The sequence below is a fragment of the Amblyomma mixtum genome, chromosome 3, assembly GCF_055824585.1.
Source record: "Amblyomma mixtum isolate Tamu chromosome 3, ASM5582458v1, whole genome shotgun sequence".
Taxonomy (NCBI): domain Eukaryota; kingdom Metazoa; phylum Arthropoda; class Arachnida; order Ixodida; family Ixodidae; genus Amblyomma; species Amblyomma mixtum.
Genome location: NC_143014.1, coordinates 121,931,853 through 122,003,941, shown reverse-complemented (window position 1 = coordinate 122,003,941; position 72,089 = coordinate 121,931,853). Strand labels below are relative to the sequence as shown.

Genomic DNA, 72,089 nt, shown 5'->3' with positions numbered 1-72,089 from the left:
GGCGTGAAAAAATAAATTTTAAAATAATAGCCCCTGAAGAAGAAATACAGGCAGAGGTCCGCGCGTCATCGAAGCGAAAAAATCAAGAGCGCTATTGGTACCTTGTCTCTCTCAACTAAAATACTCTCGCTTTGCTGTTCCCGTTTCAGTCGCGTTTAATTTGATGCTAACAGTACGGGCAATCTTTCATATATTTATGAGATGAACAGCAAAGCGGGTATTTTCCATGATCTGCTAGATGTCGAATGGTAGTGCAATGTTGATCAATGCCACTGATAAAGTTATATCACAAACTGCATGCGTTTAAGTCGCTTCATATCCTCCCCGAAACGAACCTCAAGAGTCGTATTTCTTCTTTCCGCGCTTCCTTCATTTTTGCATTTCTTGCTTTCTTTATTTTTCTTGTGCATTTCTTTCTCTATATTAGAAACGTTGCTCTCTCCCTCTGGGCATTTATAGAGTTGCATAATTTTCCCTTCCGGTACTTTATTGACCGACACTGCAACTTGTAAAAGGTCCGACAAAAAGCATGCGGCTTCCGGCGCGGGCTCTCGCAACTTGCACAATGCCGCACGTTTCAATCGACGCGCAATGTACACTGAGCCGCCAGCTAAATGTGTCCAAAGTCCTTAGAAAACAAAGCCTGCGTACGCCACATCGTACGACCCTTTCTCTTTCTTATTTGCTCTTGATGATATTACAATGAAAGCGTATATCGGCGTCCAAAGGCGTGCCGAATCTGGCGCCGATCGGATCATGCGCCGCGTCTCGCGATGTCTCCGCTTTCCGGACGTGTTACTGGCGCGGCGTCGTTTATCAGCGAAGACAAGCGACGGCTTACGTCTTTCCGCTACACAGAGCCGAGCGACGTGCATCCGGTACCCTCTATTGTGACCTAGCCTGTGATGTCGGCCGCCCGTCTGGGGAACGGAAAGACGCGGACACAAGACCCAGCAGCCGTGGCTACCGGATGGCCGTTGCTGGGTGTACCATGACGGGCAGGATGTCGGTTCTGGATCTTTCTCCAGAAGCGTCCGCTGCCTGACAACGGCGTTCTCAGCGAAGTGCGCTGGGTTGAAATAATTGCGCAAAAAAATGGTGGGTGTGACCGTTTGTTCAGCGGTTAATCGGCGAATCCATGGCGCTTTATTTTTCAATGTCGTTTTCTTTTTTTCTACAGACACCTATAGGGGCCGTGTTTTGTGTAAGTGATCTTCCTGGTTCGCTGTATTGGTCAGCCCTTCCTTTGACGACTGGCATTGCTTGCTAGCTGCTGGTCATGACGTCACAAGCGATAACTACTCGTGGGAGTAGACAAGAAGAGTGAATTCAGAAAATAATAATTAAAAAAAAAAACCTTACCGTGGTTTTCCCCGTTTTCGGTTCCACTCCTGAGCGTGGTCGTTTTTTTTTTTCTTTTCCCTCTACTCTTCGTGCTTTCTCTGCTTCCGCTTTTCCGTGTACTGTCTCCTTTCTCTCGGGGCAGGCATGCGATGCGCCTGTCCGATGACAGCTGTCAGCCTGTATTTTGAATGTTTACAGTAATAACGATGCTAATGGTAACCGTTCCAAGCTGACCCGTGAAATCACTCCGTTGTGAAATTTTAGGTACTTTTTCGAAACGAGGCCTAAGAAAGAAAAAAAATAAACGAGAAAGCCTTGCGGCTAAGGAAGAAAGAAACAAGGGCACGGACACAACAGCGATAACGGCGCAGGTCCTCCATGTGTCGATCAATGCACCTCGCATAACCTTCTAGTTGTGTTAGACCTTTATTCAACTATTGTCATATTTCTATGCCTGGCCATGAACCACTAAAAAGACTTTCGGCGGAATCGATGTCTGCATGTTAATGTGTCATATGTGGAAGAGTTTTTTTTTTTGCGAAACACTACGCGAGTCGCTGAGCCATTTCGCGGAGCTGAGACAAGGCCATACTACGCATGCGCGAGAAGCAGTGACGTCACACAGGGCACATCTGGCGCGCCACCGCTGCGCGGGTGACTCATAGGTCCCGCCGCCGCGCTCGCCAGCTGCACATGCGCAGTAGCGGCGCATAGCTAGCGTGCCGGGGCCGCCGACGCTGCCGCGCGCTCTCCATCGTCTCTCTCTCTCTCTCCTCGTTGCTTTCGTAACCCTCCAGGTTTAACCAGAGCTAAACCACTGCCAATTTTTTTTACTCCTATTATATCACTCGGATAGCGAACTGACTCCTCCTGTGCCAGAGATGCTCACAACTCGGCTGGTATTCCTTCGTACACATTATGGTGCCAGATTCTTACGGACGTTCAAATGCATGCTGCCGCAACATATGTCTCACTCCGGGGCTTGCTTCGCGTAGGCTAGAGAGACCGTCCAACTCGTCTTTCTGCCCAGTGTATTTGTGTTTCAGATCACAATAAGTCTGGCGCTTTGCCTCGAGTGATCATCAAAGCTATAAAGATGGGGCGAAGCAGGCGACAGGTGCGTGAGCGTGACCCCTATTTCACGATCACTAAAAGGGCTGGACTGAAAAGCGCACGATTTTGCGCACAATTTCCCCGTCGTTTAAAAAAAGTTAGGCGCGAGCGGGATTTGTAGGTTCGCAAGTGTGTGCTTCTTCCGCTGTCTTCGTCTCCTTGCCAGCCACTTATTCGCCCTATAGGTGTCGTAGGATATACGCCTGATACTATTGAGCCTGGAATAAGACAGACAGGAGCGCCGACCCAAGCGCACCTCAATACATTCCACATACACCGACAATGCTACGCTGGCGCCTTGCGCTCAGCGTTTCCTTGGGCCCTCCTTCCCTCCATTTCACTTTATTCACCTTAAAGGCCCCCTACAGGGCGTATTACATAAGCGGTGGGTTAATATATTCGTCAATACCAAATACAATTAATTGCCTCGAAATACAAGCGGCTACTGCATCTAAAAATGCAGCTGGGCTCGAGATGGCGGCGATGTCGGTGGAGACGGCATTCCAGTCCACAACAGCTCGGGCGAAAAAGGAACCTGAAAAAGCTGTAGAACGAGACAGAGGCCGGGCATTCAGAAACGAATGGGCAGTGCAGATAGATATGCGGGTCGGATGGGCAATTTAAGATGCTTGATTTAGACAGCTATGCAAAAAGTTGCCGAGCAAACAGATCTGGCAATGAGGCGGCAAGCTGCGAGGCTTTGCAAGGTATATTTACGAGCAGGGAGGTATATTTGCTCTGTGTTCCAGGTAGAACTGGCGTACTCAAGTTTAGGTCTGATAAGCGATTTGTAAGCCTAGAGGCCTGTTGGCAGGTGATATGATTGTGGTGATGTGTACTCGCCGAGAAAGATCGCTGCAGAGGGCGATACCAAGATACCCTCCGCTGCCGTTCGCTCTACGCGCCTTCGCGCACGGTTGCTTCCTTACACCGGCCTTTTCACAGACACGACTGACGCGATTAATTTACATAATATTGTGTACCTCATGCAGCCTAAGCAGGAAAGGAATAGGACAGAGTACTACATATTCAATAACGTCAGTTACAGCAAACGGATAGATATGTAAAGTATAACACAGCATGATACAACAGAGGAAAACAAAGTCACTAGACAATACACTGATGATTTATGGGGGGTTTTACCGTCCCAAAGCGACTCAGGCTACGAGGGACGCCGTAGTGAAGGGCTGCGGAAATTTCCACCACCTGGGGTTCTTTAACGTGCACTGACATCGCACAGTCCGAAACGTATACTGATAATAAACCTCTACCTAAATGAAGCGTTTCTCAACCGCAAAAATGGGTCAAAATGGTGACTTAGTAGTAGTGCCCCACGGTACCCAGTTTTGCATGGGCCAACCTCTTCGGCGGGGGCGCAATCGGGCCCCGTCTCGGTCATCCATCGTGTGCGGGCATCGGTCCGTGGTAGCAACAGTCGGCGAGACAGCTCTGGTTCCTTTTGCCTTAGCAGACAGTGCCTGAAACTTGTTTTCTTTTTATCTCAGGGAGTGGTAGAGGCGCCTTGAACCATCCCTTGAGCATGACGTGTTTACAGGTTCAGCGGATTTAGTGTGACGTCGTCAAAGTCTGAGTCAAGCACCACAGTCGTGCGTGGTGCTTACAAAAGGAACGCACAGTAAATTTTCCTTAGTTCGTCTGCATCCTACTTGTATTACGTAGTCGCTGTGCGATGTCAGTGCGTCCGCTATTCATCGACCACCCAGGTGTAAGCACGAAGCCTCAGTTTTGCGAAATTGCGCGCAACTGCACATTAATCTTGTACGATACATTCAAGCTAACAAATGCAATTTGCTAAAATGAGCGACTCCTGGCTTTCTTGAAACGACATGCTTTTGGGTCGAGAACGGCTGTCGCCTTCTCAAGCCGTTCTCGACCTTGCCCGCGCTTACCAGTGTGCACGAGCAGTAGTCGGTCATGCGATAACTGCAGCAGTTGCTAAATAATCGACGCGATAAGAGCGAGCACCTGAAGATAGTGGCGAAAGCTGGGTTGCTGTGAGCAATGGCGGCTGGACTGACGTTGATGGGCGAAGCGCCGATCGGAGGCGCAAGTCACGGAAAAGCGGGCAAGTAGAGGAAATGGCAGGGGCTAACATTTAATCTCTCCGCTCCCATTGAGCGCAGAGACATGGTTTGGGGGCGACATGGCCAGTAAGGCTTGCCTTACCGAGGCGCTTGCCTTACCGCATATTCTTCCGAGCTTTCTCCGTCGATAGCACCGACGTAGAGGGTGAGGAAACTCCACGACCTTGAACGTCATCACGTGGACCATCACGTGGTGACACGTGCCGCCCTGCAGCGGTGAGAGGCAGGGATAGCCCCAATCGGAAAGCCTAATGCCAGAATGTAAAATGTGATCTCTTTTCTTTTATTACTACTCGAGGAACGCCGGTCCCTGCGGCTGAATACCGCTGTCATGGTGTGACGGTATCAGTGGCAAATGATTTTTGGTGTTTTTGAAGCAATTTAACTCTGTCCAGTCGGATCCTCCTTCCTGGTGACAGTAGTTGCGTGTTATGCCGCCAGGTTACGTGCGCTGAAGTAAAAAATAAAAATGGACCGTGCTTTTATTCGACATTTGCAAGTAGTAGTAGTAGTAGTAGTAGTAGTAGTAGTAGTAGTAGTAGTAGTAGTAGTAGTAGTAGTAGTAGTAGTAAAAGACTTTTATTCGACCATAATTTATAGGCCGAGCATGTCGACCGCCTGGGCGACCAGAAGCCGCTGTCCTTCTTCCCCTTCAGCGCCAAGCCAGTCGAGCCAGGTGGTGATGGATAGAGAGGGGGGGGGGGGGGGGGTAGGAACCCGACTGCTGAGCAGCCGGGCAATAGAAGAGGCAATGGGCCAGGTCCGCATAGATACAGGGGCAGTTGGGACAGGAAGGGTCCGATCGATAGCGATAGAGGAAGAGGCGGGACGGGGTGATAACTGCATTCATCTGAATGTGCCGAAGAAGGCGAGACTCCGGCACCGTGACATTTGCAACATTCAAGTTACGTAGCATACACCGATTTTCTCGCCAGTGGTTGGCTGCCTTTCTTTTTTTTTACAACGTGGTTATATTACGCACGTTCTCTTAGCTGTACGGCACCGTCGACGTAGTACATCGCAAGCAAGAACTTCCTCATTCCCCTGCGTTCTCCGCGATCTGCATGCCCACCTGCAAAAAACTGTTTCCGACAGCTTCAATTTCCTCACTCTGCGCTTTTCTTTAGACTGCCGGTGTAGCCTCTCCAGAGGGCAGATGGCTCAGCCACTTACAGAGTGATTGTTTCCTGTACTGTTGTATCGGCAACCTTTTCTGGAGTTCCTTAACACTAGTGTTTTAAAACGTGTTAAATGAAAGTGCATTTCTTCTGCTGCAAAAACGTTCTCCTTCAAACTGCACACATCGACGCTGCCTGCCAAGGCATGGCTTCATGCGAAGGAGATGTTTGTGTCATGGACGATGAACTGCCTCCTGTGCAATGCACTAGAGACCATTGTTTTATTATGTGCAATGATGCTATGTTTTTCTGGAACACTTAAGAAGGACATTGAAATCACACCCTACAGCATTCGTTTTTTGCCTGTGGAGAAAACCTGTGTTGTGCCATCTGATCTATTTATGTTGTGGAGACTATTACTCTCTGGAAAAGTCGTACGATGAACCGTCACGCCGAATGACCATGGTCATCGAAATCTTTGCTTCTTTACCAGTGCGATTTGGTGCGGGGACAATATGCTGCCCTGGAAGAGCCGCCTAGCTGGCTACCCTATCTATATGCATGAGTGTGCCTCCCAGACTTTTGATATTTGGGAAGGTGGGTACGGGCAGAGGTACAGTGGGCTCGTATTACACAGCCTAGTGTTTCACGGCATAAGCATACTAAGATTCTCCTTTACGGCACTATTTCCGTGCAATAAAGAAAAAAACTGCGGCAATAGCATTGTGCTCTCGTGCAGTGTCCAGCGTAGATCTGTTCGCACCGCCGCGGGTCGAATCCCAGACGCGGCAATATTTAGTTCTCTTATTTTATTTATGGTTTGCCCATGGTCAGGCTCGAGGTCAAGCTTCACACAAACCGGTGAGCCGGTTTGACTTCGTAGTAGCGCTTCCACACTCCAAATACTCTGAGGAGCGCCACATCGCGGCAAGCAATAAGCCTTTGGTTTCCCCCAGCTGCACTCTGCCACTTTTTTTAAAGCCATGGTTCAAGTTGCGTGAAAGTCTCTGCAGACTTTACTTGATAGTAAAACCTCTCATTCTTTCGTTCGTTCGTTTATTCGCTTCTTTGCTCGCTTATTTGCTAGTTTGTTTCTTTTTATTCTGAACAGCAGTGTTTGTTTCGTCAGCTTGACTCGCTGCCTTTTTTTCTGCTGGGGTCATTCTAGTAAAAGGTTTGCGTTATAGTTGAAGACACGCATTATTCGGAGTCGCGCGACTTAATCGCACCTCCGTTTGTTTGGGTCCTGCCGCTGCAAACATTCTGTATAGAAGCCGAGCAAGAGTGCGAGCAGTGAAAGCGTCCAATGTTTATAAGGAGGTCCCCCTTGCAGCTGATTTTGCAGAGGGGTGGTGATGATGGCAGGGGGGCATTAGGATATAAATATTTACCGGATGTACAGCGTGCGTGCTGCGGAGAGGAAACACGCCTTGTTTTTCTCTTCCGAATAGGTTTGTTTCTTTTTTCCTCCCGTTTAAAACACGCATCGGAAGACAACAGGCTGCGAAGGTTCGTCATTCGGCGGAGCGTCGCCGTTTTCGCAATTTTGTAGACAAAAGGTGTTGTTTTCGGGCGACCCGGCGGACGAGGAAATGACGTGCAACGGGGGGGAGTGAGACAATTGAGGGTCCACAGGTGCGTTCAGCGTGGCGACAGGTGACCTTCTCTCTACGCGTCCGTCGTTTGCCCGCAAAGCCAAAAGTGTGTCCCGGCATGAACCTTCCTATCCAACACGCTGCTTCCTCCCTCTGGGTGTCGCCAAGCCAACCCCGCTTCGAGACCGACAGAAACTGCGACCTAACAGTCGGCTTCGGAGAATACCATGCGATACGGCGCGATCCTAACTAAACCGATGAAGTGTGGGGGTCACACTACCCTCTTCACTCGATCAGGCAGTAGCCGCTAGGTCGCTAATAGGGACTTTTAGAACAAGGTGACGCTATCGGTTAGGGACATAGGGGAATAGCGGGGGCCAGTGCGCAGGAGCAGGACAATAACCGGAGCAAGGGGCGTTACTGTCCTCCGCCTGTGCACTGGTTCCCCACTATATTCCCCTCTGCCTCTAACCGATAGCATCACCCTTTTCTAAAAGTCTCCAATCTTTCAGAAAATAGTATGTATTATAAGCAGTGGCGTACCTACCTCTGCATTTAGCAAGACGGACCCTTACTGTAGGTGTGTGAATACATCTCTCCCGTGATCGGCAGATGGGCAGTCAGCGCTGAGGTGCCAACGGCTGTGCGGGTTTATTGGTTCGTCGTTGTAATGAAAATGAGAAGGATCTGCAAAGTCCTGTTCTTTAATTCGTTTCTTTTTTATATGTCGCACGAGGTTCCTGCTTAGCACTCAGAGTCGCACGGGCTTGTCCGTACCTTGTAGCGAGAACAAATGTTTGTCGCAAGAATATTTAGCATCGAGCCGGGCATGAAGGGTGAGCAGACATATGCCACCGTGTATCGCGTGCCTTGCACTGCGCGTAAGCTTCGTCATCGTAATTAGTTATTTATTCATAACACCTTAGAGGGCCCCGAAAGGCATTGAGTAAGGGGGACAAAAACGACATATGTACGACAAGAGAAACTAATTAATACAACATGAGAAGCAAGGCAGAAAGTAAAGAGAAACTATTGTACACGGCAAAACTTAAGGGCGAAAATATACATATGTGCAAGGTACTTAGTATTAGCATGAATGCAGGACATATGGCAAATACACATCTAGGCAAAAAAAATGGAGTGGTCATATATTTCTCGCCATGCAGAACACAAAAGGCATTCCTCCTCGCTTACCCCTTCCCCCTACTTTTTTTTTTTTTATCGGGGCACGTAAAACGATGTGGTTGTCGACAAGAAAGCAGGCGAGGCTAACAAGCCGTGTTCGTTCCAGAGTACCGCAAACAGCACCGCGAACATAAGATCTAAACCTATAATCGATCACTCTGAGTGCTCAAAAGAATTCCCTCACAATTGAGTGCAATAGGTGTACAGCAAGGGTCCGTCAATAGTCCACCACACTGCTTCGCACTGATCGGTGAGCGTGCTGCGAAACGCAAGCAGCAAGAGAAATATGCAGCAGCCGGCCTATAGTGTAACCATTGCCTCAAAGAAAAAACGACTCACGGGGACAGAACTGAAGTGGTAGTTCGACACCAGTGGTGTTAACAGAGCTACGCTGCCCTCCTGCTCTGGCCGGCGATACTTTGCCCAGCTGCTGCGGCGTATCGCTCGGTCAGGCTGCTAATATTCGACAAAAATCGGGACTGTACGAAGGACCTTTCCAGCCACCTCTCACGCCGCGGCGCCAACAACAGCTCTCTACTGTGCTGCGCCGATTCATGTATAGCCTCCCCATGGCGTACTGAGGGGTCAATCGATACACAGCAGGGGCTAAAACCAGAAGCGGACTTTCCCTATCGGCTATGCGTGAGGATTGAGCGCTCAGAATAACTGAACATTTGTGCCAGCGTTCTCCTGGAAGTACCGCGGTATCGTAAAGTTGACGATTTTTCCCTGTGACTTGTGGGACAGTACGCATGCGAGACGAAAGTGATATATTTCCAGACCACGGTTTTTCGAGCGCTTCCTCTGAAAATTCACTCAGCGGCGTGTGCGACCTAGAGAAGTGCCGCTCCGCATTTCATAAAAATATCTGAATCGTGGAGAAAGTGTGTCAGGGAAAATTGTCGGCCTGCTTCTAGGTTAGGGAACCCTTCTTATCAGCTCGTAAGGGCGTTCAAATGATAAGCAGTAGGCACAAAAGCACCACAGTGACCCCACTGTTTATCGCCTTAGCTTTCAGCAGACTAAACACGAAAAGAAAAGAACACTGACGCCGTCAACAATCCGGCAATAGGCCAGGCCAGTGCATTATATCTTGATATCGCCATGTTTGTTTTATCTTGGCCCTCTGTCTGTGGACGGTGCTTTGAATAGTTATTGGTGCCATCCGTACTACCTTGCTACTCGCTTATATAGTTCAGTACGTCGAGGCTTGTTCGCTGAAACAGAGGATAAAGTCTTGGCTGGCAAAAAGAATAATTACTCCCCATTTTTGCTGCCTTTTTAAGTAGTGCTGTTCGCCAATTTAAAGCCGTGTACAAACTGACAGAGGTACAGTCTTTGCCAAAAGTAACCGAGCAACAGGTTCCGTATAACGGAGCATCTACAGCAGCCCTAAAGAACGAACGGTGCCATAACGCAAGGACAAGGTCTCCCCTTTCTTTGCACAGATTCGGAGATTAAGGGCTGCCATGAGTGCTTCGCTACGCGGCTAAGAAACAAACCACCTGTGCCGGGTTACTTTTGGCAAAGACTGTACCTGTAGTTTAAGGACCCACCCAGTTCTCGCTCACGGCCAATGACGCCGACGATGACGACGCCGGTTTTTCTGCGACGCATGCTACTTAACGATACCGCGTTAAAAATAAAACAAAGATTATGGTTATTGCTGAATCATAAAGCGTTCATACACTCGGCAGGTTATCCGAGGACACAGCGACCTGTTGAACTGCACCCGGCAGTTAGCAGCAGATGGCTGTTTAATGTATCTTTATGTGCCAAAAAAAAACACCATGGGCTATTAGAGACGTCGCAATGGAGGCTCCGAATTAAGAAGAAGAAGAAGAAGAAGAAGACATTTCTTTATTTTGCTTGAGCAAAAAAGGTGACGGAAGAAAAAGCTGCTTAGTTGCAGCTTGACAAAGCTCCCGCCACCCAGACAGCAAGCACTTGCACAGCACATAGTTTTACAAAATTGATAAAACAGTCCTCTGAAAAGAGCAGTCAATTGTGAATTGTCACATGCAGAACAATAAACAAAATAGACACTTGAAACAAGATTAAAAGAAAAAAAGGAATCCGTGGTACAGGTTAAACAAAAATTTTATAAATTCCCTTGTGCGACATTTGCAGAATGTCTATTTGTTTTTCGTCCAGTTCATTGAGCGCATGCGGTATGGCGTGTTTTAGTCGTTGTTTTCCGTACATTGTACGGGAAAATGGAATGAGCCATGGTGACTGATAGCGAAATGAATAGGTATTTGTTGGTTTTTGTAGTCTAGCTAAGGTCAGAAATGTCTCAGATTTTCCTTGTATTGCATTCTTGTACTTACTTAACAGGTTATAAGAGTACATATCTTCCACTTTTAGAATGCGATGTTTGAGAAAAAGGGGTCCTGTGTGTTCTAAAAATGATGTGTTTTCAATAATGCGGATGAATATGGACAGTCTAGGCTTCTTTAGCGTTCGCCGTCTACGCACAGCACAGCACTCTAGAAGAGGGACGTCTCCACACATGCAAGCTCTTCATCTTAACTAACTGTCAATCCGATGAACAGGGATGTACCAATTCACACGGTTAATTCTCTGCTCCCGGTGAGGCCGGTCCATCACTTGGTGGCAGATGAATATTGAATTCAAACGCGTTCTCTCTGGCACGGCCTCTCGTCACCAGTCCCGTTGTCCCTCTGTCTGCTTGTCCGGTGTGTGTCTTCCCACGAAACCTCCAACATTCCTCTTCTCGGGGTTCCCCTTTGGCCAGATGCGGGCTCACAAAGTCTAATACAGACTCGGGCTTACCCGAACAACTCACCTGGGCTCAGTTCGACTGATGATTTATCTGGGCTCACTCACTCACTCACTCACTCACTCACTCACTCACTCACTCACTCACTCACTCACTCACTCACTCACTCACTCACTCACTCACTCATTCACTCACTCACTCACTCTCACTCACTCACTCACTCACTCACTCACTCACTCACTCACTCACTCAGCTCACTTACTCACTCACTTCGACTCGTGACTCATATGAGTCTAGGCTCTGGAAGTAACTAATAAAGAATATGTCTTAATCAACGCGCAGGTGGGTGCAGGCGAACGAGAAAAATCGCTGGACCAGAAATGCCAAGAAGCGAACGTCGGGCATAGATTATGGAAAGATCGCGCAACTGGCGCGTATATGTTTTGAAATCATGGTTACTCTCGCTTCCCTGGAGCGAAAGTCACGGAAAAGAACAGTAATGCTGCATCTAAGAACATTTTAACCAGAGCACAGACGAGCGACTCGAGGAACAAGAAAAGAAATTTAGCAGTGTGGATATAGCACGAATGCAAGTAAGATCTCGAAGCTTCTGTGTCTTCCCCGCCGGTCAAAAGAAATACCTTCAGGTATGTTACAGTCTGTGCGAGCTTCGCAATCCATAGTATTAAGTAATCAGGATGCTTAGTTGCCACGGGCTGGTAATGTTGCCAGCGATCGACACGTCACCTTGTCCATTCCAGGCCTCATAAACCGCGCTGCAGTGCTATTGCGCGAGTTGGCTGCCGGTAGCCGCGGTAAAAGCAACCCACCCCGTAAGGAACTGCTCGCCGCGCCTAGCGTGGCCGCAGCTCCCCCGGCAGCTCGCATGTCGTATTCCTTGTAGCCTCTAAAACTGGCGAGACTTTAACGCAAGGCGTTCAGCGGAAAAGGCGGCGTCGTTCGTCAGCGTTGTCCGGCGTTGCTGAGTCGCGAAACTCCGGATTGGTCGAAAAGGTTTGACGTCACACGTGGAGCACCGGAATCGAAAATGGATAAAACATTACATAGATTGTGATTACAAAGTCACAACACGACTCAAACGTCATTACGACATGTAAGTATAAAAAGGAAGTGAACTGCGCTGAAAAGAGAACTAGGGTAATTAGCGGGGAATGGAGCCCATGACCCTTGGATTGCGAGCCAGACACGCTACCCCCGAGACCACGCAGGCACGTTCCTGCAGTTTGCTGAAAGGCGGTTTTATATGTATGTCGTGTGGTCTTTCACATAATGTGGTCAATTACAAATGTGTTCTGAAGAGTATGTGCGTGATTAGAGATGCACTAATTAAGGGAGCCGTGATTAAGCGAGTAGCAAAGCGCATGTCGGTGAGAGGTGAGTGTACGCAAACGGCTGTATGCTTGAGTCACGTGACATCGGTGTGTCATGTGATCTAGTAATAGAGCGTATGATCGGGTAATATGCGAATGAGATCAAGTGGAGTCGCTGGCGAGATCCGTTAGCGCTATCCCGTCACACCTTTAAAGCTTTAAAGGGGGAGCATAAGTGTCACTCAAATTTTTTGTCGGCAAATGAGTGGACGAATCTAAGTCCTAGCGGAAACTGGCACCCATTTTCTCTTCGCAAAAATTGGTCCGCTTTCGCTGTCCGCGCTCACGCAGAGCCATTTGACCGAGGAAGCAGGAGCCTAGAGAGGTGATGGCTCGAATCAGCTCGGGTGTAATTGCACTTGACACGTGGGGGGCCTTCTCTCGCGGCGCAAGGCTGACATTTTAGACGTCCCGTTTTGTCAGGCTTGTCCGCCGCTACAACCATGTCAACCCGTACTTTAAACCGTGGCATTGTTATGTTCGTATTTACGCTGGCTTGCAGTGCTATTTGCGCAGCGACGCAGCTGCCTCGCAATTTACTTAGCTGGAAAGCTTCGTGATTTGAAATCCTTGATGTTGGCAGGTTATCTCTTTCTTGCTCTTCTTTCTTCGAATAGTTTGCGCATCAGGTCGGATACGTGGACATACAATGCAACCGACGCGCCATTTGTAGGCGTATGTGTGCGTTTCAATGACACAATCCGCGCACTGATTCCGACCGTTTCGACCCTGCGCATAACCCTGCAATGTCACCCGGCCGGCTACGGACTGACATTATGGATCAGGCCGCAGGTGACATACGTCCACCGCAAGGACGTCTTCTGCGTGAGCGTTGCGGCTGGGGTAAAAGAAACCTCAAATGAAGCGCTGTTCCTCTTCGTTCACTTTGCTGTCATTGACTAGAGCGCTTTGTGACTGATCCTGATGCGCCGATCGAGTTTGCTGCTTTTGGTTGAATGGACGTCATGGAGAGGCATGCTTGGCCCCGTGTTCCCATAAGTGGCGTCTAGTTGACTATAGTTAGACCGGAGAATATATTTGCGCTTAGTTTTCCACTTCGACGTCTCCTGCGCAGACAGCATAGAAAAAATTACCGACGATTACGTTACTTCCTAATGCGAAATTTGAGCGCAGCAAATAAGCTGTTTCACCTTTTCGATAGATTGAGGCAAAGAAATCGAGCAACACATGTATGCCTTATCACAGAATTTTTTTTTTTATTTTTCACACGTATTCCTTTAACAAAGACTCCACTAACAGTTCTTGACAGTCATGAAGGAAGCTTTGTGGTCGGAGAAATAGACTGATATATGTTCGACTTGGTACAGCAATGCTTGATTCTCAAAGACGAGATCTATACAAGTGCCTCGCGAGGTTGTCACAGCCGTGGGACGCGTTACGAGCGAGAGGAACGGGATGTTCTCCCGCATAAGTGTTAGGAAATTGCTGTTTGTCTTTATGTCAACATTAAAGTCCCCCACTACTAACATCGGTGTGGATCGATGGACGGTTAATGCGAGTTGCAGGAAGTGCACGACGTCTTTCGTGAGTGCGGTAGGGGCGAAGTAGGCAGCTACTACCAGCAAGCCGTTGGGCAACTTTGCGGCGCACAGTTCGCCAACTTCATGTGACGTGCCAAACATTTCGACTGGTATTGCAGAGAGACCTGTGCGCAAGTAGATAGCGACTCCCGCCGCTCTGTTGTGGTCTCTGCGAGCACCACAGCAGTATAGGAAATCTATGATTTCGAGAGGCTCTTCGGGATCCATCCGGGTTTCAGCAAAGCAAAGTACAGAGGAATGGCGCAGAATGTGATCGTGGTGTACGTCCTTGGCATGTGCGGCAAGGGAGCGTACGTTAAGAATGTGGTTGTGAATGATGAATCAAGTGCTGCCAGCGAATGACGCGTCCATTGGCTGTCTGCGTGTGTTACTGATGTGTGGTTAACATGTTAAGCTTCGCCTGTAAGAGTGGAACGCGACAGCGTCTTGCAACGCTGCCAGGGAGTCCACAGAACGCCATCGCCAATTCGGCTGTACGCCTTGCTGGACGGTAAATTTATTTTTTGAGGAAAGGAAATGTATCTCTCTCGCATATCTGGGTGGACACCTGCACCTCGCCGTAAGGGAAATGGGGAAGATGGGCGTGAACGAAGACGCCGTATTAGCTAGACGCGCCTTTGTTCATTCCAAACCATTCAGCTGGCATTACGGAGTGGCTAGCGTGCTCGTATCGCACTCCGGAGACCCTGGTTCGATTCCCCAACTCGACCAATTTCGTTCTCGGTTTTATTGATTTATGCGGTCTAACTAGAAAGGTTAATTAGGCTATTTCATATTTATATTATTGTATTTCTATCCATCGTGTTCTGTCATTAACCTGTCAATTGTTGGAACTGTCTAGGATGTTCGACACAACGTATATGAAACGAGCAACGTCTTACTGAGTGGGGAAGTGCGTGGTGGTGGAGGGAACGCGGCTTCGTACTTATCTGTTTTTTTCAGCAGCGTCTCCTTCCGCGGACGCTGTTGTCGCTGCGGCGCGCGTCTTTCTTTTCTTTTCTTCTGACCTCTTCATTCTCCTCTATATTAATTAGGCTAATTGATTAATTAAGCAATTAACTAAACTCAGTCCAACTTAGTTGCAGCATCACTATACGATCCCTTTGATTGGTTGCATGGTTACTAGCCAAAGTACAATTGGCCCCATTTGAAATTCGCGCACTGTGACGTCACGAGCATTTCGACCAATTGAAAAGGGTGACATTGGGGGCGGAGCTGGTTACGAGGCCGACGACGACGCGAAACCCAGGAACGGACGCCAAAGAGCTGCGCTCTAAAAAAGGTCGTCAGCCGAGTACTGCCACGACGTTTCGCGTGAAAGTGCGCAAGAAGCCATGTCTCACCATAGGTCGGCGGGCTCACACATGAGTCGACTTACTCGGGCTCACTCAGGATCACTTCAGATCATGATCTGAGTCGTGAGTGACTCCGGACTCACATCCAGATCATGACCTGAGTTGTGAGTTCGAACTCACATTCAGAGTGAGTCTGGACTCACGTTCAGAACATGGTCTGAGTCGTGAGTCCGGGCTCACATTCAGATCATGATCTACGTCGCGTTGAGTCCTGGCTCACATTCAAATCGTGATCTGGTTTCAGGTCAGTCCGGTAGACTGTGGGAATCCAAATCGAATACGAATCGAAAATTTGGACTAATATGCACTAGTCGAGCGAATATTCGTACGAAATGAGCAATGTAGCGAAACATCGAAGCGCCGGCGGAGGCGCTGCGGTATGAGGTGCTATAACTGAAAAGACGCAACACCAACCTACACTGAGGGGTCGCAACACGAAGTCAGTGTATTCACTGTATTACCGTCAAGTTTTACGTGTAGGAAAATTGCATTTTGCTCTAGTAGACAAAAAAAGAGACTGGAGGGGGCGACAGCTATGCACGAGCCATGGCCTTTGAGATCGGGTATTGAGGCAGGGGTTGCTGAACTTGCCTCGGCCCTGCCGCGTCGTCCAGTCTTAGAGGCCACGTGCGAGCATTTTGAACGCCGCCATGGACCGCATCGCGGCACTGAATCTTCATACCGCGCATATATACGGGCATGATGTGTGCGCACGCCGTCGGTGTGTGCCCCGTTTTTGGAACAGTCGTCGAAAATAAATACGGCGGGCCTTATTCGAACTTCGTGCCAATTATTTGAAAATTATTCGAAAACTTTAGAGCATCGATTCGTTGCGAGTATTTCGAACCGCTCGATTCGTTGAATAATCGATTAGGAAGATATTCGACTCGCAGTTCGAAATTTTCGAATATTCGCGCAACTCTAATTCGATTCGTGTTCGATTCAGTTTCAAACTACACTGTTTGTATTCGTTTCGAGCTAGCCTATCCGATTCAGTTCCGAAAAAGTGCTAGTCGCACACCCCTGGGAAAAGGAGCAAGACAGCTTCGGCCATGGGCTCGCAACCTCACAGCCTGGATGATGTTGCTGCTGCTGATAATGATGATGATGACAAGTGTGAGCGTATGAAACGGGACAAGGCTCACCTGACCCGCCCCAGCCTTTCTGAAATTTGTTTGGCAGAAACCACTATAGTGAACATTCCCTGTACACTCAAAGAGCGTGCTTTTCAGTGTGCATACGTTAGTTTGGTCTAGAGATTGTGCGGGCAAAGTTTCTGCGAGATAATGACCGGAAAGCGTCTGTCTCTAAAACAGCTTTGAGTTCAATCCTGTCATTTTTTTAATTTTTAGTGGGTGTAGTCAGGCTGATGATGATGGTGATTTTTTAGCTTAACCTGAACACGCTTTTCTCATTATTCACGAAAGCACTTGCACATTAGGAGAGCTGATTTTATAACTTTAATCGATGGGGATTTTCCGATGGTTCAGCGATCACAGTTAATTTCATTTTATTTTTCCGTCGTCAACCGCAGCAGAATGGAGTAAATACGGCACGTCAAGGACGCTCTTCGCAAGCAAGTCGGAAGCCTCAACTTCGGAACGCTTACTTGAGAGCTATAGGTATACGGAGGCTCAAATCAGCTCGCAAACAGCGCTTGTACCTCAGCCCCGACGAAGAGTTTCAGGCAGCGGTATACAGCTGCGCAAAGCCAATATGCAGCTCTGCCATTCAGATCTGGTTGTAAAGTCTATGACGCACCCTTTGTTTTGTTTCTCTTTATTTTTTTGTCCATTATTCGGGGAAAAAAAGCTTCCCTCCAAACCAGCTGCGGCAAAACGCGCAGGCTATGATAGAAGGCTGCGTGCACAGCCATACTCGCCGAGCACTGCAAGCGCAACCTTTTACGATGCGCAAAAAGATTGGATTGCATTGCATTTGGTTGCGACAGGCACATCCTATGTAACCGGCGATCATCGTACGATGCTCAGACCATATAAAGGAGAATAGAGAAATAAATAAAGAAAAGAAAAAGAAAGAAAAAGTACACACAGGTGCATACGTCATGGACTCAGCAATTGTATTTGCAGCGGTTAGCGCCCGCTTGCAGTCCTAAGTGGCGAAAACACAATGAGAGCTTACAATTCCAGCTTTCTTGCACATCACTTCTATTGTGAGGCAACTGTGGAATATACTACTATGAAAATATTGACGGTAATAGTCCGTGCTTCTGATAGCAAAATATTTATTTTGAAATTTTTCCTTCGCTTGCATCGAGCACTTAACACTGGCATATAAAACGAATGGGGAAGGTTTTGACGACAGCAAAAACGTTAATAGCAAAAGAAACGCATGCCTACCGAGGGGAGATCCGTGGATATATTGATTGTTATATCTTTCGATATGTGAAAAAATTGCGTTTATAAATCATTTCCCGTCCGAATATGTGCTTGGCCATAATTTCTGGGCATATGTTAATGGGAATGGTTCAACCTTCCTATGTGTAGCAAAATCTTGCCCTTAAAGTTTGTCCGGCGCTCGCACCGGGTAGTTAAGACTGCCACGAAAACCAGTGGGGTGCGTTTTTACCTATAAATTTCAGAAAATTGCAAAATTACCGAAGAGGGATCTGCTGTATTGACTGTTATGGTACAACCTTATGATACGCCAAAAAATTGCGTCCATGAACAACTAACCGTTGAAAAAATGCACTTGTCCGAAATTTCTGGGTGTGAGCCACCGAATGTTGCTGCGAAGGCTGAAAAACAGTCACCGCTGGCCACAGAATGATGATGCGGATCAGTTACTTCGCGATGCGCCCCAGTAGCTGAATTTGCTGCCATTATCGGCTCTTGGTAGTATCTTACCGGTACTTACCGGTAAGATACTACCAAGAAAAATGATAGGTGCAACGTTAAGAGACCGGGTTAATGACGTCTAGTCGACACCAAGAGGAAGAAGTGGGCTTGGGCAGGGCATGTAATGCGAAGGCAAGACAACCGCTGGTCCTTAAGGATAACGGAGTGGATTCCAAGAGAAGGCAAACGTAGCAGGGGTCGGCAGAAAGTGAGGCGGGCGGATGAGATTAAGAAGTTCGTAGGGATACGGTGGCCGCAACTGGCGAAGGACAGGGTTAATTGGCGAGACATGGGAGAAGCCTTTGCCCTGCAGTGGGCGTAGTCAGACGATTAGTTGTAAATAATTTAATCGACTGAAGGAGTAATAACAGTGAAGTCCAGCTCAGCACTAGGTCTGCCGAATTACTGCTATTATTAACCTCTCTAGCAGCCGCGCTGGCGTTCGGCCGCGGCGGCCGAATTTCAATGGAGGCGTAACGCTACAACTCCCGTGCACTGTGCCACGACAGTGCCCGTTATAAAAAAAAAAAAACAGGTAGTCGAAACTAATCCGCAGCTCATCCCCACTGCAGGGTGACTCATATAGCACACGGTGTTGCCTTGACTCGCAAAAATCGGCCCATCAATTATGTAATTGCTCGATCCATTAGGCCGTGAACGGTCTGTATAGTACACTCGTGCTTCTCATCCAGCACTCCCGGTAAGGGCTTTCCAGCTCACTCGCGATATGTGCAGACAAGAGGCTCGTGCTGACTGTGAGCGGGAATTGCCGGGGACAACCCAACACACGTGCCGCTCTCTTTTGGAACGCGGCGTTTCGTTGCCCCTCGGTGGGTTGTTTGGAGCAGCCTCGCTTCTGCGAAACTCTGAACGCGCACTTTCGCACCAACGCAGAACCTGCGACTGTACTTTTACCTCCGCAGCTTATCGTGCGACGCGGTATGCGGAGTACACGTACAGGCGGGCTTTGCCCTTGACGCGATTTCAGCAGTACTGTGTGGTATCAACTGTCGCGAAAACTTGTCGGTGTACCGAGGTTTTATCCGGAACACGTTCATAATGAGCTGTTTTTTATATGACAAAGGCAAACAACCAGCTCCGTGTGGCCGGGTCATATGGGGCATGAGATTTCGAGTTTTAACTTGTTTCTCGAAGCGTCAGCTTGTGCGTGAAAAAAAGAGAGACAGTGAAAGACACAGAGGGGTAGAGGTATACTATGTATGCGCATACGTATGTGCTTATCTGCGAACAAATGCGCTCGCTCTCTTGTCATCCATCCTGTCCATTCACCTGTTGCTGGTCTGCAATACAACGCTGCTCTACAATCCAAATTTTTGATGCGCCGTTCAAAGAAGGCGTTTTCACTGAGTATAGTGAAATAGCTGGACAGGGCAGCGTTGTATTGCAGAGCAGGGGTGGTAATGTATTGGAGAGAATTGTGAAAAAAAAAATCAATATTTCGTCCGATAACCCTATTAGTGCGATAAGAGTATCATTTATAACTCGTTTGTTAATATATGGCGTCATAAGTCCTGTATAAGGCGACTGATATAAGCGCAATTCTTTCTGATTGGTAGAAGTTGGCAGAAAATCTCCTCGCCTCTTCCCAAGAAATTTATGGGTAAATAAACGAAGCGAAAATAACAAAACTTTTGTGGAATGATTTCTAAATAAATGTTATCTGTACGTGATTTTCAATTAAGGAAATAAAGCTCAATTTTTACATCGCGACTACGGGGGAAAAAAATCCTAGAAACAAAGGCCCTGCATATGTAGGACTATGAAAAATGGCGGCCGATACTTGATAATAAACATGGAAGATTTTTTTGCGCTGAAGAGGGAGGGCTCCTGATTAATTTCGACCGCTTCTGGTTCTGCAACCATAACTGATTCATCATGCAACCCGGGTGATATATGGTGGCAGCCGTTCAGGGTGAACTGCGAATCCTCTGCTGAGTACTTTTTTGCCATCAGACGCACTCCATATTATGCAGCGAGGCTACGGTGACCGCGCTGAGGGGTCAGAAATAAGCCTCGATCTCTCCTCAGCCTTCTAGAAGCGTACAGAGGGCAAAATGCATGCCTAGAACAGCCAAACTGTGTGTTCCGGAGCTCCCAAAGCCACTGCGACCAAGAAGGCAAAAATTGACGATAAAATTCTATGAGTTTAACAGCACATGCTTACATCCAGACCATTTTTAACCAAATCTTATCGCTAGTTATTGCGTGTTACGCCCGAAACACGCTAAGAGCGTGTTCTAGACATGCGTTTTGCCCTCTGTACATGGACATTTCATCTTACTGTCTGCGCAAGACCTCGGTACGAACCTTCCCACCCTTGTTCCTTTAAACTTCTTCTTTCTTTCTTCTTCCACCGAGAGAAAATCATGGCATCAACCTTATAACTGCTGTTGTCTTTTATTGGGCAAACTCCGAGCGCGCGCTGCAAAGGCAAACGGACATGCATCAGTCGGACAAGGGAGGCAGCCGGTAGATGAACGGACGCATGATTTTATTCAGGGCTGCACTCAAGCCAGAAATGTCATGCCACGAAGACCCCACACGTATGTTAAATACAGTGCCGCGCGCAATATGTGTTGCAATTAATAGCGCGATGATAAGTTCACAGAGAGCCGTCACCTGGATGGCTCGTTACGTCGGCCAGGCGCCCCTCATAGCCTTAGTGGCTTTGGGATGTTAAACCCTAATAAACCAAACGGTTACGTCGGTTACATTGCGGTGCAGCGGAATGGCACACCATTAGCTGCGCTGTATAGGCGGCTACGCAAAGCAGTGCAGGTGCAAAACGCATTCTGCAGCTGCGCAGTGTAGCAGGAGAGTTAATAACCTCCCTGCTTCGACTGGCAGCCCAAGACTACAGCTTAGTATAGCCCGTTAGATGTGGCACGGAATCGCAGGCGTGTGCACGCGAAAATCTGATAGCGTGTTTGACTCGAAGTACAGTGGTGAGCAGCCTTGTCTAGAGCGCTCGGGCGGTGCACTTCCTTGCAAACAAATCCAGATTTTGTGGCAGCCTCTAGGGTCCAGCTGCAACGCTTGCACGGAAGTAGCGGCAGATAGCCTCGTAAACAAAGCAGGCAAGAAAACTTTGCCCTGTAATGAGGGGCTGCTCTCTAATTTCGGTTTTTGTTACCAAGTGCGCACTGCTCAAGCGCTCTAGACAAGGCTGCTCAACATTACGCAAAAGCTCGTCAGTCTTTAACAATTGGTCTCGCTTCAGTAATCTGCATGCACCTCTGCAGCGTTAAGAGCACTTTGAATTGCAAAACAGCTGCGGGTATATAGATTGCGCATGCAAAATCATGCAGGTAACTTAAACCAGCGCATCTGTCTTTCGTAATCGTGGCACGCGTAATATGGGCGACAAACACCAGTACCCCAGCAACGATGAGAACAAGTCCGAACTGGGCGATTGAGCCTTCTTCGCGGTGCGCGGTTGAAGAGGCCCGTCGCCGGATAAGCAAATCACGTTGAGGAAAGAGAACGAGTCGGATAGGCTTGAAAAGGTCGCTGGAAGCGCATGACAAATGGCCATCGGCCGCTCGAGCAGCGCGAACGAAGGGGACGAGAATAAACGTAATGATGCGGGAAAGCAGTGCCAGGACGATTAAGAGTGAGCGCCGAGGAGCAGAAAACAGCGCCCAGGAGGGACTGGAAAAGCTTGGGACAAACACGACGCTGGCTGTCGGCGCCATGTTCGTGCCTTGCTTTTGGCTTGTCCGCTTCACCTGCCCTCTTCGGAGGCACCAAAGAAAAGTCGGGCAGAGTTTTCGCTATACTACTATGCTGCGTCTACACGCCCGACAACCGGCTGCTGCGTTCGTACTATTTCGTGCCAAATGACTGCATGGAGGTGAAAAATAAATGCAGCGCAATGCCGCTGTGGAGGAGGGGAGAGGGTAGGAGGTAAAGGGTAGGCTTTAAGCACAAGTACCGTTTTACGAACCGAAAAGTTAATTAAACAAGCCTGCCGACGGATCACATTTAAATATGTCTCCCCGGCAAGCGTTACTCCGATATGCATTAAAGCGTGTCCACTTCCTGCAGCATGTGTTGCTGCGTAGTAGCCAGGAGCTATACATCTCCGTAAGCTAGAGTGATGAATGAACAGGGTGGTGCCTCTTCAATGTGGGTTCCTGTCTGTAACCCTATTTCTGTATTCCCTATCCGTTTTCCGCTCACTTATGGTGTCCAACCCGTATAAAAGGGGAAACACCAACGAAGACAAATCACTCCTAAAAAAGATCGGTCCTCCGGTCGAAACGTCGAGTAAAAAAAAAATGTTTCCTTCAACGAAGCGCAAAATTCGCTATATATTTTCTTAGCAGTCAAGTGCCTCATTTATATAGAAGGAAGTAGGTTCCGTTGGCTTCCGCGGGTCAAAGGTGGAATGCAGTTGGCACTTCTCAAAGATACATTGTAATGTAAAGAGAAATCACCAAAAAATAAAAGCATAGCAGAGAAAAAAACTTATTGCATTCTCCCTGTCGAAACGTCGAATAAGTAAATGCATCAAATTTTTTCAGTAATATGTTTTTCACTTTTTGGTGATTTCCCACAGATAAAAAAAGTCTATCATATAGCAAAACTCTTCTTATCCCTAGGGCATAAAGGACTGCTATCACTGTTTAATCAAATGAGCATAATTTTTCTTAGCAAAAGCAGAGTCATGCAATGGAAGCAAAACCGGTCTGAGTACTTAAAAAAATCGAAAGACTCCAATAAGAACAAAGCCAACAACAACGGCGGTAAAGGCACTGAGACAAAGAAACTGCACCCTGTACAAAGTGCGTTTCAGGGTCTCCTTTGAATGAATGAATGAATGAATGAATGAATGAATGAATGAATGAATGAATGAATGAATGAATGAATGAATGAATGAATGAAGCGAACGGCGTGCTTCCTACACGTGTGTACCGGCATTTACGCATGAAAATAACTGCTCCGGTCGGAGCAATTCTATCTTCCGGTTCGTGCGCGGCCTTTGTTCAAGTACGTTCCGAAAGCTCCGGCTGGGGCTCACTCTAGGCCAGAACAACGGCTCCTCGGCCATTGTTTCCTGTTCGACTAACAGTGCAGCGCTGCAGAAGAAAGAGACCCGAACGTTCACTGGATGAAAAAAAAAAGAAATGCGCGAGAAGTTTCCGACAGCCCTGACCTGGGCTTGTGCCATACGCGGTACCCGTGGAAGCGATAATGCTTCACTATCTGGCTTTGATACGCGCAACGTGTATCGAGCTTTCAAGGGCCCAATAGAGGGAGATAGCGATAGCAATGACACGTACGTACGTACTACGTAAGCGTACGCTCCGCTGGCCACTGCTGGCGCGCACTGATAGCACAGTTACCTTACCGCGTGCGTTTCACTCGTATTTGCCGTACACAGTCATGGGATTCACTTGTAAGGAAGGAGCGCAGCGAAACCGACGACGGTTTAATGGCAACCCACACAGAGCCCCACACCCATTGTCGTCCTGCCTGTACGCTGCGCTGCTCCCTATAGTTGTCAGACCAACTGACCAAAACTTGTGCGCTTCTTAGTCAGGGTGTTGAAACCCCTCGCTGTCTGTGAGCTTCACAATTCCTTCCCAAGTTCGGCAGGTCAAAGTTTGCGCTTTTAGGAGTTCACAGCTGGAATGCTCATGTACAATCGTATGCACCACACACGAAGCGCAGTAAATCAAGCTTGCGTAGCAGCACTAGCATGTGCTCGCAGTAAAGCAAGAAAGTTTTCTTTCTTTCCTTTTTTTTTATTTCACGCAGGAATGCATTCCTGGCCTCGCCCTTGCACTATTCGCGTTCGCGTCCGGATTGGAATCCCCACCACGAGGTCATTGCTATTGAAGGGTGCTGCTAGGTTTGGTTCCATTTATGGGGTTTAACGTCCCAAAGCTACTCAGGCTACGAAGGACGCCGTAGTGAAGGGCTCCGGTAATTTCGACCACCTGGGGTTCTTTAGCGTGCACTGACATCGCACAGTACACGAGCCTATAGCATACCGCCTGCGTCGAAATGCGACCGCCGTGTAGGATGCTACTAAAATTTTGATCTGAAACAAGGTTTAGATGCCTGGCAGAAGTATTTGGTGGTTTCATGCCTCAAAGATGGGAAAATTCTGCCTTCTGCAAAGATTTTCTGCTGTTGGTAAATTGAGCCCGTGTCCCGAAATGGCGCCTCAGCCGCCACACTGTTTTGTTTCGATTTTCACTGGCTCTGGTTGGTAACGCAGCAATCGACCTTTTTAACAATATATTTTAAACGAGGAAATTTTGTCTGTGGTACTCTCAATTTGAAAAGAAGGATTAGGTTATTAATACAGAACTATAACCTTGGCTTATGCCTCGCACCTTCCGAGCTTGCACAAAAGGGGCCGGCGTTTGCGTTCTACGTCACAATGTCGTCGTTTTGGAACGGCCCCTGAGCCAGATTTGAATCAAACTTGAAAGGTATGTGTAAGCATGATAAGCCAACCCCACGTGGAATCAGCAGCAAACTTCTTTGGATGCGACCTGTGCCGTTGAAGTTGCCAGCAATCAAAAATTGCCCTCAGTGCTCTTGCGACTTTCTCTGCCTCTCATTATTCGAGCTGCACTGGAGGCGACGCTTGGCCGCCGGCAGTGTGAGGGGCTCGGGAGGCTCCGCCCATGGTGACTGCTCTCTGTTATTACATTTTTTTTTTCTCGTGTGAGTAATTCTATTAGCACCGGCTTAAGCACGCAATTCGCCCGGCTTAAGTTCGGCGTGCGTATACGTCGCAAACTCCGCTCCAGTTGTCAATTAACTGCGGTTTGCTGCAATGAACGAATCCATCCGGCTCACAGCTGTCATTTCTCTGCTGTGGCGGGTAACAGTTGAAATGAGGCCACAGCATACAGGTTAAAAGAAAGAAAAAAGGGGTGGTTGGGCCTGAAAGGGCACAGGAAATGAAAATCTATTTTCGAAGCATGGCTGTGTACCAGTACTCCACCGTGCGCACTACAGAGCTCTATTTGGCTCAGATATTCGTCGGCAGATGATGGAACGATTGGAATGGTTTGCTTATCACGCATGTTCAAAAAGCGTTAAAGTGCAACTTATTATAAAATTTTTCGGCGGTCCTAACACTGTAGCTTAGCGGCTGTGGCGTTCTTAACGGTTCGATTCCCGGCATCGGCGGCCAGGTTAAAAAATTTAGGATGGCCCGTGTACCGTTTATTTTGGTGTACTTTAATGCATCCACCACTGAGGTAGAAACCATTTCCGAGAGTCCCACTGCGACATGCCTCCTCTACGCAAAGCTTCGGTGCGGAAAAATTCCATAACGAATAATAGAGCTGCTATGTCGTCCTATTTCTGTCACATTCCTCGTCCTTTAATGTGCCATCTGCCCGGCAGCGAGATCGTTATGATAAGAAATGCTGTCCTCCTCTGGACGCCGAGTGGGGCCTCTAGATAAGATGAAGTTCCGCGTATTATGGACGCTTCAGACAGTGGAGACGGAACAGGAGCTTCTTTGGCGGTGGCCAGACACTGTCGCTAAGAAGCACCAGCGTGTTTCGCATCCGAATAGATTTGAAAGAAGAAACTTTAGGGGCAGAAAACATAATTTCATCGATAAAGCTACCGCTGCGAAATTTGCACCGCTTGCGACTTCGAAGGCTCTCTACAGTTTTCCAACTTAAACTTTATGGTGCATGGTTTGGCCTCAGATGTCCTTGCGCCATAAAAATCCACCATCATCATCATCATCAAGCCACCGGTCCTTTCAGCGCTTTTTTTTTTGTCTTCAGATATTGTTAGTTGAAACAACGGCGCGTTTTGGTGATGTCATTTGCTTAAGGTTGGGAAACAGTAATAAGCTTTAGCGCAAGCAGACACAGACTACATGTCTCGTGGTCTACGTCTGTTTGCGCTAAAACTTTCTACAAAATCGGTAAGTACCAACTCATCCAAAAAGAAGTTTTAAGGAGGAAATAGAGATCTGAGGCTCCGGAACGTGGTTTTCATGTATAAATCTCGGTCAGCCGTTACGAAAGTCAGTTTTTTATACTGGACTTCATCGGGCCAAACCTTCTGGCAAGCATTCATAAATTCACGCTGGATCATCCCACAGTTTTTCTCAACAAAGTTGACACTCAGAATCACAGGCCGATAGAACGATTCGTTCAGTGGAGACGCTACGTGTAAACAATGCATATGCATAATGTCTTAATGGAGGCAAGTACATTAAAACAGAGACAAAGGTCAGTTGTTTCGCCCAGTTGGAAGTGAAGGGCTAAGTTAATCACATGTGTGCAATAAAAAAAAAGGGGGAAACGGACATCTCGAAAATAATGTGGACAGTCGGCGCATTCTGTAATTTTCAGAAGCACAAATTCGGGACAGTTCGGGACAAGCAAGTTAAGGAGAGTTAGGTGCAAATAGCTCAGTAGATGCCCAACGGTAGCTAGCATTATGATCCGAACATTTCTCGAAAACTGAGACATGTCACGAAAATTCCAGCTAGAAATGCTTTCTATATCGTTTTAATGTATCAAATTTGATGAAAATACGAGGCATCTTGGGTAATACGCAAGCACAATCCCTTAAGGGTCTGCTGGCAAGGTTCGAGCAGACCTCTTTTTTTTTTCTCTCTCCCTGTGTCGTTCTGGTAAAGGATCGACACTTTAAACAAACTAAAAATTAGTGAGGAGTATTATAACCTTTCTTAATGTCGCTCAATTTTAGACATACAAGCAGAAACAAACAAAAAAAAGCCCTTGGTCTGCATGCCTGGAGTAAAAGCCCCACAAAAGGTTAGGGCACTGACAGGAACTTTTAATTACGGAGTAATTTACTGGGCCAGGAAGAAGACAATTAACCTTCCAATTCATTTCACGGCCTGGGAAGGGGAGGGGGGACCAATTACATTCCGGCTGGCAGTTCGATGCAACAGACCTACGTTTGCCGAGACATATTTCCTATAGAAATCGTCATAAAATGCTCTCGCAGTACTCAAAAAGCGCAGTGGAGCAATATCTGCTATTATGGCACCCATGGCGCAGCGGCGACAGAATGGAAGTAATGACGTGGCATCAAAGAATAAAAGGCATGCCTTAAGACACGTGTGTGAGTTTCTTCACAGTTATTTTATGGAAACCGGGATATTTTTGCGTCAATATTTTATTGATTTTTTCTCTCGATTTTCATTCCTACCACTTCAAAATCTTCTCGAATTCATTACTCACCTTCCCTGATTCCTAAATCTTTATTTACGTACCGTTGGAGCTAAGTCTCGGTAAATTTTTCCTCTGCTTGGGCCTGCGCCAAACCCTGGCCAACCTCCCTCCGTGGGTATGTGCCATTCCTTCAGAGGCAACAAGAACAACAACAAGAAGCGCAGACGAGAGCTGTGCTGCTCGAAGCCTGATTCACAGCACGGTGTCCGCGAAACAGGAGTCTGAGAAGCTATTATGAGGCGGCCATTGCATAGGTTTCGGCGACTAACGGTCATCTGCTCTCAGTGAAGCAGACAGCACTACAGTATGTTCGAGAGATTCGCGGGAAGTGGCAGGTGGTCTAGTCGCGCCGGCGCCCAACGAGGTTGTCGAGAGTGTGGCGTCATGGCGCTTCAGACTCTTCGTGCACCGTGAAGCCAGGCAGTGATGACAACCCATGTTCTCTGGGGCGCATTATCGGTGTTGGGACAGGACATCCGCTGCTTTATTTCCTTTTTTTTTCTGCCTAAAAGCAGACTCTGTAGCTGGGCCAATCACGAGGCTGAATGACGTGATCAAACTTGAAAAACCATACGCTGCGGCAAGTGGCGGCGGTGGTTATGATCACCGTATATCAGCGAGGTTGTAAAAATGAGCTCAGACGTAGCATACTATCGAGGACAAAACTCTCCACGGAATGTGAAGGGCGATTTAGGCACACAGGTGTAACGTCTGCGAACAATAACATCATTTCACTACCACACATTACAGCATGGGAGTCCAACACTCTCATCCCCAAGTGCGTTTGGAACCACCTGCTAACAACAACCGAGCTATCGGCTTCGGTTGCCGCTCATGCGACCTGGAGGCTTTTGTCCGTGACAGTATATATACCTCGCTGCCAGCACTTATTCAAGGGTGCACCTTGCAGAAGAATCCTGTCTGAGCCTGCCTGCACGCTAAAAATCAGTAGCCTATATCTTAGTGCTTAAGCACTATTAACCTCCTACCCCGCAAAATACAAAGGTGGACGGGAAGCCCGTGAAATACATGCAGAAATAAAACATATATTTTCGCGGTTGGGTTTCGAACCTGCTGCGGAGCGAACAGATCAGCTTCGCTGCAACCGATGAAGCCTCGTGTTTAACTGCCACACACTTGCACTGTGATGATGGTGATGGCACATAGCCACGGCGGGGGATTGGCCAGGGTGCATAGCGGATACAAACACACTCATGTACAAGTAGAGGAGTATTTGGATAATACTTAGAGGAATTTGCGCATCGCACATCGTCGTCTTCATCAACTTACACCCGCGCGCAAAAAGTACTATTACCCTCCTACCTCGCAAAATCCGCAGGTGGACGTAAAGACTCTGAGATAGTCACGAAAGGAAAGGCACATAACTGGCTCTCTGTGTCAGCGGACACCTCAATCGCGCTTAGATACGTGGCGGTAGTGACAGATAGATGTGTGCATGCATGCGTTGGCGTGGACAACGTTGCGGCAGAAACGCGGCACTGGAGCAAGAGGCCACCGGCGTTAACTGTGGTCATTGGCGTTGACGTTGGCAACGTTGTAGACTCCGTTGATTTTGAGGAAAAGAAAGGCGCAATAACTAGCTCCCTGGGTCAGTGAACACCTCAAACGCGTTTTCAGGTACGTGGCGGTGGCGCCCACCTGCGCCACCGCGCAGGTGGGCGCAATATTTCGCGCAAGGTTTCGCGCAATATTTCGTGCTTAGCTATGCTAAACTACCAGCCATTTTTTTTTCGTTCATGCCTTGGGGTCGTTTGAGTGTTTGTTTTTTTAATGAGTTTTCTAACGCGTGTTCTGTGCTGTGAAAATTCTTTTAGTTTTATCTGCATACCTCGCATGTACTTGAAATCGAATGCCGGCACGTGAAACGGAAACGCAAAATGCGAAGCGGAAACTAGCCGCATGTTGTTCAGGACAGATTCCTCGAAATGCCCCGATGATTTACTAGTTCCGGCAGCCTGCTTGTCCTGGCAGCCAGTGGTTATAGTTCTTCGAATGTTTTGCATAGTCCACTCACCTAGAATGAGAGGCGCCATTTGAAAAGTATGCCGTTGGAATCGGGAGTTCATTTCAGTGTTATTTTTCGAAGGAAGGATTTTTTCTGAAAAGCATATGTGGCCTATAGACGATATCGCGGAATTCACTCAACCACTCAGCGCTAATATCACTCAAGGTTATCCGTAAAACAAGCTAATATCATCCTGAATATACTTTATAAGTGTGCAAACGAAAAATGTATATAGGGGTTCCACACCAAGGAGGTCAAATTTGCAGAAAGGAAGAGGCCACAGTTCGCGTGCAACCGAAAGCGCGTAACCGAAGGCTTAGAATAATTGTGGGGAAAACAAAGCAAAAAAAAAAGAAAAGGAACCCGAATACGGCGCCATCATTCAGGTCTCAAGGCACGAACCTGCGCCACTTTTATCGAAATGTCTACATGAGATCACGCAGTTTCCTTATAAACTGTAGGGTAGGACAGCAAAGGCCCTGTTATCCAGAAATTCCGGCGTCGGCGTTGTGAGCGAATAATCAGGAGCATGGCTCTGGCACGTTGTCCCCAGAGAGCAGCCTGGGAGGCAGGTGGGCCACCTGGGTCACGTGACCTTGCGGGGTCACCACAACCAGCCCACCGTGGCAGATAAATTAAGGGTTGGTCACTTGGGAAAAGCAACCTGGGCCGCACAAAGCCCACCGCTGGCCCACCTGCCATTGCAGGGCAGTGGCGCATCGCTTACCTGTTGCACCACTGCACCAGCAGTGGTATGGGGACTCCCAGGGACCTATGAATGTAAAGCAGAGAATGACCTTCTGCATATATGGGAATTAGCCATTATGCTATCGCGTCATACCCTTCATGCGGAGCTTAAGTGCCCCCTCCAGTTTTTTTCCCCCAGATCAATGAGGCGCTCAAGATTACTTTCTAGGCCGACGTGCAGAGAGGAAGGAGAGGAGAGCTTGCTGCTGGCATTCAGACGACAAATCTGGCCACAGAGTGCGAATCATGTCGACTTACGCGTACGCTGGCTGGCCTACTGCTGTCTAGCCGCTATGCGCTTTGCGCACTTTGCAACCGGCACGCTGTACGGCTGGTTTCCTTTCATTGGTTTGTGCTGCGACATTATAACGCCTACAGAGACACTGGGTAACTTAAGTCATGCCGCGGCCGTTCGATTGAAGCGCACTCGCCATGGCCATACTAACCGTGAGTCGGTACGAGTCGCATGCTCTGTTGAGGCCTTTATCTCGTCTCCGTCCACTTTCGACGCTTCTTGCAGCGATAAATCTTCAAGCCTGCACGTATGCTTCGGAATTAAATGCATGCTTCGGAATTGCTCCAGCGCGTCGCTTTGCTTTACGTCTGTGGTACCCGCGTCTGCTGTTGTAGCCTCTGCTTGCGCTTTTCCTTCATTTCTTTTCTCTCTCTCCCTCCCTTGACCATGACCCCAGAAGGGTGTGAGACGACGGAGCAGCCTCGGCCTCAAAAGCCGGCGGCGCACTATCCTCTCCTCCGACCTCCGTTTCCACGAAGACCACCGGTAGCCGTCCCCCTCGCCGAACAGCGGAGCGCTCCCACAGCCGCGTTTGTGTTTGAACGGGCCGGGTCACGTGAAAGCGCGCTCCACCGAACTGTCAAAGGCAAAGCAAGCGTACCTCGTCGATCGCGAGACTCCCGACGACGAGCCACTCGACTGCGCGTTGTTCGCCGCGAAGCGACGTGCGCTCCCTCCCAAAAACTGTCGCTAGTGGTGTCGCTGCCTCGCTTTTCTCTACACGATAGCGTATTCGAGCAGTTCGCCGCAGGCGCCACACCAGAGGTGTCCGGAATCTACCCTCTGTAGTGTTCCTGTATATGCTCACTGATCATCTGACCAGGCTGTTCAGAGCGGCGCCCAGGCTTCTCGCAGGACGCCGAACGATGCAAAGCCTGGCGGTAACGTATTCACAGAGAGAAGTGCACGAGTAAACCTCGCCCTCTGGAAGCGCGGTACGCGCAAATTCTGGCTCAGATCGGTTCATGGTCCAGCCGGCAGTGTGTCGAGGCTGAAGCGACAGCTTTTAACCCTAGCTTGACAGGCAGAACATTTTTTTTTTTTTCAGCATAATCGGAAGTTGGTCAAGTGCTTGTATTCATGACGGAGAAAACAGCTCATAATACAAGGGGGCACTAAAAATCTGAGGACGCTTAAGCTTCGCCTTACAGCGTCTTTTGCACCGCTGCCAGGGAGTCCACGGAACGCCATCGCCCGTTCGGCGCGACGCCCTGCCCGTTGGACAAATTGCACGGAGATAGCACGGAATCTCAGGAGGCCTCTGAAAACAGCCCATCCGCCGCATAAGTATTCCAAAGAAAAGACAGACACCAACCTCCCTAAATGTTACATGGCACATGACAATGGTATACATTGTTACATGGAAAGCTGCGCTGAGCCTGTGATACAAGTATAAGCTAAGTTGGTGTTACATCTTATAACAACGCAGGTACCCGGGTGAGTAAAGAAACACACAGACAAGGCGCTCTACGCGCTCTGTGTTTCTTTACTCGCCCGTGTGCCTGCGCTGCTCCGCGATACAGATTCCGTGCATGCCGGAGCATTTGATGCAGGTGCGTATAGGGCCCCGGCTTTTTAGACTTCCGCTCGTTGATGACATTCCCTGCTCGGCCCTCGTCATCTTTACCCTCCTCTCAAGTTCGTTGTTCTGTTTATTATTACCGCTTTTTTTCTTCACTTTCTTTCCCTCCAGGGTTCCGCGTCGCGGGCACACACAGATGAAGCACTCGTTCGCTTTTTGAGCCCGTCCTGCGCGTTTTGTTCTTCACCCATCGCCTGCGGAGGCAGCTGTTGCCGCTACAGCGGCCACGGGTCGCAGCTGCACTCCGATGCGCTCGACGGGCCAAAAGTTATGCCGATACGAGCTCGCCGTCGCAGCCTTCACCGCTGAGCGAACGACGCGACGAGCCGTCGCAGCGAGAGCTAATCCCGCAAACATTGTTCGAGAATGAAGCGTGGAAGATACGAAAATGATGTCCTTGTTTTTAGTACGGTTCGAAGGTCTGCCTTCGTTTTAATTTCAATTCGGCCTGGAATAGAGTCGCCATTTTAGGTATCTGAATCTCCTGAAGGGAGTGAGCGATACGCCTTGCAATTGTGGGAGCCACGATAGGGACTTTTCAGTGCAGGAAATTTTCCCCGCTCCCTAACGATGATCCCTAGCAGTTATGCCACCATGCGTTCGCCGCAACGCGACGGAGCCCGCGACTCCATCTCTTGTGGCAATCGATAGCACCGCCTCAGTCTTGGTTCGTTCCTCTCTTTTTTTTTTTCTCTCGTAGCAGAGCACTTGCGAAATGGCGTGCAACCTTGTTCTCCGTATGCAGCGCTGGAGGTTCAAAAAAAAAAAAGGAAAAAAGTTACAGCAAATAATAACAATGAGGCGAAGAGCTACAGCGTAGAGTTAGCTGCCTCTTTTTCCCTACTTTTGCCGGCAGTGTCTATTATAAGCTGCCACGCAAGCTTCCTCTGCACCTCTTTCGCCGGTCGTCATGTGCTCCTTGTCGACGAGGCTTCGTTCGCTGCTTCGTTCCCGGCTAGGAGGGGGGGAGGGGGGGGGGGAGAGAGAGAGAGAGAAATGGAGGGATCAAAAATCAGTACGTCTCGGGTGATTTCACCCACACAGCTTCATTGTTAACACCGGCAGGGCTTTTGGTTTGGAGAAATCTGATCCCCAGCACTTTTTTTTGTATATATGACACCATAATGGAATTCCAAATGAAGCTACCGGAACCTTTCCCTTGTTTTTTTTTTCCCCCCCAACAAAAGACCATTTAGAGAGGCCAAGGTGCGTGAACAAAGACAAGGTTGCGGCAAGGCCACTTTCCTGGATGGTCGGCTACGCAGAGGCTCGACCAGCTAAACCAAAACTTCCTCCCCTGACTACACTACGCTGTCAGACTGCAACGGCGTCAGCCATGACGACAGCCGCAGCGTTGTCACCACCCTTCCATCTTCCTTCAGCTTGATTTGTTTGTTTCATTTATTTTTCCCCCTTTTAGTCGTTACCCAAGACTTCGCCTTTCGTTCACAGTGGCGATAATGCAGCACTACACGACAAGAAAATGAAAACGGAGCCAGAGATACACTGTACGTTCAAATGGTCCAGAATTCTTTTAACAGAGAAATATTGTAGGACTCTATGTCCCTCACTTCATTTCTTGCTTCCTGGGAAACCGGTGCAGTGGAGTCGGCTGGATCAAATAGCTATTTCGGGAGCAGCTATAGGCCCCACTAGTGGTCAGCCGTTAAATTGCCTTGCAATTAATTATTCCGCACAAAAAAAAAATCGTCCATTAACTTACCTATTGTCTAAACATGAAAATTTTTCCTCTCAGACCACACCGCTTTTTTTTTCTACTTCACCTCTATCGCACTCGTGATAAGTTTCGCTTACAAATGTATACAGAGGGCACGAAAAAGTAATAAAAACAATTCACCCTCAGGTGTCTCTCGCCATGCCCGAATGAAGAGCAGGCACAAAGAATGCCACACAATTGTATTGACTGTTGTTTTCATCGGTCGTCAATTTTGGATTCTTTTTTTTTTTTGCGAATAACTTTCCGCTGGCTTCGTAAAGGTGCAAAGGAAGAGGACTAAGAGGGGTACCAAAAAAAAAAAAAAGGACCCCATCGGAATGTTGTTTGTCGACCCCCGCACAAAAGGCGAAGCTCTCTTTTCACCTTAACCCTCCTCAGCCACCTCCCTCCCTCCGTACCCGTTTCCTTTACCCCGCCGAAAAGAAAAAGCGTTTAGTGTAGTTTTGAAAAGCTGGTGAAGTGATCGCCAAGGCTTGTGCGGCCTATATTACTCGACCGTGTTGTGTTTGTGCTGAGCCTGTAGGAAGCAACGCCGAGCAGCGGAGCTCTCTCCCAGACGTGGCATGCGCGGTCGTTCTTGCGAGCCCCGCGGCGGCGGCGTTGTTTCGTGGGGAGCGAAGCGCTCGACGCCCTTGTGCACGGCTTCGGCCGCCGAGGCCCGACCCTGGTGACCCGAGGTCGAGCCGGGCGGACGGCACCAGTAGGTGCACGTCGCCCGATGGCAGCAGAGAGCGCCCTCCATCCGAGACTGTAAGGAGCGAGTACTCGTGCATCGACCCTCAAGAGCAATTTATGAGTCACAAAAGTGCGCTAACCAGCGCTTAGGTAAATCACGTTATCCCAGTTTTTACGCACTGAGAGCGCAAGAAATTCGACAGGTTTCACGATGCTGTTCTTCCGCCTTTGTTGAGCTGCGTTCTGGTTGTAGTCGCGCTGCTGCGGCTGGGCTACGCCGACGGTGCCCTCCAAATGATTTTTCGCGGCGGCAGCCGCATCGAAACTGAGATAGCACTCGCTCGCATTGCATACCAGCGGTCAGGACGCGACAACGCCGAGGATGAACTTGACAAACGCGTCTCTCGCTGCCAATCAAATTCCACAGTGCGCGAAAATGCGACGAACGCGTCGTGCGGCGCAAACTGTTGACTTGCAGCGTAGCGCCTGCTGTGTCGTCCGTGTCGAAATGGTGTCGGCGCCGATCCGCAACACCAGTACGTTCGAGGCAGAGTAGGGTTTCTTCGAGCGCGGCTTCTTTCCCAGCTTGGCTTCTCCAAACAGCGAGACGCGCCTCACGTCCGAGAAAAGGCGCCATCCTTCCGAAGCCTAGCGGTCGTGTCTTCGTCATTCGCGTCGCGGCGCTGATTCGCCTTGCGGCAGCGCCGAGGCGCGATAGAGCCTGCGACGGCAGCGAAAAGGCGCGGCGTCCTCGCCTAAAGAGCATATGACCCAGCGCGGGCTCCTCAATCAACACCCGCCTTCGCGGTACTCACAGTGCACGTGTTGTACCATAACTTGCAGCTGCTGAACGTCGGGCCGCGGGTTTGATCACTGTGCGCGTAAACGGCCGACGCATTTCTGCGCAGTGCAAGTGCGGACAAGAGGAGAAACGAGTTTTTTGTATAATCTAAACTCCTTAGTTTATATACGACTTCGAGCCGCGCAGTCTCTGACACGGCAAACCGGACCCCTAATTGTCACCGGCGCGAAATCGCGCATGCTGTTTATAATTATTGCTGCCACGGTTGCTGCTCCAGCTACTGCTGCAATAATCATTTGTGCAGCCAGGGCCAGTCACCGAAACCAAAAGCAGAGGTGATATGCCGCCGCAATCTCTGGATGACCTCGGTGTAAGTGCCTTGGTTCGCCGAATGGTCGCAGTGTATATGTACACACGCGTCCCCGCCTGCAGAGCGATGAACTTGTGTCGCGAGATCAAACATGCGCAAGTCGCGCGCTTCTCTTCACGAAGCCCTCAGCGATGTTCTTGAGCCTGTCTGTTCCGCTGTGAAAGCTCCACTGCGGGCCCCGGTGCCGTGCTCCTACCGGGACGTATTTCAAGGTTCACAATGCAGCATAGTAATTACAGTAACAACATGGCGGAGCAAACTAGGCCAGCAACGCATGGGACCGATAACGAAAAAGCAAGATGCGCAAACATGCAGTTCTATAGTTCTATGCGGTTTTATATAAGCAGCAGAGTTCCTTCATCCCCCCCCCCCCCCCCCCCCCGTGTTGCGGTAGAGGCTGACAGTGATTTCCCTAACACTCCCAAGGGCCCTAGGGAGAGTGTACCCCCCCCCCCCCCTTCCTTGTTTTAGCAAGGAAGTATCATAGCAAGATATCACAGCAAGAAACTCAGGCAGATGTAACTGTTCGGAATGTGTTCGAGAATGTCCACATATATTTGTTATATTAGTAGGAAGTACATAAATGCTCACGTGCTTGTTTATATTTATATTACTAGTTTAGTAATTGAGTGAATGGTCGGGATGTGTAAAATGTCTGTGCTTGAGCAATTCAAGAAGTACTTTGGTTTGGGCTAGTTGGTTCGTATATCTGTAGTTGATGTCAGGACGGCGCGAAAGGAACAAGGACGAGAGAGGCACAAGAACACAACACACAGGCGCCTGTCCTGTTGTGTTTTTGTGCCTCTATCGTCCTTGTTCTTTTCGTGCCGTCCTGACATCAACTTGAGCAATTCAAGCAATTGTTATGTGTAGCAGCCGTAAATTCATATCTAGATGTGTCGGTCTCATGCAAATTGCCGTGGCTGATATCAAAGCTCCAATGTACACCTTCGGTGTGTGTATACAGCATTTACCATGGATTCTACTTCCTGATGTGTATGTGTAATTATTGAGCTGATCTCTTATGCCTAGTTCACAGGTGTGCATATTTTACAACGTTTCTCACATCTGCGTTACGCAACTGTTTGCTGAACAGCTAGTTTTTGTTATCAGGTTTATTGATAGTAATGTGAACTACCGCGTAGTTTCTCTACACATTTTATGTAGTCTTTGTTCTTTAGTTTTGTTTGTTCGTAAATACGAGTTCAGTCCTTGTGTAAATGAAGTGGTTGTTCGCAATTTTTGGCATGAATATTGGAGTCATTAACGTTGCTAGCTCTACGAGACACATGAATGACGCAAATAAAAAAATGAAAACCCTCAGCAACACTCCCCCCCCCCCCCCCCCAGAAATTTAGACAACCACCTAATTTCAATTCCCGGGGAAACCTCTGGGCACTGGACTTGCGGCGCGTAGAAATATGAAAATAAAATTTGGGACAACCGCATCGAATGAACAGTGCTGGTCTAAAATAAGGGTTTTTATAAATTGCGCATATAAAGTAGCGAGTCCCAATTTTTAAGAATGGGTACTTTCCATATCTTCACTAGCGATGAGCGCCTCGGCAGTCAGTGCGGCAGCGCGAACAGAAAACTAAAGGAACCGCTTAAAAAGAAAAATGGAAGAAGCTTTACACGTGCGGGTACACTCATACGTTCCTAACTCAAAGCAAACGGCTTTGGTTGACGTCGATTTGTCCTTTGAACGGGCCATGCAGGAAGTTTCCATCCGGCAGCTGTTGAAGATGGCGCCTTTTCCGAGAAGGCGGAGCTTTGTCACGTGACGTCAAGCGTGGGTATATAAATGCGAGCGCAGCCATCTCGGCGGTCTCTGTCCGTATCGTGGTACGTCTGTGCACGCTTTGCTGTTTTCCGTTCGGTTGTAATCATGGCATTGATCAATAATGTTGGTAATCACGTTGTAACAAACGGTGAAGCGTTGCACGACGTACACGACAATGAAGAACTTGGTGATGATTCGTTGGAGACCTTCCTTTTCAGTTCAGAATCCGTCGGCGAGGGACATACCGGTGAGTAGTCCATACATTCTCGGCTCCTTTTCGGTTTTGTGGGGCTATTCCCAAGGTGCTCGTCTGAAAGGAAGCTACAGCTGTTTTAAAGTATTTGAAACTCAGCTCGATCTTATATAGAAGCAGTGTGATTAGTTTTCATACAGTAAAGGCCCTAACAACCTTCTTTTGCAATTAATTGCAAATAATACCTTTGTAGGAACGCCTAGCCTTAAGTGCCGCGGAAACTAGCGCGTAATTTGTGTTTTGAGGTTCGGCGCTGGCATGGGTATTTGGATCGACGCATAGCTTCATGGTGAGACCGCGACGAGTAGCACGTTTCTGTGTGCGCGATTCACACGCTCCTGTGTTAGGGTTAGCGCGCTTGTTTAAAGGGCAGCACATTTGCTACAGTTGTCTGCGTTTTCGCCGTAACTTGCGGAGCAGTGCTGGCATAGCGGGGTGAAGCTTAAGGTCCAGGCGAAGTGTTAAGCGCAGCAGCGCTACCCTGAGACATATACTGATGGATTTAGCCATCACTGGACGTTTGGTGCTCGGTTGCCACTCACGTGGTCCTCTGCCGGAATCCACTGCGCGAACTGCGCGGGTTTCATCATGCGCGCGAATCGTAGCGATCCTCAGCTTCGCGCTCCCTGCATCGTCGATACTCCTGCCGCTCGCATGCCGTCGCGGCGCCTACAATTAGACCTGCCCACTAACTTTGTCGATAAGCAGGGCTGCTTTGTGATAACGTATCATGACGCTGACGACAGAATGCCAAAGTACGGGAATTACTCACCTCTTTCATGGCTGTGCGTTTCCGCTTGGTTGCAATCAACGACGCTTTCACTCTCACGGTTTGGCGCGCCCGTTGTGTTATGCGTCAAAAGTATATGGAACAGTCGCGTTTGAAGTGTTCCTGTTAAAAGGCCGAGCGCTTTTTTTAGAGAGAACTCGTACGAGCTGTTGCGACACCACTGATTGATTTATGCGTATAGGTTCAAGCGGCTGAAATGCACATTTTCTTTTCCTTCCTCTGTCACTGCTTTCAGAGGATTTCAAGTATGCGTATAAAACTTGAGAAAACTGTGTAAAAGGGTTTGGAATTCTCAGATTGTCATGCATTGTTAGTTTGCTGTTAGCCTTTGTGTTAGTGTAGCGAAGTTCGTTAAGGTAATAAAACTGAATTTGTCATGTTATCGTTTTTGGTGGTTCCATTTTGTCTTGATTGCGATACTGGGGCTGCACTGACATGGTGGCCGCAATCTCTTAGACCAGAAGCGTGAAAACTTGCATTTTCCTGATCCGCTCGTCACCACCTGCTTCGTTCACAGTGAGAGCTTTGCCGTGGCACCCGTGCGATTACATGCTACCTATCTAAAGTATTTATAAATTGGAGAGCCATTTTTGATCCCCTTCTAACCGTTGTGACATTTGGGCAGTACAGGCAATAGCCCGCAGCCACGATTCATCAGCTTTCTATTGTGCACCTGGCACGGAGGTACCAGAAAAAACTGCTTTTCATCACTCCAAGCCACAGAGAGGTGCATATTTGTCAGTCACAAACATCCAAGGTTTCTCTCGTAGTCTCGTCTGACTGATGCAAGTACCCATTTGAAAAGTGGTGTTGACTGTAGTGGTGGCATAGCCATTTGGTAATCTGCCGCACTGTATCCAGAGTGCCACGTGCAAAATTTTCACTACTGCTAAAGTGTGGCCAGCTTGAAACTAGCTCAGCTCAGCTCAGGCAGAAGAACTTGCTTTGGGGCTAGTTGGTTCATGATTGAAGTTCAGAACGGCGCAAAAGACACACACACAGGAAAAATAGGGGATGACACAAAGGCGCTCTTTGTGTCATCCCCTATTTTTCCTGTGTGTGTGTCTTTTGCGCCATTCTGAACTTCAATCAGCTCAGGCCCCTGTTGCAATATTGCGAAATCAAAAAAATTGTTCCTGTTGTGAAGGGACGTGTTTGGAGGCCATGGAACAGACATATTGTGGAATATATTCATTCAGTGACCTAACCGATTTGCACTCAATATACGGCTGTTAAAATAGTAGCAGTCTGCTCTTCTTTTGTCATATTTTCGCATGACCATCTTTTGCAGAGCTACACTAGATATCTTGCACATACATCGTAGCAGCTATCATGTTGGAGGGTGAGGAGTGTGGTGAAAGTCGGTGCACCTCTTTTATCCACCTATATCCTCCTCCACTGTGGAAGCTATGAGTAGTGCTCCATAGTGGTGTATGGGATGCTTGCTGTGTACTAGCCACCTATAGATGTGTTCTGAAGCAGCCGTTGCTGCAAACTGCTAATTGCAAGTTGTTTTGTCTTGGAGAATCTGCACCGGATGCCAAGTGGCTCCTGCCACAGGCACCTACTGTTGCCTCCTAGTGAATCATTTTGTTTGGGTACTATAATGATACAGTTTTTATGTTGTGAATTTAATAAACTGTTCAGTACACGCTGCATGTTTTAATATGCTGTTTTAACTTCATTGCAGATAAAATGTGTGATCAGATCAGTGATGCCATACTTGACGCCCATTTGAGACAAGACCCTAATGCCAAAGTGGCGTGTGGTAAGTATTGCTGTTTTGTTGTGTGGGTATTCAGAGAGTCATTGACATGCCTGTTTTTCTTATCTTGCACATAAGGGGCGGGGCATGGAAGGAACTGTGAAAAGCAAAAGGCAGTGTTCCTTGTTTATATTAATACTTTGGTTGGTGGTTATGCTTGCTATCAAGGCCACAGACTCCCTCAAGCTAACATATCAGCGTTTGTTCCGTGGCTTGTTCTCAACATTTTGGGAATAAAGCTTCAATTACATTACTGCATTCCTTTTTCTGTTAGAAACTGCCACGAAGACCGGAATGATCATGGTGTTTGGAGAAATCACATCAGATGCTGTGGTTGATTACCAGCGAATTGTGCGAGAGACTGTTAAGAAGATAGGTTATGACTGCAGCACCAAAGGTAATATTTATGTTTAGAGCTTTGTGGTTTCTTTTCCTTTCCCAGATCGCTTAACTCCTAATGGGCAATGCTTTACTCGCTCCTAGAGAGTGACCTTATAGCACAGCGAATGACCCTGTCTCATCTCCCTTCCCTTATTCCTCTAGGCCTGAGAACCGTCCAAGCTAATAAACATGTGCATGCTGCTCACTTTCCCAGACAACTCTCCTCGTATTGCGGGTCATGGATTTTTTTTTGTGTGTGTGAAAATTTGTGCCGAAATTTTTCAATTTTTAATGAAAAGCTACAATGGGACTGAATGGCATTGGATGAAAGCTTTGGAGGTGCCACCCTGACCACCGCATCAGTTTTGTACAAAAAAAAAAAGGCTTCATGTGTAAAAGGTTTGCAAATGAAGGTCTGCATGAAATGACCAAGAATTTCGTTTACTTTCCACTGCCACTTCTGAAGTCCCAAGTGGTCTAGTGAGATCTTTTGTGATAAATGTTAGACAGTAATTAGTGTTACTCTTTCTTTCCTTTCACTGTGGCAAAAGTTGAGGCAGTTGTCTTTTTTTAAGGTACTTTAGATTCAGCTACTTCAAACGGTACAGTAAACTGCCTGAATTGATGCTTTTTTGCAGTCTGTTTTTAGGAAGTACCTTCCAGTAATGCACCGAAGGGATTTCACATGCATTATGCAAAAGCCAGACTAGATATTTCCAGTGATCTGCCAGGCCTGAAAGGGTCAAGAGAGCCCCACCCCTTCCCTGTCGCTCTAGACGTGTGGCATTTTGAGTGCCACATGTGTGCACCCTCACCTTGTTAGTAGAGAAGTTTTTAACGAATTATGAGAGGTGCTGTGGTCCCTGACTGGTCGTTCTAATGGTTGATCTTTTTTTTTTTCCCCTTATTCATGCTATCACTTCCTGTGAGATCGAGGGCTTAGCTTATTTAGGTGTGCATTTGTTGCTGTCATGCTGCAGCATCATAATGATTTATTTCAGAGAATAAACCTAAACATTTTGGCTCATAGGGGTGCAAATTTTGAAATGTTGGTTAGTTGCCTTTAGGTTGCATAGGCCACTCTGTAGTGTTACTCTGGAAGAAAAGCGAAGCTTTCAATTATAAAGCTTGCAGATTTAGTTGGAAGAAGGAAAACTGCAGACGGAAAACTGCAGCACGTAATGCGCAACCTGTTCTGTGAGCAGTTTGTTAACATTTTTCGAAATATGAAATTTGCCTCTTAACATTAAGCTCTTTTAGGCATTGTATGCCTGGCAGCCAAACTCTGATTTTAACTAGGGGTGAATGCCGTTAGCAGATTTGGAGCTGGGCACCAAATCTGCACCAGATTTACTTATCTGCCACAGAATGACCCAATGACCCAATCGTGATTGGCTACAAAGAAACATGCTCCAGTAGGCAGCCTGTAGAATGTGTGTAACAGATTCCAGAATCTGGACCTTGAATCCACGCTCCACATTTTCATTTTCAGTCGCGCTTCACGATTATGCACAGCAGTTGCATTCTGATGTTAATTTGTCGCTTCTTGCCAGTCCTTATGGCCAACAATAACTTACTCAAAACCATGAGTAAATGAACATTCATATTTGTATGCATACTCGTTTTTCCAAATAACTGTGCACTATGGTTTAATGTAGCTGGTGGTTTATGGCTGTCAGTGAGCTTGTTGGAAAAGCACTTAATAAAAATTTTGTGAGGGACTTGCATTTAATCGTTCCTGCAGCTGCTGCTGCTCGCGGTGCTTTTGCATCCATTGTCCAACTTGATCAGGGCAACAAGCATAGCAACTCAATTTGTCGACGCCCTGTCTGGGGTGTAAATCGGCACTTATGGTTTTCCAGCATCTCGAAACTATGTCCAAAATACTTAAACTAGACCTGGGTAAAAGGTTGGCAAGCTGAGCTAGTTGGTGCATATGCGTGCTAAAAATTTGACATGGTGTGAAGGTGACAGCGAACATGTAATATATAAAATTGTTGCATGCAATTCTTTGGTGAGTGTATTCTGTGCTGGAACTGGCGCTTAAAAGGCACATTCCACCTGTAATCTACTCTTTGCTTATTCTTCTACACCTGGTGAGGAAGTCGGACTTGCAACGCTGTGCTATTGCCACTATGCGAATTGACCCTCTGTGGTGGCTCAGTGGTTAGGGCGCTTGGCTCAGTTCCTGGGTTCGAACTCGGCCGCGTTTCGATGGAAGTGGAACGCAAAGGCGCCCATGTGCGGTGCCAGTGCAGGTTAAAGATCCCCACGTGGTCGAAATTATTCTGGAGCCCTCCACTACGGCATCTTTCTCAGTTTCTTCTTTCACTCCTCCCTTCCCTTACGGCATGGTTCAGGTGTCCACCGAGATGTGAGACAGGTACTGCGCCATTTCCTTTCCTCAAAAAACCAATTTCCAATTCTACTACACAAATTTGCTTTGTGCCATGGCCTTGCTAGATTCGTATGGGTCCACTTCAGTGACATTATTTTTGATGCATGTAAACATCACAATTCACCAAATGCTGCCTTGCTATTGCTCTTCATTTTGCAGGCTTTGACTACAGGACGTGTAACGTGCTGGTGGCTATTGAGCAGCAAAGTCCTGAGATAGCAGCTGGCGTTCACCAGCAGCGAAGGGAGGAAGACATTGGGGCCGGAGATCAGGTGAGAACAAGATATGCTGGTGACAAGGAATTTTGGAATTTGCAATGGGCAACTTTTGGAGCCTGGTATTAAGTAGTCTCCTGTTAAAGGAGCTGCGAAACACAGCTTGGGGGGGATACCAGCTATACTTCAGGTGGATTCTTTATGTCACACAGATGCTGACTTAAAAAGAATTACAGGCATCGATGCACAGGAACGGGAGTTATTCAATGAAGAAATTTCAAAATACAAGCAAACAAAACGCTGCCCTCAACTCAATTTTGGCGGGTCTTCCCACTCCTATTTCGCTCTCCCAATGACGGCATCTGGCGCAATCAATCAAAACAGCCTGCCAGAGCACGTCGCGGAAGTTTGCACTCTATGGTTGCTAACTCGTTCTTGCTGAGACTGGCAGCGTCGTTTCCATGCCAGAGCCCCTGGTGGTGTATTTTTATTTTACTTGCTTTGCAGGGCTTTTATCGAAGACAAAAAAGTTGTTTTTGTTGATCTAATATAAAACTCAGACAGGTGACAAAATGTTTCTCTATTTATTCACACAATTTGCAGTGTATTTACTGTTTGTCAGTCGTCAAGCTCGCGCCAGGTGATGTCATATCCGCTGCTAAAACCCGCCACTGTGTGGGGACAACATCAGAGCCATGAATGTGGTTTTGGGAGGACATTAAAATATTAAACGGAATATACGCGGTGTTACCGACCCCTTTAAGGGCTGTCCACTTTCTGACAAGTGCTTGAGAGCAAGTTAATGAAGCCACCATTGTCTATGCCTTCCGCCATGCGGGGTTTGTGGCGCCTAGTGACTGCTCAGCTCAAAATGACTGCAATACTATGAGTGGGAACTGCACAGTAAACTTAGAGGAGAGAAGCATTGTTCCTAAGCTGAGCAGTAAGGGTGTTTTCATTGACATTAGTGCCTATATCAGCATTGATCAAAGTGTGTAAATGTGTAGGGCTGACACATTGGAAGCTGTAATTGAAGAGGTGCTTGACCTAACATGAGAAACTGCTGCTGACAATGACAGCAGGGATGTTATCTCTGAACCTGCACTCCCCCCTACAATAATGCCCCAGTGAGGGCGCTGTAGGTACTGTGTATAAAATATAAATAAATAAAATGACCTGCTATGCAGCTGATGTTTGCATGGATAATTTAGTGCAGTTTTTTGAACATCGCGAGGGCACTGAAAGATACCTTGGAAAGTTAAGTGAGATGTCTGCTTTTGTAGCAGCCAGTCATTTTTTCACAACACACACACACACAAAAAAAAGACTAACAGTCAGCAGTGCCTGATGCCTTATTATTGTTGTATGTAGTAGACCATCAGGAGTGCAGTAAATGCTTATATTGCAGTCACTTTTCTCCTGAAAGGCCTTTTCATTCATTTGTTTCATGAAGAGGTATTTGGACACACACTGCATGCTCAAACATTGTTTTTGGAAGCACTCCTGATTAGATATGAGCAATCTTCATGGTCCCTTGGGGTTCACTGTATATTAATGCTGCTTTGATGTTTGGTTGGGTGGAGCAGTGCATGTTGAGATCCGGTACCCAAAAGTGGAGTACAACAGCAGCGTTCTGGTTGATCTATTGCAGGGTCTCATGTTTGGCTATGCCACAGATGAAACTGACGAGTGCATGCCACTGACAGTGGTCCTTGCACACAAATTGAACAAGCGGCTGGCTGAGCTTCGCCGAGATGGAACCTTTCCTTGGGCAGGGCCCGACTCCAAGACTCAAGTGAGTGTAAAGTGTAAATGCTTTCAGCTCTGAGCCAGGCAGTTCTTCGTATATGTACCTCCAATGTTCTGTTTTGATTTTTTTTAAAATTGTTCCTGGTATTCTCCTTGGGTCAGGGAGCAGACAGTGAAGCTGAAATATTGAGTGCAAGAGAAAAAATGGCTGAGGCTTAGCTAAGGTTAAGCCTAGTCAGATGCGAAGCATATTGATGGCTAGGCTTGGTAAAGTTCCTCGCTTTGTTCTTCAGTTGTTGTAGAACGTTGTCGCCGAGCCGCATATTGAGCACGCCGCTTAGCCAGACGTTCATCCTGCTCTTCATCGGTCTCTGTGGCACGCTGAAGCTTTCGCTTCTCGTTCAAATCAGCCCTGCTTCTAGGCGGCATACACCTGGCCGCCTCGTAAGTGCCCGGAGAGCGAGGCAAGCTCAGCTTTATACCGCTGCTGTAGCGTCACGTGGTCAGCTGCAGCGCCTCTGATGTGGAGCCTCCACTGCCGCGGCCGACCGCGTGAGCCGGCAGCCCATCTCTCCTCTGCTGTGACGTCATGTTGTCACGTGGTGTCACGTGGTCACGCTAAAGGTCAATGGTAGCTCCACCGCCGCGCTCGATGGGCTGTAGTGTAGCTCTAATAATATGCTTCGCATAAAAATAAATTGTCTCTTCCAGACCAGTGCTACAGCCGTATGTATTCCACTCCTCTCCCAGCTTATTGTGGATGTGCTGGAGTAGGAGCAGCACTGAAATGCATCAATTGATTTGTTCGTGGTGCAAGCCAGCTCTCCCAAGGGGTAGGGTACAAGTTTGAGGAGGGTGGTTTAATGTGTTGGATATTAATTCTCTTTCATAGGAGCAGGAATTGTGTGGGCAGCTCCAACTCCTGCGTATGCACCGGGGCCCTTAATATTAGTGTTCAGTTTGCATTTAGAGTAATATGGTGCCTTTTTTTTTAAAGATATGAGGGGGCAGTACACACGGTATGTTTTTGGAGCTCTTGGACTACAGTTGTCCTTTCTTTGTGCAGCAGTTTACAATGTTCACATGGATTGTAGTATCCAGGCCTGTAATGCCATACAACCAGGTGGGGAATACAGTGCAGTGCACTTATAATGATATTGCGGAAACTGGAAAATACAATCGTTATAAACAATTATTGTTATATCTGGACGAGCAAAAAAAAGCAGAAAAAACTCACCCATGTATTCTCCCATGCATGTAGGTATTAGCCCATGCATGTAGCCACCTCCACAGGGGCTTCTGTCAAGGGCGCCCCTTGGTGCTTTGCTAAGTTTGCCGAGGGAGGCACCCATGTCTCCAAGGTCTGCGCTGCTGCAGACAGCGTGAAATTGAAGGAATGTTCTAAGAAAAGAGTAAATTCTCAAGGACAAAAGTGGGGAATGGTTGCAGAGATATTGCCGTGTGCTTGGTTGCTGCCATTTTTACTCAGTTCACTGATGCACAAATGGGCGGAAATGGCGGAAACTATGCTGATGTGAGAAAGCATTGCGTAGTGGCCACCAAGCAAGCTCTTCTTTCCTCTCTGTAGCGATTCCAACGGCGATAGCGCTTAGCTCCCAAGGCCATCGGCAACGTCCCCTCACAGATTTCGCCACGCCGGACCATTTGTGTAGTAAATGTAATTCGCTTCAAAATATTTTTTATTTTTTTCAAACTTTCAGACAAATTTTGGTCATAAATACCTTGTGGGCGGCCAGAATCTTATTGTGTCAGTTATTTCGCCAATAATTTCATCAGAATACACAGTTTATTTTTACATAGGGGCAACGGGGGAATTGACAAATCTAAAGAATCTGATCGTTTTAAGCAATATGTCATCATATCTGGTATTGTTACAAGTGTATTACACTGTACAGTCGACGACCGAAAATTCGGACGGCTGATTTTTTGGACAGGCTTGCTTATTCGGACTTTTTCGCAGCACCGCGACATGGCCCATAGAGCCAATGTGTAATAGCGCTTGAAATTTCGGACGCACCGCAACTGACCACTCGATTTTTCGGACCTCGTTCGCACTCGCCGCCAGTACCCAAGCCGCCATATAATGTGTAGAGTGGAACCTCATTAACTCAAACTGCAGGAGAGATCGAAAACTTGATCAAACAAAATGAAATTCAAGCTTAAAGGGAGCCTCTTAACTTGCGACGCTGAAATTCTGCGCGAGTCGGCACATTGTGCTCGCGTGTTTTCGAATTCGTACTGTTCTTGAATGTCTTCCGTGGCACGAACTTGAACCGTAGTCTGAGTTCACGGAACTCATCTGTGCCGAGCCTTTCGTCCCGAATACGGAACGCGAATATGATCGCGGAGGCTACGCGCACGCCGTGGCCTCCGCGATTGGAGCGCGCTTTGGGCGCGGCGCTGGAGCAGATCGCAGCGGTCACGGCGCGCGCCGTGGCCTGCGCGATCTGCTCCGGCGCTGCGCGGTTCACGGAGGCCAGCGCGCGCATAGGAGCTTCGAAGTGCCGTCTATGGATGGCGCCCGAGGCCGTTATCATCATCGGGCGGCCTGATCATCATCGTCATCAATTTTTTTTTCTCCGCCGCGATTTTCCGCGATTTACATAGAGATCAGTATCGCCAGCTCCAGCCTTTTGTGGCGTGTGAGCGCGTTCGCGTGCTGGCGCTGAGCTTCGCAGTTATAGCGCGATGGGCAAGCACCTTAAGCTACACGGTTGGGAGTTAGCTCTCGAACACGGTAAGCGTGCGGCGGGCAGGAAATTCGACGTGGCCGAGAAGTGCGTCCGATGATGGTGCAACCAAAAGAGAAACACAAGCTGCAAAAAGCGCGCTTTCCGAGGCAAGCCGTGCGAGTTTCCAAACTGGAAGAAGAGCTGCTCCTCTATGTGATGGAATTTCGGAACAACGGCTACGCGTTGACGGCGGACATGCTGCGCGGCTTCTTTTGGAATGAGCGTGCACTAGAGCACAGCGCCAGCTCAAGAGTCGAAATACTCCGTGAGTGACGATTTAACGTGGAATAAATGTCGCTCATTCCTTGGTTGGTGTGTTTTTACTTAAAAAAAATTATTTCTTTAGCACATCGCGTGTATCGGCCACACCCCAAAAATTGGCCCTCGAATCTGGAAAAAAAAATGCAGCCCTTATACGCGTTTATACGTTATGTCGCGCGGCGAAATATAGTCATGAGAAGCTTTAGAATGTGTGCAATACAATTGGCCGCTTTCTCCGGCATACTGGTAAAAAGTTCGTGATTTTTTCGGTGAAATTTGATTTTCCGGACTGCCTGATTTTTCGGTCGTTTTCGCGGTCCCTAGAGGGTCCGAAAAATCGGTCGTCCACTGTATATACAATGGTTCTGCTGTCGCATTGGATACCTTGAGTTGACCATAAAGCACTGTTGTCATTTTACAATGCACGTTTTGAGGGTTTATTGACAGTTCTGTAACCATGGCCATCCTTTTTCCTTATCATAGGTGACGTGCGAGTACTATTTTGACCATGGCAAGGCAGTGCCCATTCGGGTTCACACTGTAGTGGTGTCTACACAGCATTCCGAGGACATATCCCTGGAAGAACTTCGCAAGGAAGTGATGGAGCATGTTGTTAAGAATGTGATCCCATCGAAATATCTGGACCGGCGCACCGTTTACCACATCAACCCTTGTGGAAAATTTGTACAGGCTGGTCCTATGGTAAGCTTTAAATGACCTTCTTCAGCTAACATTCTTTGAAACTTGCGAGGCAATTTATAATTGGTGTGTTTTTTGTGGCAGGAAGTAAGATGTGCAGTGTCACTTGTAGGCTTGATTTGCTCTGGATTGCACAATTGTCTGACCCTAGAGTAAATGCTACAAATGGCAGTGCACAAATATACTGTACAAATATACTCGCTGTACAGTCATGGACAAAAGTTTATGGGGTACAGTCGGATGGCAAACTGCACTGCCTTGCTACCCAGTCCACTGTTATTCAATCCTGTGGATAGAGCAGGCAGAACTCCTCATGCTTCCAGGCTTTTCGGAAAAATTCATTGCCGCGGTGGTGGCTCAGTGGTTATGGCGCTCGGCTGTTGATCCGAAAAATGCGGGTTCGATCCCGGCCGTGGCAGTCGCATTTTGATGGAGGCGAAATGCTAAAGGCCCGTGTACTGTGCGTTCTTGGTGCATGTTAAAGAACCCCAGGTGGTTGAAATTTCCGGACCGTTCACTACGGCGTCCCTCATAGCCTGAGTTGCTTTGGGACGTTAACCCCCTAAAACCAAAACCAGTTTTATTGTTTCCCATATCCATTTTCCTTTGACTGTTGGCTTTGCGATTATGCCGTTACGTGTCTGTGGCTGAGATGTCCCAAACTGCGAGCATGGTGCAATGCCATCATTTCGCATAGTGTGTGTTGCCATGGCCAGGCATCTTTACTAGCCATTTCTTCATTAAAGATGTTATTATTGTAAATGAAAAAAAAAAAAAAATGTACAGTCATTTATGGAACGTGAAATGGGACTTTAGTTTTACTTTACTATATCTGAGTTTACTATAGTAGGGTGCTGCTGCATCTACTTGTGACATGCAGTAAATTGTTGGGTTACACAGCCCAGTACTATCACGATGGAAAGGAACACGAACAGAGCGGGACCTAGGTGCTCCACTGTTCGCATTTTTTTAAACATGCTTTAACTTCGGTGGTATCAGAAAGGCTCTAGAGTTGTCCGTGATGCATTCTAGGACGACTCTAATGTCTTTTTCTTACAACGTAGGTAAAAGCGCCATCAAAAGAAATTCGAACAGCGGAGCGCGTAGGCGCCGCGCTGTTCACGTTTCTTTCCATTGTGATAGTACATAGCCCACCAGTGACCTCTAGTGAACATACTTGGAAATAGGCACTCGCACGTATAGGCAGTCAGTGCATGTTTACTTATCAGACTCTCTGATTAGTGGCTCTGCAGGAATACAGTGAAATCTCGATACAACGAACTTCGCGGGGTCGCGAATAATCGTTCGTTATTTTGAAATATCGTAATAACGAAAGACTCGCGAAAAAAGGTAGTAGTATTACTGGACAATGAAAATACTGTACCTTCAGGAAGGGCACACGACAAGCTATGTAATTTTCAAACAGGAACGCAAACGAGAGGTTCAGCGCTCGTTTATTTGAAGAAATCCGTGATTCTGGCGGGTGCGACACAGGCGCCCCAGGACGAACTCTTCAACGTCAACTTTTTGGAGCACAGAATCAGGCACATCGCTACAACGTCCGATGAATGTGCAAAGTTTGCCTATGGATGCAAGAACCTCCGCACTAGACACAGGTTCGGCCGCTTGGTCTGCAGGCGGCGAGTCGGCATCGTCGTCCAGTTCATTTTCTTCGCCGCGCTCTCCATACTCGCGAACGCTGCTCACGATGTCTTCTACAGTCAGGGGCAGCATTTTCCGACTCGGCGTAGTCGGCAAAAGTTACAGAAGAGTCTACAGAGAGTTTCGCAGTGACTTCAGTCCGCACCTCTTTTGCGCTGTCGTCATCCGTGCTATCAGCGTCATCGCAGTCTTCTGTGTGAAGCGGCGATTTCACCAGGCCAGCTTTCCTCCAGCAGTTGTTGATGGTCGAGGCCTTTACGTTCCACCACACCCCAGTTACCATTTCGGCAGCCTGGCGGACATTTATGGCTGTCGGGAGTCCGAGCCGAAGGTTTAACAGCGCTGCACTAGGCGCTTCCGAAACGATGTGTTTCCTTAAGCGTGAACTGCCGTCGCTTCATCTTGACGCTGGCGCCCGCAGAATTCATCGTCAGCACAGTCAACACGCAGCGGCGAGAAACGACTAGGCCTCGCGTTCGCGGCGGCCGCACACAAAAAAAAGAAAAGCGCGGAGGTAGTCTAGTCACATGCACACCCACGGCCGGTCTCGACGCGCGCGCTCTCTCGCTCTCTCTTAAGGAGAGAGGAGAGAGCGCACGCGTCGAGACGTCGAGACCGGCCGTGGCACACCGTGGGAGAAAAAAAAACGGAGGAGGAGAGACGAGCCAACTTCCGGTTGCGAGGCGGCTTCGGATTGGACTGGATTGTATCGGATGCCTGCCCTTGGCGATTAGCAGAGTTAGCGTGTGCCTCTCGGGGAGTCGGCTCACTTCTCCGGGGTAAGTTCGTAATAATGAGGTGCATTTATAATAGGTGGGCAAATAAATTATGCTCGTTATTCTGAAATGTTCGGTATTTTGAAATTCGTAGTAGTGAAATATTTTTACATTGAAAATATAGATATTTTGGCGGGGATTTTGAAAAAGTTCGTAAATATGAAAAATTCGTTAATGTGAGGTTCGTAGTAACAAGATTATACTGTACTATGCCCTTGTAGGCTTTGGCATTTTGTCAGAGGCTATTGCCAGGCTGCGTTTAAGGTGCTTAGTAGAGGCAGTTCACGTTGTTAGGAACGGGGCCACAATCCCACCGCTGGAACCAGTGTTAAAGATGGGGCTTCTATCCCACCGCTGGAACCAGAGTTGAAGACGGAGGGGTCCTGGAGATGACTAACTCGTTTAGCCTCGCAGGTACCGGCTCCGAATGACTATGTCGGACTGCGTTATCGAGGAAACTGTACAGAAGGGTTTATTCTACATATTTACAGATGAGAATCGACTCGAATGCTCCGATCACACAACAACATCCCGTTAAATACGGTTCGCATTCCCCAGATCCCTGACTGGGGAACTTAGTTCGAATAACGTTGTCCAATCGGATGGGCCATTGATGACGCTGGCGGTACCACCCACGGCACGGGGCGGTGCTGAAGCTCTCACAGCTCGGGGGATGAGAAGGGGAAGACAGTCATCAAACACAGATGCGTCACCTTGACCACTGCCGCAAGTTTTCTGTGCGTTGCCTCCGTGGGAAAGCAGAATCCCGCAGTCTTCTCGCAGGTGGTTGAACTTTCTCGAACTCCCCCGCCGGATGGCCGAAGCACGAGACCCATTCGACACAGCGTCTTTCAATTAGCAGCCTCGCTCAGCGTGACCTTGCGTAGCATCATCCTGTTCGGTGACCCGAAGGCCGACTCGGCCAACGTATACCGCTGCTTCCGCCGTGCTTCATGTGCATCTCTGCTTCCAGCGTTGCTGCTGCTGTCGCAAGTTCTCGCCGCATCTTTGCCTAACGACGACACTCGTCTGACAGTAATTTCTCCCAGGCCCGTGGGAGACAGCGTCCTTCGATCGGTTCGGTGATTTGGAGAGCAACAACCCCGTCCGTCGTCGTCTATGCTTCTGCCGCCGGCGCCAGGCCTCGTCATATCCCTTGCTTTGCGATGAGTCACACCCGGCTCCCAGGACCACGTTGTCCACTCTTAACAACGTGCTCCTTTCCTTAAACTTTTTACTGCCCATTTATTTTAGTTGTTTTTTTTGTGGTCTGATTTGGGAGGTGTTGTTGGAACCAGCTTTTAAATGCATTGCACTAGCAAACTTCATTGTTACGGCGAGAGATTTTCGCCTCTTGTTCACTATTGCTTCAACACAATGCTGTTTGCAGTGGTCTGTTCATTGTCATTTATCTCTTCAACACGTGTGCAGGGGGATGCTGGACTAACTGGCCGCAAGATCATAGTGGACACTTATGGTGGCTGGGGTGCCCATGGAGGAGGAGCTTTCTCTGGTAAAGATCCAACAAAAGTCGACCGTTCAGCTGCTTATGCTGCTCGTTGGGTGGCCAAGTCTCTTGTCAAGGCCGGAATTTGCAAGCGGTGCTTGGTGCAGGTAGGCAAGGATTTTTTTTTTTGCTTCATATCTCAAAGTGGAAAGTGGCTATTGACCATTCCATTGTCATTCCCCAATGGGCAGGAAGGCACTAGTGCAAAGCATAGTTCATGACATCCTTGTGAAAGTACAGGTAGAAGCAATATGAAAGGGAACACGGAGGCGCATGACCAGCATGTTTCGAGCTGTGCTGAGAACAGACGAGAATGGACGGCACCAGGCGCATGTATGGAAAGAGTAGCTGGCCATGCTTACAGGGAGTTGCGCTTACTCTGATTTGCCTCAGATTCTCAACGGCTCTCGGCGGCTTCGCAAGGTGTGCCGGCAATGCACTCCCGTGTTCCCTTTCATATTGCTTCTACCTGTATACTTTGCGAAATACAAGCCCATCATTTTACATCCACTATCTCTAGTCCTGTTTGCAAGTATTTGATCTTGTTTTTTTAACCTATGGGGAGGTAGGGCAGGTGTTTTTCTGCCGACAAATTTTGTTTCAACCACAAGCTTTTTATTGATCTGGTATATGAATTTTCTTCAGTGCTACAGCATTAAAAAAAAAGTAAGGGATGCTAGTCAACCCTGCCTGGAATTTTGGAACCCAAAGATCAGCTGCTAACTTATTGGGCACGCATCCCAATGTAATTTCAGATGCATCCTGCAACTTGTATAGTCCTTCCTGCACTAGCAGGAACACTGCTGCCAATATCCAACAGTCAGTCTGTTGTCAACGACTGATTTTTCGGACTCTCTGGGAACCGCGAAAATGTTTGAAAAATTAATTTCACTTTAAAAGCACTAACTTATTGCCAATATAACTGAGGAAGGGGTCAGTAGTTCTGTGCACATTCTGAAGCTCCTCGTGGCTAAAACTCATCGTGCGTTGTGTGCACAGACGACAGACTCCAACTGCTCTCACGAGCTTGGCGTGCGATTGCTGTACTGCCTTCGGCGTGTTGCCGCTGAACACACGGTTTGGGACAAAGTCTAAACGTGAAAGCAAACCTGCCGCTGCGGGAACTGCACTGTGTCCGAAGTACGAAGGGCCTGCAATGAGAAGGCGAAGATGGCAAAACAATAAGAACCAACAAACTGCTGATGCAAGTGCTCCATTGGTGTCGGCCTTCGTATTTAGGCCTAGCGACTAAAGTGAAAATGGGCATCACATCTGGCAGTATGCAATTTTTGGTGGCTTGCTCATAAGAGGTGTCTTGTCCTGGCATTGTGCAATTTTTTATGGCTTGCTCATAATAAGGTGTCTTGTCTGCCATCAAAATGCCAGTTGTTGACTGTATTGCAATACAGTCGAACCTCGTTATAACGAACACGGATACAGCGAATTATCGGATATAACGAAGTGAAAGAAAAGTTTGGTTGGACATGCTTTATTTCTATGGGAGTTCTATCTGTATAACGAAACGAAAAATTCAAAATTCGACACTATATCGGTTATAACGAAGCAGTTCTGTATTAACAGCACTCAAAATGCGCGAACAAGGAGGAAAAAATTTCAAAATACGCTAAATTTTGATCTTTTGAATCGCCCGCACCTAAGATGTGTTTGAATCACCCGCGCTTCCGCACGCCACGCCATCTAGGGAGAGCGAATGAATCTAGCATCAACGGCTGCGTAGCATGTGACTGACACGTGATCGAACCAACGCTCGTGCTCCCCGGCCACCCCGCCGGCACGATTGCCGACTCGCGCGCTATCTCCGCGCTATCTCTATGATCTCTGCAGTCCATTCTGTAGACGCCGTCGCGGAACGCGTCGTAACTTACAGCAGTTTCGCTTGAAACGAAGATAAAGATCTTCAGGGCGGTTGACAGCGGGCGTAAGGAAAAGTCATTGCCGCGGACTTCGGTGTCGCGCCTAGCACTCTATCAACCATCTTGAGCGCAAGGCAGAAGGTTGCAAACGTCCTCTCTGCAGGCGTTGTGAAGAATGACAGCAAGAGTGCAAGGCTTTGTCACCACCAGGATGTTGAAGATGCTTTGTTTGCATGGTTCAAGGACGTTATAGCGCTTAACCTGCCTGTGTCTGGTGCCGTCCTTCAAAGGGAGGCGAGAAGTCTGACTTGCGTCTGAGGCCACAATGACTTTTATGCAAGCAGTGGCTGGCTGCAGCGATTTAATGACCGCCGTCGGATTGTTTGCCACGTCTTGTCTGGTGGCTGTGGCGCCCAAACTGACCGACCAAGAAATTGTTGATCAGGTGGTTTCTACAGATGATGCTACAAACAGCAATGCATGTGAAGATCGCGAAGTTGAGGGGGTACCTCGGGAACCTACCTGTGGCCAAATCAGCTGACATCGGGAAAGCACTGCTCTGTGTTGATTTCGTCGAAAAATTTAACCTGTCAAATAGTGTGAAGTGCCGCCAAACGAAGATTACGTCGTTTTTTAAATAAATTAGTTTTTGCACCTGGCCAGCATCCCGACTTGTGAGTTCGCTCTTGCTTTCCAGTACGAGATGCAAGGCGAGGTTTGACAGGCTTATACCACGCGTTAAATTAAAAAATAGTGCATTTTTTTCAACCCTGTGCTGTCCATCCTAAAGTGCCTTTACTTGGGTTTATTAACAGACCTTTTCTGCCGGAATTTGAGTGCATGCTTTTATAACGAATATCGGATATAACGAACGAATTTCCGCGCAAATTGCGACTTTGTTATAACGAGGTTGGACTGTATAAAAATCAGGGTTGCGACACATTTTGCTGTGGGTATCCTCACCTCACTTTGAAATGCACCACAATTTTCTTTCGCACATGCAGCCTCTGTGAAGCTGAACGCTCCCCATGCGCTTCACTGCTAGCTCTTCCTTGGCACAAACTCTGCATAGATAAGTTCCATTGTTCGACATCCAAGAGCAGTATGAATTCGAAACCACGCAGGCGTAATGTGCCGACGCGGGGAGAATATCAGCCCCGCCATTTAAAAGGCTTCATTTTGTTTCGTCTTGTTTGATCAAGTTTTCGATCTTCCATGCAGTTTGAATAATGGGGGACACGGATCTTTGGGATCAAAGAATGATAAAAAATTTGATTTTTCAGTTTTGTCATAGTTGGATTCATCGCATCATTTTCACTTCACTTCGCTTTATTACCTTAAAGGCCCCCAGGATTGGGGGTATTACATAAGGGGTAATACATAAGTGACATCTTATTGTCCAGTTTGGTGGCCCAAAACCACATATTTTTCGAAAAATCTGAGTAAAGATGCAGTCTCGACGGAACTTTTGCAGTCCTTCGAGGTGCAGTCTCGACGGAAATTTTTGGTGCGGCCCTTACACAGGCGCCCTTGCATGCTTTTATACAGTGCCAACACTGATGTTAGCTGTTCTGTCTGCCAATCCTTTGTTACATTTTTATTCCGATTTGGGACCCTTCATACGTTCGCTATTGCTTGTGGAGTGTGTCCTGTCGCATGCACTTGTAAAGAAGACTGTAGCCGTCGAACATCACACTGACAATGGTCACTATCCTGGTTTCTCTGTGTGTGATGAGTGATCCAGCTGTGCGGCATTTTGACAATGTGCGAAAGGTTAACTATCACTTCACTGAGCTGCTTGGCAGTACAGTAGGATCCCATGTTTGTTTTTCACGGGACCGCAGAAAAAAAAACTTGCCACGGGGAAATCTAGTGGCCGAGTACAGCGTGCGAAATAATTTTCTTGTAAATTTCAAAGATACATATTGCACTTGCTAGGCGTTGAGGCTCTTGCGATTTTTCTGCACCTTGTGGTGGTTCAGTCAGCAGCGGGGAAGGTGCGTGCGCAGAGCGAGGCAAATTTGCAGCATGGGTGCGCTTCTGCGCTGCTTTCACAATCCTCAGCTGTTGCAATCTATAAATGTGGTCATTGAAGCTGCAAGTGACATCAAAAAGAAGCAGATGATGGAAACATGCCTCGGAGCACACCCATGCAGCCCTCGTACGGGGCTACCTGAGTGCTGTTTGCCATGGCATAGTTTCCCTTTTGTGCTTTGGCTGTTAATGCTCGTTTTGTGGTGGCGATGGAACTGCTCTGTCAGTCTCAACAATTCACACCACCCATAAGCTTGTGTAGTGTCCACATGGGTGCCGCCGAACACGGTGGTGGTCAAGTGTCGGTGGTGTGTAGAGTCCCGGTTGGCCATCGTGCTGTTGTTGTTGTGTGTGCACTAAACATAGGTTGTCAAAATGTTAGCATGGGGTAAACCACTATCGCAAGGTGAAGTTCGCTATGCACCATAGCGGGACTGGTGCATGAACAGCCAGGAAGATGCAACACCTGGGACCTTAACAGGGGCTTTACTGTACTGGAGCATTTGTGCGATCCCACTCAGAGTCCTGAAAAATCAGCCGGCGGTTATATTTATTAGGTGCAGGAGAGATGTTTTGTATTGTACTGAGTTATTGCAGATTTGTGTGGTTCTTTGGCCTTTTTTGTTGCAGGATGCTTGCTGTGCTTGACAAAGTAAGGCTGCGTCTCCACATTTGCTCTTACTGTTTTCCTGTTTCGACATCTTTTTTCTGTTTGATTTGCAGGTGTCGTACGCTATTGGTATTGCTGAGCCGCTGTCAATCACTGTGCTACCTTATGGTACTTCCAAGTATTCTCAGAAGGAGCTGTTGGAAATAGTGAACAAGAATTTTGACCTGCGACCTGGTATTATCATCAGGTATGTCAAACTCAGTCTAAGCTTGCTGCTTCTTTTCTTCTCACATGTACAGTGGTTAAAGGGACAGCAAAGGCTAATTCATAAATTGTCCGTTTGCTTCATAAAATGAAATTAATTGAAGTTCAGTTTAGACCATCTTCACTGTGCTTTGTGCATACCTCATTTTGAAAACACTTCAGTGTGGCCTCTCTTATTTCCCACATTATGACACATTACTGTAGACACCTTGATGAACAAGTTTTGGCTGAATACCGTATTTACCCAATTCCAACGCGCCCCCGATTCCAACGCGCACCCGATTTTCGGCACCCAAAAAAAAAAAAATTTTCAAGCCCCGATTCTAACGCGCCTGATGTCGGTGACGAAAAAAAAAAAAACTACAAGCCCCGCTTCTAACGTGCATGTGATTTCCGCGAACAAAATAATTTGAAACCGTTTTTACATATTTAGGTGAGAACAGGCTGTTCATTGACCCGAACTTTTAAGACGAATAAGCAGTAATTTACCCTAACGAGCAAAGTATTTTGTTCCTTTTTTTTCGCCAACGCCTACAACACTGTTTATACCTCATTATCACAATTGTTTTTATGACGTGACACGACTGTTCTTACGTCGCCGCGCACGTGAAAGTGCGTGGCGCGAAACAACTGCACCATGTGCGCGCATAGGCGACTTGGTGTAGAGAGAGGAACTCGAGTGAGACACAGCTGGAAGCCTCGTGCCTGCATGCTCTGCCGAAGCGCGATTGGTGGCCCCGAGAGGGACCGTTGAAAAAAAAAAAGCTGCCAAAGCAGCTTTGAGAGAAGAGAAACACCAGCCCGAGATCAACGCCAGCCCGGGATCAGCCACTTCATTCACTGTCACTTTCGGACAGCTCCTTCTCGCTCTCCGACCACAACATCTCGTCTTCAGTGCCGTCCATGGCATTAGAAATTCCGCATTTTTTGAATGCCTTTACGACCATAACAGATGGAATTCCAAGCCAAGCTTCGGCCACCCACCTGGCAATTTCCTCGATTGAGGCACGCTTCAGCCTATTGCTGGCTGTGAAGGTGTGGCAGCCATTCATTAGCCATTCATTGTACAGAGCTCGAATGCGGTCTTTCACGGGCTTGTTGATACACACATCAAGTGGCTGCAGCTGGGAAGTCATTCCACCCGGTATCACCACAAGGTCCGTGTGGCAAGCTGAAAGCTTGTCTTTGACACGCTGGTCTAAGTGGCACTTGAAGGCGTCTAGGACAAGCATGGAGCGGAGCCCCAAGCTAGCACCCGGCCTCTTGCGCCATACACAGTCAATCCAGTCGATGACAAGATCCGTGTCCATCCAACCTTTCTCGTTGGCGCGCACTATAACGCCGCGTGGAAAGTTCACAGACTTGGGGAGTGTCTTGCGCTTAAAAACAAGAAAAGGCGCTAACTTGCTACCATCTGCGGTACAGGCCAACATAGCGGTTACCCGGGTCTTTTCGTTTCCGGACGTTAGCACTCGAACTTGCTTCGCCCCTGTTGACTCTACAGTGGTATTGGCGGGCATGTCAAAATAGACAGGCGTTTGGTCGGCATTTGCAATCTGCCCAAGTTGATAATCGTTACTGTGACGCAACGACAGAACGTATCTCTGAAAGGAAATCAGCTTCTCTTCAAAAGCCTCCGGCAGCTTCTGGCACACACCAGTCCGCCTACGAAGCGAAAATCCTTTCCGCTTCATAAATCTAGTGATCCAGTTCCGGCTCGCTTTGAACTGGCTTCTTGAGAGGCCTCGATTGCGCGCAAGCTCAAGGGCCTTCACCTTGAGCACCTCGGTGGTGACGGGCATGAGATCCACGCGAAGCTGCCGCGTGAAATCGGCCAGCTCGTCTTCAAGGTCGTTAAACCTCCCCGCTTGCGGACCGTGGCGACCTTTACTTGATGTCTTGCACTCAAAGATTGACTTTTTCAATCTTCGCCAGTCGCGAACACACGTCTCTGGCACACCAAAATGACGGGCAGCATGCCTATTGCCGCTCTGTTCTGCGTGCAGAATAACTTTCCGCTTAAAGCCATTCTCGTGGCGGACACGACGCATCTTCGTGGCCGCTGTATCCATTGCCGAAAACGATATCGCACGGAGAGCCCGCCGGAGAACACCACCGTCGTCGCGCCACGGAAGACACTGTAGCTTGGTACTCGCGTCGTAAACGCCGCAAAAGCAAGGCGAGACGGTTGTTCCACGCTCGCTGACAGATACGACAAGCAAAGAAAAGCAAAATGGCTCCTGCGACCTCCTGCGACGCAGAAAAATGTGCTCCCATGGTTGCCAGCAGTTAGTGAGCTCCCACATCGTATGATGGCAATGACGATGGGCAGCTGTAGGGCAGTTTCGGTTTGCACCCGAATCCAACGCGCATGCGATTTTAAGGCTTATTTTTCCCGAAAAAAAGGTGCGCGTTGGAATTGGGTAAATACGGTATTATGGTCTTTGGCATATTTTTGTGGCACAAAGGTTGACTATAAATTTCCAAAATGAGTTCTGGCGGGTTTGTGGTGTGGATGCACCATTTCCCATTGACATAATCCCGCTTGCGACAAGGAAATTGCTGGCGAACAGATGGCATGGTATGGTGGGTGGCACCAGAGAACAGTGAGTGCCCTTTCATTGCGACCTTCCCAAAGTTGTTGCTGAAGTTTCGGCACACACGTATCTCTCAATGGCGCTGTGATCGCAAAAGGCCCCTAACTAATGATACGTGCCGTTTACTCATCTCGCACCTCAAAAAATTGAGAAGAAAGTTTATTGCGTCAAGGTTTGAAATTCCACACGTTGCAGGACGTTTTGCGACCGCCGCGCCACTAACTTTGCTGGAAACCTCGATCTGTCACACCGTTGCTGGCTGTTTATGAAAACTGCTTGGGTATCGCTTCTGCACAGCCGCCACGGTGGCTCAGTGGTTATGGCGCTTGGCTGCTGACCCGAAAGACGGGGGTTCGGTTCCAGCTGTGGCGGTCTAATTTCAATGGAGGTGAAATTCTAGAGGCCTGTGTACTGTGCGATGTCAGTGCACGTCAAAGAACCCCAGGTGGCCGAAATTTTTGGAGCCCTTCACTACGGCGTCCTGCATAGCCTGAGTCGCTTTGGGGATGTTAAACCTTCATAAGCCATCAACCATCTTCTGCACAGTCACGACTGTGTTGCCTGTACGCGGCAGGAATCTCCCCGAGCAGATCCATGTTCACTCCTCAGTGTCGCTTCGAGCACCGCTGGTTACGTCGTTACCAGGCCATCGCAAAGCGTTGGCACTTTGTCGCTGATTGGCGATAAAAGGATGCGATGATGCAGCATACCCAGTGCACTTCGGGAGTCTCCTTCGCTCCCTTTTAGGCGTAAGACATTGCACGTACCGGGCTATTCCACAGTTTGCACCCGATGAACTTCGCTTGGCCGTTACAGTGGAACGGCATGACCAACTCAAAATGGTGCCGGGCTGCAAGCGTTATACGCTGCCAGCCAACAAAAAGTTGCCATTTTTGTTGCATAATTTGGGAGACCTATAGCAACGCGCATTTCACACAGTTTTGTTCCTTTGTTTACTGCTTCCAGGGATTGCCCATGGTTGCTAACTGCAATATGGGAATAGCCTGAATTGTGACCTTTCAAACGAAACCAAAGTGGTGCCGGTGGAGCTCTTATTTCACTAACTGCACGTGATCACAGTTTGGTGCGATTTGACCTTAATTTAAAAGGCTAGGCATGTAGATTCATGTCTTTTAAGGCGCTGTAATGCACTAATTAGGCAAAAATTTGTAGATAGCTGTAAAAAGGCCTCAGGATCACGAACACGAAAAGGTGAAAAAATTCATTTTTTTTTTTTACATTTTTGGCTGCAAAGAGGAGCGTCTCCACTTATATAACTTCGGTATACTTAATCTCAGTAGTTCTTGCAGCACTGCCAAAGTTGTAATGAGTGCAGAGGCAATGTTCTGGCGCTGCAGAATGTAGTGACAATATAAAATGGACTTATAGGGTAGCGTATTTAAGAAATGGCGTGCTTTGTAGTGTACATGTGACTAATGCGATTTCTAATTAGCATTACTAGACGCTCTTGTTATGAATGCTATTTCCAGAGTTTTGCGTTCGCTAAAATATCTTTTCCAAAATGGCGCCACCCTTCGAAGCAGGACCCTTCACTTCGGACTGAATTAGTCATTGTTACTGCATTTTCAATATGTTCACTGGCTATTAATGGGCCATCAGGCTTTTGCTTCGTCTCATCTCGCCTGTAACAAAATATATGAATGACAAATTTACGTTAATTTTATATAAAGTGACAATTCTGCTGCTTCTAGACCTATACAGGAGTGTTGGGTCGTTGACAAACATTTTTCCTTTTTTCGCAACCAGATGGTGCCACTAGGCTGAGCTTATCGTTGAGTCTCTGTTTACATGTGCTGAACTAAAAGTGCGAATGTGACAATGGCGTAACATCCCGCATAATGCTTGCGTTTAGCATACGCAAGCATGCAAATGCTTATAGTGTGCAGGCAGCGTCTATATATATTCCTTTCTAACCATATCTGTGTGCACTGCGAGCAGACTCTACTCGGACGACGATGAACCGAGGAACACGTTTAACGCACTCTCTTGATTGGCTGAGGAAGTCTCTAGCTTCCATAGTGCTGCATTGCTAGAAACTTTGCAACGCTAAATGCGCACTGTAAAATGCTTTCAGTTAAACCGCTCGCTTATTTGCTCGAACAAAACAGAACAAAAGGAAATGACAAATAGTAGATGATTTCCTGAAAGAAAGAACTACAGCCTCTGTCTTTCGCTGACAGTGAGTTTATGCCGATGTTCCTTTTTTAAAGTATCTGTGTTCACCAGTACAGTAAAAGCTCATTAATTCGTGTTTCAAGGAACCGGTGACCCGCCACTGCACACTGCACCTGAATACAATGAGGGCAGTGCAGGGCGCGGCAGAGGGTCGTCGTGGGACATGTTAACATGGCCATGCTGTAAAAGCTGTTGCTCAAGAAATGTTTTCCTGTCGTACCATGGCTTCTGAAGCGCTGAATGCGATAAAGCTTGCTTGGCGCGACCCGATTTTTTTTCGCTGCTCCTTGCGCTTCTTTTCGAACGCGGACAGATGGCGCCGTACGATGGGGGCTTGTCTAGTCTCTGAGCTGGGTGGCCGCAATGCCGGTGTTGCGCGATCGTTCAGTGCCGTGGCATGTGCGTGCGCTTAAGTGTGGCAAGGCACAGAAGGATTGAAACTGCTGTCGACACCGAATAAATTGGGGCGACTTTGTGTTTTACTAGCTGGGACTTCATGAATGGGTGGAACAGCAGTGAGGGCAGCGAGAACACTGCCCTGCGATCCTTCAGAGCTCATTATCGAAATGCGTTCACAGCAAAGTTTTTTTCATTCATCTGCACAAATGCTGAGAGCATAGGTAACTGCAGTGCAATCCACTTATAACGATATTGAGAAAACTGGAAAATTCGATCGTTATAACCGATTATCGTTATATCTGGACCGCCAAAAAAAAGAAGAAAAAAGAAAACTAGAGCACACATGCATTTTCCCGTGCATGCAGACTTACCTACTTGCCAGCGTTGATTCAGTCGGATAGAACAAAGCTAGTCACTAAAGAACACTGAACACTTTATTGCTGTACATATAAAGAGAATAAATAGGTTAATCACGCTTAAAAAAGTCTGAAATCCGCGCTTGCTTGAGCGGCAGCTGAAGCTTAATTATTTCCGTATGCATAGTCTCTAGTTGCTGCGCGTACATGTGCGGCAGTCCTGTACCATGCATAAAGCCTATCAGCGACTGGATGGACTGTAAGGCACTTCGTGAAGACATTGGAGCTGGCGTGGTGGTGTCACTGCCATCGTTGTCAATGCTGCCGTCATCGTCATCACTTTTTTCATCATCGCTCGATGCCGCTTTTTGTCGCAATAGCTGCTTCTCGGCAATGGCCTCATCGATGAATTCCTCACACGAAGCAGCAGCGTTGTCAGCGTTCAAAAAGTCGTCTAAGAGCGCTCCGCCGGCGTTCTCGGAAGCGGCAACATGATTCCAGAGTGCACCCACATCGGCAGTTTCGGGGAGCAAGTCATCTGTCCCTTCTGAGACCGCACAGTCGGGACGCACGAAGCCTGCTTTTCTAAAGCAGTTCTTGATTGTGGACTGCTTCACCTCGTACCACGCACCATACACAAACCGCACCGCTTCGATCAAGCTCACCTTCAGGTGAGGAGGCCCGGAAGCATGCTCTGGCGATATCGAGCGGTCTATTTTTAAGATCAGCCATTTGAGCATGCGACGTCTGTAGAGGGCCTTGAAATTGGCAATTACGCCTGCGTCCATGGGCTGCAGACCTGCCGTGGTGTTCGGAGGCAGGAAGACCAACTCAACAGACGTCAGCTTCACGCTGACGCTGTGCGCAGAGCAATTGTCGAGGAGTAGGACAACTTTCCTCTTCTTTCGTTCCATTGCGCCGTCAAACTCGAGCAGCCATTCCTGAAACAGGTCGCGAGTCACCCACGCTTTCTTATTATTCCGATAGCGGACTGGCATATGTTGGTTCCTGAAGCAGTGGGGCCTCTTGGATTTCCCAATCACAAACGGCTTGAGACGCTCGCTACCATCCATGCTGGCGCACAAAAACACTGTCACTCGGACCTTGCTGTGCTTTCCACCGATGCACGGGTCTCCTTTGAGCGCGTGCGTCCTTGAAGGCAGCATTTCGTAGAACAACGCTGTCTCGTCCCCATTGAAAATGTTCTTTTCCTCATAGCGCTCCAACAGCTCGGGCAGTTTTGTCGCCAGCCACTCGTCTTTCGCCAACACGTCCAGCGAGGCAGCCTCCCCGACCACGCTTTTATAAACAATGCCTTGGCGATCCTTGAACCTCTGGATCCATCCTCCGCCGGGCTCGAAGTTTTCACGTCCCAGAAGCAAAGCGAATGTCTTCGCCTTTGCAGACAGAATCGGTCCTGTGATCGGAACATTCCGGTTGCGAGCGTTCAGGAACCACTGGTAGAGACTCTCTTCGACATCTCTGTACAAAGGGTCTCTAACCCTGTTTCGCTGGTCGTCGTGGCCGCTGGAGCCGGCCTTCTCGAGGACATCTACAGCCTTGATTATTGTCAAAATAGTCGACTGCGAAAGCCCATACTTTTTAGTGAGGCTTCTTACCTTGAAGCCCTGCCGGAAATCCTTGTGAATCTGGTGCTTCACCTCGAGAGAGATCGCCGTCCGCTTAGTCGGCGCCATCTTCCACGTACAATCGTGCGATCGTGGCGATAGCGATACGGCCGCACCCTTCGCACGGCACGGCGATGGCCAACGGACTGGCGGCCAAGCAAACGCTCCCCTTCTCCCCACCTTCTCTCTCCAGCGATTGCGATGATGATGGCGCTTACTTCCAAAGGCCGCATGCATCACCTCCTTGCGGATTTCTCCACAACTGTCTATTTGCGGCACTTTTCCCGTCATTCTCTTCAAATAATTTTATTTTTTTTGCAAGCATTCATACGAAATTTCCTAGTAAATACTTTCCAGGCGGTCAAAATTCTATCGTTGTATCCGATATATCGCCGATAATCGTATCGTTATATGTGGTTTATTTTTACATATGGGCAATGGGAAAATTGATAAATCTAAATAATTTGATCGTTATAACCGATATATCGTTATATCTGGTATCGTTATAAGTGGACTACACTGTATAGACTCTTATTTATAAAAGGTCGGCCGCAACGTGCATGCTCCCACTTTTGGGCTAAAGCGTGCTTGAGCAGTGTAATGCGCCGGCGCTAAGAGATGATGCCCACTGCGTAAGAACATGGTTAACTTCGGCCAACTGGGGTTTTTTAATGTGCAGAGAAACCTCAAGGGCCTTTCTGAATTTCGCCTACATCAGAAATATTTCCTTCGAAGCCAGGAATAGGACCCGCGCTCTTGTGCTGCGTTGCGGAACGCCTCCACTGCTATACGAATGAGCTCTGGGACCAAAAGGAAACCAAGTGTGCATCTCTGACGTTTTGATGGCTAGTGCCGTGCACTTTTAGCTATGCGACGCGAAAATGGTTAATGGGAATTCCCTTGGCATTCCTCCTGCCAAGCTCACCTTTTACGCCGACACCGATGATGCTGAGCTGTGTTGTCTCCCTCAAGGAAAGACTAGTGTGCATGTGCAGAGGTAAAATACTTGCGCTACTCTAAATTGAAATTGGCGGATGTCAGTTGAGAATAATTGCAGTTGGCATGGTAAAGCAACTTGTTGACCTCAGTAATTTGGGGCCACGAAATTCTCCATCGAGCATTCTAGGGTCCGGCAAATTATGCAGCTGCATATTTGCTATAATGTTACCGGCATGTCTGACCATGTTTTGTGGCATCAAAATGTATAGCAGATGGAAACTGGGCACGAGACTGCCGACCGAAATTAATTGTTCCACTGCCATGGCATGTACAGGGAACGCTGAACACCTAGAATATTACTGTAAAAACCCGCGTATAATACGAACCCAAATATAATACGAGGTGAAGTTTTAGAGACTCGAAATGGGAAAAAAAGTTTTACCTGCATATAATACGAGTGACGCAAGCTCATAGAAATTTATTCAAATCGCATCCCGCACTTCACTTCAATCACTTTCTTCTTCAGCAGCGCTTTCTTCGGACATTTCTTGGTCCGACAAATCATCCCAAGAGTACTCATCTTCCGTGCCATCGAGGGCATTCGAGATGCCGCACTTCTTAAAAGACCGACGCACGAGGTCTTCTGGGATGGCCGCCCACGCGTTCACGATCCATTTACACAGTGTGGCTGGCGCTGTTGGCATCACTGCAGGCTCACCTGAGCGCATCCACTCTGCATAGCACCGCTTGACTGCGTCCTTGAACGGTTTGTTACGCAAACATCAAGGGGCCGCAAAAGCTTCATCGCGTTCCGCTGCACGCGAAAAGGGCTTCTTTCTGTCGTCGCCATCCATGAATGCTTCCTTCGATGACACCAAACTGCCTCACTGCGAGACCCTGACATCGTGCTCCCCAAAACAATATCCACTCACTTCACGAAGCGTGCCTTACATACGAGCACGTGCGTTGTCAACAGGCACACGGCACACTGCAACCCCCCGGCATACCCGATGGATCAACAAAAAAGCAACGTCGTGACATCGTTTGTCGAGAGTAACGAAGCCAAGCCGTAGCCACGTACCAATAGCAAAGCCAGGCCGTAGCCACACCGCAATAACGAAACGAAAACTTCGAGCAACTTCGAAAATTTTTGTTCGGATCCACAAATAGTACGAGGCGGAAATTTAGGACGCTAATTATGCGCAAAAACCTCGTATTATATGCGGGTTTTTACGGTAAGTACCCGGACCAGTGCACAAAACAATCCTTAGCACCATAAATGCCAATGAAGACAGAGCTTGCACTTAAGTGAGGAGGTGCGTCAAAGTTTCATGGATTGTTCCTTGATCAGCTGACACGCACTCCAGCCACCTGTGCGTAGTTTATTTTAAGGGTCCCTTGATGGATCGGCGTCTTCTTGTTTCACAGGCTGTCCCCGAGGGCAGTGCGCAGCGGTGGGTGCAGGCCACTTGCTTGCCTGCTTGGTACACGTGGCTGCATACTGTCGTTTTCTAGGAGGCTGTCTTGAACTTGCCTGTTTTGCCATATATTTAGGACACCCATGAAAAATACTGGGCACAGCATTCGCCAACAGCACCGGCTTCTTGGATGCATTTAAGTTCCTTGCCGTTGAACTAGGCGTAGTGCGATTTCGGGATGCTCGGGAAAGTTCTTCGCGCAGACATGTTTGCTCGGTTGCAATATCCTATCTGCTCTAGCGATTGCCTGGCACCAAAATTTTATATGAGCAGGCTCCGACACAGCTTTAAAAAGTTACTTAGTCCGGACAACTCTGGTAGCCCGATCTGCAGTTGGGTACAAAGCATAATTGAGTCTAATCAGCTTCTCGACCCGGCTGGACCCCTCTGGTGTGCCACAGCAACAACCAACACATCACAGCCACTATGTACATAGGCTGCGATGACCGCCCGATGCGTCGGCCCACCCCACCACGTGCATTTGCGCAACAATCACTGTGGCTCATCCCAAACCGCGACATAAAAAGCTAGTTCTAGCTAACGTTGTTTGTGCACTGTGCCCACCACAACGTGGAAACCGAGAACCTAACGTCCACACCTTGTGATGCACTCTGGCAGCGCAAAACACCGACAAACACAGCCTAAAACTGCACTGAAAGCCGTGCAAACCACTGAGCTGCGTCTGTGCGCGCTCTCCACTACAGCGTGCGGTCAGTGTCAACACCAAAATATTTTTAGTGTTTCCATGTTTGAAGCTGGGTAGCAGGAGCCTGATGGATTCACTTGTGCAGTTGCAGTCCTGCGTAGTTCACCTGATGAGTGACTTTGATATCATTGCTAATCTGAGAAAAGTATTCAGTCTAGATTGATATGCATGGCCAAAATACTTGACTTATGACTACCCCAACTCAAAAAGCAGTTGATAGTTATCTGCACTCAAAATTGCATCTTCTGAAAGTCAAGTAGTACATGTTCTTTACCTTGTATTCTTTTTGGAGCTTTTGTAGGTGCTTTTTCAAATTCTATTGCACACTGCATCTTTTTGCATAGAGGAAGTCAAATGCCCCCCCCCCCCCCCCCCTTTCGTTTTATTTTTTGCAGAGACTTGCAGCTGAAGAACCCTATCTACCAGAGCACCAGTGCATATGGACACTTTGGCCGCAAAGAATTCCCATGGGAGGTTCCCAAGCAGCTGGTTCTTTAACACACAGCATGTGCACCAAAGATTGTGCATATTTGTCGAGTGGGCACTGCTGTGCCATGTCTAGGTCTTGTATTCATTTCACCTTGCTGAATCAAAGGGGACAATTTATGACGTAATTTTGTTACCTTGCTAAATCAAAGGGGACAATTTCTGACGTAATTTTGTTACCTTGCTAAATCAAAGGGGACAATTTCTCATGTAACTTTATTACCTTGCTAAATCAAAGGGGACAATTTCTCGCGTAACTTTATTACCTGCAAAATTACTATCTTGCATATACATTACTAGCTGGCAGATTGTGAGTGAGCGTGATTGTCATCTGTGTGTTCAGATATAGTTTGTTAAAGCTTGTTTGTACTGATTGTGCGAAGAATGAAATTAAGACAAATTATTGTTGCAGGGCATTCTTTGAACCTTTTTATGCTCCACAATATGTTGATATGCCCTTTTATACAGGCAGTCACCCTTTGTGGCATTTGTTAATACCTTTTATTGTTGTATCTTTATACTGTTAAGAATTGGCGCAAATAATGTAAACGTGTTATAATTTGTTTGTTATGTGGCTTTCTATTACTGTTTTAAGTTGCGTGTTGCGCCAGTGAATTATCACATGAGATGGTGCAGTCTGGACTCGGCTAGAATTGGCTAAGTTATGTAAAGGTGTTATAATTTGTTTGTTACGTGGCTTTCTACAACTGTTTTAAGTTGTATGTTGCACCAGTGAATCATCATATGATATGGTGCAGTCTGGACTCTGCTAGAATTGGCGTAAATAATGTAAGGATGTTATAATTTGTATGTTGTGTGGCTTTCGACAACTGTTTTAAGTTACATGTTGCACCCATGAATTATCGTGTGAGTGGTGCAGTGTGGACTCTACTAGGCACTATTGTATTTGATTATAGGCAGTTGGTGACAAGGGCATTTTTATTTAGCACTGTGAGTGGGTTCAAAGATGGCAATTTATGACCTTGCCTGCATTTATTTCAATTATAACATGGCTGATTCTTTTTATTCGTCAGACCATATCATTGTTCTTCATTGAGCAGTAGTTTTGTTACACACAGTAATAAATACTGCTGTAATAAAGGTCATTCTGGCCTGTCATTTCTTGTGGGCAACTCCCTTTATGCATTCATCTGCTGGAGTTCATTGCAGGAATATTATTTATTTTGGAGGCAGTCAGCAGAAATTGCAAGGCAGTTTGATACTGTCTACCTGGAAATGTGGGGCTACGCCTCACAGTTGCTGAAGTTAAAATGATTTGCGCGTTAACTCTTTCCGTACCATGGGGAAAGTGACCATTTTCTTAAGGTTTCGGTACATTTTTTTTTCTGTGAAAACTATTTCATTCAATATTTATTGCAATACCCAAAAACAGAGCTGAATAAAGATGCTTTCTATTAATATAAGTTTAAACAACAAATTGCATGTTGCAACAATAAATATTTTTTGCTAAAAATGAGATTTTAGGAAAAAATTCAGCAAAACTTCCAAAGACACGTTTGTATTTAAAAAGAAAAAATGCTAAAAATTTTCTGAAATATGCAAAATGTTTGTTACTCTATTGGCCACTATCTGCAAAAAAAATAATTTCTATCCTGAATAGTATTCTTGCTGCAAAACAATAACTGGGAACCCCATAGTTGTGCATCGGAGCACGGCCGCCTCTGTTTCAGGCTGGTTTCCATCATCACCGATGTGAAAACTAAATCATCTTCAGCACCTTGCAACATTTTCAGGCTCGTTGTTGCACAGGTCGTCGATTAAATCTCTCGCAGACGAAATGGAGTCCTGAGATTTGCTATGTTTTAGAGCGCGTGGCTCGCATGTGGAGGCTGCCAAGTGACTTTGAAGGTACCACATCTTCGGAGCGCGTTCAAAAAATGCCGTTTTGTAGGGGCAAGAAAAACTATATCGGAAAAAAAACTTCAGTTCTCCGGCTACAAGCCATATGCGCATCGTGCCTGTAAGCAACGCGCAAGGCTCCGAAGTCGATCGGCGAAGGCGTCATCTGCGGGCAACATGGCGGGCAATGAGCGCAGGCCCGCGTCTTAATTTCTTCGCAGCGCGTTAGAAAGTGCCCCTTCGCAGGACAGAAGAAAACTACATCGGAAACAAAACTTGGTTCATGGCCTACAAACTATATCTGCGGCGTGGTCATTAGCAATGCAGAAGGTTCTGAAATCGGGGCATGAAATTATCGTTAGCGGGCTAACGGTGCTCAATGGGCACGGTAGGGAAAGAGTTAATTGTGGTCTGCAGCCTTAGCCGAAAATACTCGGGCCACTCGGTTTACTGCTACAGCACACTGTGGGATTAAAAGAAGAGGGCCGTCATTTTTTTTTTTTTCTATTTTCGCCCATCCAAAGATTCCTACAGGTTTAGTATACCGTAAACTGCCGCCGTAGGTAGTATGCACTTGAAATGGCTCCGCTGGCATTCCCCACAGTACAGTGCTCCCCACAGATCGGCACTCTGCGACCGCCATCATGCCCGTGGTATCGTGCTCGAATCGTTGTCGCATGTCCTGCGCGGCGTACTCTGTAGTTGCTGCGGTTCAAGAAATTCGTCCCAAAGCGAATCTTTCCTCCGCAGTGTGCAAAAAAAGCAGCGAAGTGGGTGGTGCGGCTGCGCGAAGTCCGCGTACGTTTAAAATGACGCGGCTCTTCGAAGCGAGGATCGCAGCGGAACCAGGATCGCCTGGTGACGTGCACTCGTCGACGATCGTGCAGTGTCGCCAATGGCGTTGGCCGGTACCCGGAGCGATGGTAGTCGCGCGGTATCGTGAGGGTATAGTGCCTAGATAGTGAGGGGGCGATATCTGCGAGACGAGACCGCGACGCGACGAACTGCAAAAATTTCAGCCGGTCGAAACGGTGAAAGCTACAAAAGCCGAACAGATATCATTAGTTCCTGAATTATCTTGTCTGATAAGTCGCTATTCCAGGCTGATTTCACCGTAACGAAGTCTTCAGCGAAATTTTTCGTGGGTCCCGTGGAGCGTGGGTGAAGCGAGCGCTCTTGGCTCCCTGGCCTGCAGCGTTTTGATTTTGCTTCTATTTTTGAGTAGGGACGCGGTGAGTTTACCCACTCTTCCCTTCAAAAGCCGGTGATCCCGTATTTTGAGTCACTAATGACTGTCTTCGTGCGGTGATCCTTAATGGCCAGTGCTATGGCTGCCTCCTGTGTGTCTTTGATGGAGGGGGCAAGAATTGTCGCTACGCTGATAATTTTGAAATGAGGCGTAATCACGCAGACCGTGTACCTGCCAGGGCATTGCTTGGCCTCGTCCACATACACTGCACAGATGTCATCTGCATACATGCTGGTGGTCTATGGCCTCCGCCCGGACAATTCGTCTGTCGTCATGTTGTCCCGGTAGCATGTTTTTGGCTAAAGGTTTGACTTTGAGCTTCAGGCGACTGCTTCGGGAAGGACTGAGCTCAGTTGCCGTGTCAACGGGCCGAAGGCCAAGCTTGCCTATAGACCTTTCCAAAAGGGCTCCCTGGGCGCTGCCATAATTGTTCCCTGGACTGCAGTGGGCACCTCGCGCTAGCACGGTGGAAGCGGCGAAACGCCTCCTCTCTGGACTGCTGGAAACCGGTTCCGCCGCCGCTTCCACCGTGCTAGCGCCAGATATAACCTCCTTGGCTAGCGCAAGGTGCCCACTGCAGTCCAGGGAACAATATGGCA

General features: G+C 47.8%; 1 protein-coding gene across 1 annotated transcript; it reads left to right on the top strand.

Moving 5' to 3' along the window:
- The first annotated feature begins 37,644 nt into the window (after nt 1-37,644).
- On the top strand, nt 37,645-69,500 carry LOC149351653 (S-adenosylmethionine synthase-like). Its single transcript, XM_089580993.1, has 9 exons — nt 37,645-37,852; nt 40,339-40,416; nt 40,688-40,810; nt 43,352-43,464; nt 45,059-45,202; nt 48,654-48,872; nt 52,739-52,921; nt 57,446-57,579; nt 68,291-69,500. Exons 1-9 carry the CDS (start codon nt 37,711-37,713, stop codon nt 68,391-68,393), a joined length of 1,239 nt encoding a protein of 412 aa, XP_089437119.1. The 5' UTR covers nt 37,645-37,710; the 3' UTR covers nt 68,394-69,500.
- The last annotated feature ends 2,589 nt before the right edge of the window (nt 69,501-72,089 follow it).

Coding starts and splice junctions, on each gene's coding strand:
- LOC149351653 (XM_089580993.1), top strand. CDS start 37,711: ATGGCATTGATCAATAATGTTGGTAATCACGTTGTAACAAACGGTGAA. Junction 45,203..48,653: donor GGCCCGACTCCAAGACTCAA/GTGAGTGTAAAG, acceptor TCCTTATCATAG/GTGACGTGCGAGTACTATTT. Junction 48,873..52,738: donor TTGTACAGGCTGGTCCTATG/GTAAGCTTTAAA, acceptor ACACGTGTGCAG/GGGGATGCTGGACTAACTGG.